At 39.9% G+C, this 72089-nt stretch overlaps 3 protein-coding genes across 3 annotated transcripts in view; all 3 read right to left on the bottom strand.

Moving 5' to 3' along the window:
• lmo4b (LIM domain only 4b) overlaps positions 1-565 on the bottom strand; it is a 10830-nt gene extending 10265 nt beyond the window's left edge. The window contains exon 1 of the mRNA XM_038716748.1: positions 107-565. The gene's annotated coding sequence lies outside the window, so the exon portion shown is untranslated. The remainder of the gene's footprint in view (positions 1-106) is intronic.
• A 28244-nt stretch (positions 566-28809) lies between these two features.
• hs2st1b (heparan sulfate 2-O-sulfotransferase 1b) lies at positions 28810-50106 on the bottom strand. Its single transcript, XM_038716747.1, has 7 exons — positions 49494-50106; positions 43440-43678; positions 38928-39013; positions 38450-38588; positions 38242-38339; positions 33891-34048; positions 28810-31611 (listed from the first exon to the last, which is right to left on the bottom strand). The coding sequence occupies exons 1-7, from the start codon at positions 49615-49617 to the stop codon at positions 31385-31387; spliced, it is 1071 nt and encodes a 356-aa protein (XP_038572675.1). The 5' UTR covers positions 49618-50106; the 3' UTR covers positions 28810-31384.
• Positions 50107-55452: 5346 nt separating this feature from the next.
• Positions 55453-60411, bottom strand: LOC119901193 (claudin-18-like). Its single transcript, XM_038716746.1, has 5 exons — positions 60151-60411; positions 58045-58209; positions 57817-57958; positions 57626-57739; positions 55453-56944 (listed from the first exon to the last, which is right to left on the bottom strand). Exons 1-5 carry the CDS (start codon positions 60368-60370, stop codon positions 56803-56805), a joined length of 783 nt encoding a protein of 260 aa, XP_038572674.1. The 5' UTR covers positions 60371-60411; the 3' UTR covers positions 55453-56802.
• Between the last annotated feature and the right edge of the window lie 11678 nt (positions 60412-72089).

The following is a 72089-nucleotide window of genomic DNA, read 5'->3' as shown; positions in this document are numbered from 1 at the left end:
AAGCGACGATGCTAGTTTACAGTGCCAACTAGCTATAATTAGAGATTAAAACAGACATTTTACAGAGTCACCATGCAACATAGTTGTAATAACAGCGAACACCCACCTCGTTTGTCTCTTTTAAGTGTAATGGCTGGAAAGTTAATGACTTGAAGTGTAGGTAGGTAAACAGGTAGGCGACAACAGTCCCAAAAAAGTACAGGTAAAACGCGGGCGCACTATCGCGCGGGGTCGGCCTCCAGCTCCGAGCGACTGCCAACCTCAGCGAGGACTTGAGCTCGGGTATTCACTGGCAACGAGCGGAGTGCAGAGCAAATGGAGTTATCAGATAGTATTTCCACCGGATGGCTCCCGTTTTACTGTTGCTGCTTTAGTGCTCTTTTTTTCGCTCGAACGAAAGGAGTCCATTGCAAGACGTAATTAGATGTCTACGCATGCCATAATTCCCTCAAATGGAGAAATGCGTGTTTTGGTAAAAGAAAGGTGAGAACGAGGCTGGCAGAGAGGCTGTAATTGACTGTCCTCCAGTCTGCTCTCTGGGTCCCGTTAGCTGCTTGTTCTACATGTGTCGCTGACAGGAAGAAACCTCCAGTAAAAACCCCTTTTAGTCGCGTGACGAAGGTGCCGCCTCAGCCAATCAGCGCGCATTCCATTTAAGAGGAATAACAAATCCAGCCAATCAGAGGTAGGTGAGATTGACTTAGACACACAAACGGATGGAAACGGAGGTGCAGGATAGAGATGAACCGGAGAGGTGCGAAAGAAACTGCAAAAAGAGACGAGTGTCAAATATACACAGTTAAACACTGACAGGGACAGTCTGGAGAGGCTGCGAGGAAATCCATATAATAGGCATATTAGTGGGTGTCCTGTAATTAATTGCAATACTAGGCTACATGTGTCATGTGTTATCTTCTTTCATCCTCTATAATGCTCGTAAAGGGAATGGCTGTGATAGCTGAATAGAATCTTAATAAAACTGATGGACCTCCTTTTTGACTGGTTTCATAGAAGAGCAGACTGAATATTTTCTGTATACTAGCTGCATGGCAACATATGGTAAGCTACATTCATCTCACGTCTGAGTTTAATTAGTTGACATTCAATAACTACTTAGTTTACCGAGGGTGACTCCAACCTCTGTGAAATATCAAGGCCTAATAGCTGCGTAGTGGCGCCATCGTCTGTCACTGAAAATAATCGCAGCAAGGCCTGCTGTCGTTTACAACCTCGTTAAGCCTCAGGTCATTGGTTTCAACACCTATTAAGGCTAATCTGCAAGACCTCGATTTGGCTGAGATCCTTTAATTCATTCAGTCTTACAGTTTTAGTGTTTCATCATCATGTGAGACTTGAAAGACCATGCAAATTGGAAGCAATTGCAACACCTTTTAATGAAAATAATGTGGCGCTGACATGCTTTCTAGCATGATGTTGAAAGAGAATGGAATTTCACCTTATATTCAGCTTTTAACCCAACAAAAAAAAAAGCTTAAGTGCTTCAGTGAAGCAACCTAAAATTGTGGAAAAACAAGTGACGTATTTGGTTAAACTAAAAAAGTGTTGCTATTGGAGAAAAGTTGCCTCAGAGAAAAGTTCTTTGAGATTCACCGAAATTATCGGTTTTACATGACAAAACATCTTCATTATAAGGCGCTCCTGGCCTCATTAGAAAGACATCAGATGTATAAAGATTATCTTTTTCTTAATTTTAATTGTTTAATTATTCTTGCAGCTCCAAAGAGATTGCGTTGCATCAAGCTGATTTCCCTTTGGCAAAGCCAATGCTACTCCACCTTGGTTTGAGCCACATTCTCCTGACACTCTCATCAAGCCTCTCACTCACTAGAACAAAAAACCACAGAAGATGGCAAAGAATATCTTTTCCACCAAGGAATGATTAATTGATATAAATGATTAAAACAGTGGGAAATTATGAAATGAATTTGAAAAGGGGCCTCACAGGAAAAGCTTTGTTTGTTCCAGGCCTATTTTAATGAGCTTTTCATAACTGGGCAAGAGAAATTACTCTGCGTGTTCTTTTTCTGGAGCCCTTTTGCAAAATAATTATGGCTAGTTGGAGTGAGGAGGAGGAGGTGGAGGGGTCAGGGGCTGTGGGCAAGGGGGGTGGGGTTTGGAGATGAGGAGGAAAGGACGGTGAGGGGGGTTTCCTCAGAAATTGATCATCTCCTTACTCCGCAGAGATATTTCAATCCTGTGGCAGTTTCCAAGCAGCTGCGTTATTAAGCAGCGGCACACAACAATATGGCGGAACACTATTTCAATGTTTAAACAGGGACAAGAGAGCGTCAGATGTTGCTCTCTCAGTGTTGATACTCCCCACAGGGGTGATCTCACCAAGATGAAAAGGAGACCATGGCCCTTCATAATGAATCTGCTTGTCCTGTGGGAAAAAGCAAGAGAGCCACATTCAACATGGTGGTTAATGTCAGATTCGGATTCACTCTGTATTATATTCTATTAACATGACACTGAGCCACAAAGATGCCGGTTTCAATCTGCAAGTTTACACACCACAGGCAACCTTCTAACTAAACAACATGCAGGTCACCATAACTTTCTCCCATACTCTTTTCATAAGACCACATTGGATTGTTTACCACAGCAAAGGTTGGCCTTGTCTTCTGTTTGTGATATAGCATCACACTCGCTTTGCTGCATGTGTGTGCGCGCTGTCTTTTGCAGAGAATGATATTCAGTTAGCTGAGCCAACTGATGAGGGAAGATTAGAGTTCAGATTATCTACAGATAGAGAGGGCCCACTCCATGACTGAACGGAGGATGGTGGAGTCGGCAGAAAGATCTCCAAATGAAATCTCCTAAGTAACTGGCTACTTACCTAAAAACACATTAGGAATAGTTTGACATTTTATATGTAAGTTGGAAGTATGAAGATATTGTAAGACCACATTCAGTATATGGGAAATCAATACACTCCAGTTCATGATTATGGGAGACTGCAGTCATGTGACGTGTCGATGAAATGGCATGAAACTAAGCACATTCAGAATGACTAAATGAGTGTGATCACACCTTCAGTCTGAGATCATGGTTGTGTTGCTTTGTCTTGTGGTATGTCCTCTGTACTCCTTCCACTTTCCCATGTGGTTCCAGCTCGACTTGGGTCACAAAACAATGAAACAGCCAGAAGTGTTTTGCTCAATAGTCCCATCTCAAAATATGTCTCACTTCATTTGGTTGGTGGTATTGATCTCGTTCCTTTATTGTGTGTAATTAAACAGAGAACAAGTGAGCTTAAGTAAATAGAAATCAGAAACTCAATAAATACCCGCTTTATGTCAGAGAGTTTCTTTAAAGCCTGTGCTCAAAGTGCATGATTTCATTATCTCCGGGCAGTGCAACAACTCACAACACAAAAAAATGTGTCAGGACCAATACAGTGGTTGGAAGATCAAGAGATAAAAAAGAAACTCAAACAAATGTAGTTAGTATGATATGTGAATCTAGAACAGCTTATGGTTCCAAGTATTTGAGACATATAGTCACAAGTCACATGCACACAATATAAAGTAACCAGCAGAGAGCAAATAAGTATGAGCAGTTTGTCAGCCTTGGTTAAGACTGGAAATGGGGAAACAGCTTGCCTGGCTCCATCCAGAGTTCAAAGATACCGCTAAAAACACCTCTAATGCTGTCTTACAACATCAGACAACATTAGCCACCAGCTTGCAAACATAGTAGAGCATTTAGTAGCTATAGACATTTTACTCCTTAAATAAAGCTAAAGGAGATTGAATATTGGACATTTGTTAGGTGTACACAAACACAACTCCAAATTAAAGCTGCAAGCAGAAATGATCGGGCCCTCACGTTGTGACGCATGTTGGGGTGTGACTCTGCCACGGTAGCTGAGGTCGGGAGACGCAGCCATGAATTGGAGCACGTTTTGAACCGGTAACGAAGGTGGCACAAGACAACACCAGCTAATTATATGTTGTCTACCAGTACATGAAGTATGGACTACACTGAGAAAATGCCATATAAATCAAACGTTTTTTGTCACAAAGCGCTTACTTCCTGATGCCAGTAGCTCTATGATATTGAGTGAATACTGGCATGTAGAAGTTTTGAGGGTGGTACTGTTATCAAACATGTAAAGTCCGGAACAGATCTCAGCATGTACACTTAGTAGTTACAACTACTTCCTGTTTCATGGCAAATCATCAATTTTCAAGGCCACGCCATGGACAGTCACTTCAGCAAAAATTTACAGATAGCACAACGTTTCATCACCAATGTCTTTAGAGTGCATTGCCAACATTTGAAGCCGATTTGATTAATTCTGTAGGAGAAGTTTGTAAAATGCCATAACTGGGCTGAAATTACACATTCAAATCAAAAGGTCTGGCTTCCTGTTGGGATTAAGGTATGGGTCCAATAGATTTATTGGTGCATCTTGGGATGATACATGTGCCACAAAAGTTTCGTGCATCTAGGTGAAACAGGGCGTGGGAGCTGCTTCGTTGAAGTGTTACTTCCTGTTGCCAGTAGGTAGTGCAATGAGTTAATATTGGCCTGTAGATATGTTCAGGGCGTGATCCTTATCAAATAGGTGAAATTTGGTACATATATGGACATGTACACTGAAGTTATAACAACTTCCTGTTTCATGGCAAATCATCGATTTTTCGACGCCATGGCACGGACACGCCCATTGACGAAAACTCACACATAGCACAAATTTTCATCATCAATGCCTTTAGATTACACAGTGAACATTTTAAGTTGATCAGATTCATTCTCTTGAAGGAGTTCAGTGAAGTACTTTACCTGTGAATCGCCAAAAATTACATTAAAATTAAAATGGCCGACTTCCTTTTTAGGGCATTGCTCTCAGAAACTTTTTTGTAGGTCTGGACATGATACATCTGCCACAAATATTTCGTACAATTCGTTAAAACGTGGTCCCGGGCTGCCCTGTAGGGGGCGCTAGCAAGCCATTTCACCTCGCCCATGCTCAAAAACCATATGACACGTATATTTTTGCCACACTTGAATTTTGTGCTATGTTTTATGAGTTTTCAAAAAAGTGATTAATTTGGGACAAAGAAGGAAAGAATTACCTCAGTTTCAATGGAGTCCTCACGTGTAAATAAGCAACTGTTTGCTAACAAGTGCTCAGTGTCAACTTAAAAGGTGATAATACTGTACTATATGTCAGTGTTGTGTTTCCAACTTGTTTCCGTAGCCAAAAAATCAGTTAACGCAGGTTTTAGAATTCTGTTTTCGTACAATGAAAGAAATGACACCTTGGACGAAGTAAGGCTGGCCAGTTCTCCCTGCCTGCCCTCTTTATGCTAAGTTAGGTTAACTATGTACCATCGGCATCTCCATACTTACCACACAGACATGAGATTCATATTATCCTCTTAACTTAAAAGGGTTAGGGTTAAACTGTTTGAACTATTCCTTTAAGAACTATGTTCTGCATTGCTAGTCACCTGCTTGCAGTAACCTATCATCTTCCACTTTTACAGCAGATCAAAGTAATTTCCTTACTTACTTAGTTTTCCCATATGTCTTTACATAGCAAGTTACTGCAGTGTGGACCAAGACATGCTTTTGCAGCTGATTTTCGGTGGTATCCATTGGTGCAACAGGACTGAGCTGAAAGGCTCTAAAAGCAAATAAAGGGGGGGGGGGGTCCAATTTCGCAGAGTTACAATTCAAAACTGGTCAATCTGACCATCACATGGGGTTATCATCAGAGAATATCTCCTGTCTGTTACTTTTTGCCATATTTGGTGGCTCTAGAGGGTTTGTCACTTTCATGGCTTTACGATATATTTAAAAATGTTAATTTAATTCCACAAAGCTTTTCTCATTTGATACCATTCTAAACAACAAAGTAACTGTACTTTAAGCTCATGTCTGTCCAGGATTTGGGCTTCAGAAGCAAACTTTTCCTGTAAAGCCATATAACAAACCTATCTAGTCTGTCATGACATTTTCATATAAATGAAATGGATTTTGTGAGGGTTTTGATGGATCAGGGTGCACATTTTCAAACACACCAGAAGCCCTTGACAATAATGAATGTGCAGAACAGAGCCAGAAAACATATCAGCGATGGGAAAAAAAGACATGTAGAATGATGGAATTCCTAAACTAAATGACAGAGAAGCAAAAACAGCCCTTCCTTTAAGTGCTTTAATCGTTGGATAATTGCTCCTACACACTATTTCAGACTCTCTGCATGCGCACACGTACAAACACAAACAGAACACCATGTGCTGCCTCTAACAACATTGCTTTAATGACATGTCGTGAATCCTTAATGAGCCTCAATGTCTTGTGATAAATTTCATAATTATTCAACCCCACACAACTGGAGTGGGAAATTCATCAGTCAAAGCAAATTAGTTGTGATCCATTAGGGTTCACTGTCTTGTAGGGACATTCACTTTATTAGCTCCTTACACCCATTGCTATAATTGGGAGCATATTTCATTTGGCTCTAACCCCACTTTACTCAATGACTTGTATGTGTTCTTTCCCTTTTTCATTTACAGCGACCTGCTCTGTACTGCATTCTGTGCATATAATACAATATGGAGTGGGAGTTGATGTTTAAACTGGGCTGTGTTTTTCAGAAATGGCATTGCTTCAACTGCGCCTTCTCAGAATTTGCTCATTTTTCTTTTAGTAAGGCACCGTGCCAAATCTACCTGAGCCATCTTTATTGATTCATCTAAAACTTCAAATGAAAACGTGGCAAGAAACAGTGAAATCTGCTCCCTTTAATGTAGATTAAAACAGGCCAAAAATGAAAGAGGGTTTTGTCTTTTTTGCGTGGAGGCCATGATCTGAGCTCCTTGGTGATCAGTGGCACACGGCGGAGGGGATAATTTCTTTAGGATGACTGATGATGGCTTCCATTCACAGATGCCTCTCTTGTTTGTCTTGGGGCTGCTTTGGGGTTCGCCTTATCCTCGCTCCTCTCCCTCTTGCTCTGACAACCTGCGGACATCTCAGATGAGCAGCATTCTTCCCACAGAGACACGAGGTCTCGGACACGGTAGAATGTGCAGGAAAGCCTCTCTGTTTAGTGTTGATGCCATGAGAAACTGATGGTGGAGAGAGGCACTCAGTGGTGGTTCAGGAGTTGGTTGAGCGTCAGGCTTTGTGAAGATCAGGGACCAAGAACAAGTGCGAGTCGAACTGTTACGCTCACTATTTCTACAACTTGAATATGAAAGACTGCGACTTGCATTAATTTGCAACAAATAGCTTCTGACTCTACCGCAGGCATTAATATTTCAAACCAGTTTGAGCAGCATGACGCTTCCATTTTCTCCAAAGATTACTTTTAGAAAATGTTTTAGATGCCTCTCAAGAAATGCTTGTGAGCAATGAGCTTATGGGCCCTATTCTTTCTGAAAAATGTTTGTTCAATGCTGTTTACCTGTCAAATACCTCTTGTGGCTCTGCAAATTATGACTGTGGTCTGTCAGGAGCAAAGGTGAATGTTGTTATAGCGCTGCAAAACCTCACTGAGAGGAAGTCAGTGTGGATAGTTGGGTCAATACAGCATGTGAATTTAACACAGCAGACACTGGCTTCTTTTAAGCATAACAAACAATCTTTCCCTAAACTTAGCCAAGTTTTACTGCCCAAACTTAAGAATGATTTTTTTATTGATGCAATGTTTTGACCTACAAGGTCTCTCTTTCTCCTTTGTATACTGTTCCTGGAACAGTGGAAATTCAGCATTCATGTAACAGAGTAATCTGCCAGATATTGCATTGGCCAAAGTAGCACCTTGCCAGTTTCTTGCTTGGGCCTTCTGCAGTGATACCACTGCTGCATCCACTGAGTGACCTCATTCAAATGAATGAGGGGGGATGCATTTTTTTCATGCAGGGCTAAAGTCAGTCTGTGTATGGCTTTAAAACTCTTTGGACTCATATTTTATTTTGATTTAAATCTTGTGCAAACCTAAACATTTTAAACAATCCAGACCTCTCAGGTCGTCTGGGGCAGGTCTGCTTTCTGTCCCCAGAGTCAAAACTAAACAAGGAGAAGCAGCGTTCAGTTATTATGCTCCATATATTTGGAAGAAACTCCCAGATAACTGCAGATCTGCTGAAACAGTCAGTTCTTTTAAATTAAGACTGAAGACTTTTCTTTTTACCATTGCTTTTAATTAAATATTTAAGATTTTTTCTTTTTACTTTTTACACTGCACTGTAACTTTTACCTGTCCTGTTTTCTTTTTCTTTGTTTTTAGCTTTTTATTATTTTCCATTTAACTCTTTTAACCCTGATTGTAACATTGTAACTTTTATTATATTTTATGTTGCTTTTAAACTTTTACATATTTCCCTGTTGCTTTTATGTTTTATGTAAAGCACTTTGAATTACCTTGTTGTTAAATTGTGCTATACAAATAAACTTGCCTTGCCTTGCCTTAAATTCATTGTTAAACACATATTTAATTATTTATTTATTAAAGAGGTGGTATTGTGCTCATTTTCAGGTTCAAAATCTTAATTAGGGGTTGTACCAGAACAGGTTTACATGGATTTAATTTTCAAAAAACACCATATTTTTTGTCATACTGCACATTGCTGCAGCTCCTCTTTTCACCCTGTGTTGAAGGCTTCGTCTTTGGTTATGGAGTGATACATCTTGTCTCTAAATGCCCTTTTTTTGCGAGTTGCAGGTGCACAGTTCCTAGTTAAGGACTACTAGCCAACCAGAAACAGAGAAGGGCGGATCAGCGAAAAGATGGTAAACAGCTTCGATTCAGCTGTAGGCTACATGTTGCTGACCAGGTTGGCAACATGGACTGGAGCAAGAGTTTCAGAGTGGTGAGTTATTAATCTGTAACAAAAGTATCTTTCATCCATAAAGTTTTAACTGAGCTCTGTCTCTACATCACAGGAACAACTTTATGTCCACTGACTGCCTGGAGGGTAGCTAGTGTTTGGAAGGGAGAGGAGAGCTGTGTGCTGCAGCTCAGTGTTTTTCCACCGGTGTTTTTGAGGGTGTGTCGGACTAGTCGCTTGTGACACATATTTTCATTAAGCGACGTCACAAGAAAGGGAAGTAAAGGCTGGACTACAAACGAGCTGTTTTCAGGCAGTTCAGAGCAGAGTTTTCTGTGAGATGGGAACTCCCTTTGGGCTGGAATTTGGGCTTTTTCACTTTGCAAACCTATTACATGCACAAAAAGATGTATAATTCAATAAAGGAGAGGGGAAAAGCCAAAAACCATAATACTACCTCTTTAATATATTTATTTGTGAGGGACTATGCTGAAAACACATTGTAAATAATATGAAACAGATGTGTTGCATGTTGGGTTTCTTGCCAAGGCTAATTTGCGACCCCTGTCCCTGGTTAGGCTCCTCCTTTGTTTCATGACAAGATTCAATAAAGCAGGCACATTACATTGACCGACTATTTTTAAAAATCTAGTTATTGCATGTTTGTGAAACACTACTAGCGGGTCCAGACCAATGTGATTTGAATATTTTTGGAGGATGAGACACTGCTTGAAGTTGAAGGGCAAACTCACTTTCGTACTTCGTGTCAATTAGAGCATTTTCTGAGTTATCAGGGGACGCTGCATTTTCCACAACAGCAGAAGGCCCTTCACTGAGGCCTTGCTGTAGAGTCTTAATCTCATTCTGCCCACATCATGGCCATGTTTGTCCAAAAAGCCTCCGCTGTGGAGCTGACCTGATTGGAAGGTAATAAAAATCTAACAAAGTCGAACAAAGGGAAGAAATAAGCTACATTCAAGCACACACACACACACACACACACACACACACACACACACAGAAAATAGCACCCTTATCATCCCTGTTTCATTTAGAGTTGATTGCTGTCGGATTATAATGCAATCACCACGCTGTGTGAGCCGTAACTATGGGAACTGGTTTTAACTGTTTATCTTGCAAGAGATCTTAATTTAAGTTTGAACACTCTGGATCACTTAGATGTGAGAGACATGGGAAATTGGCAAAAGGGGGACAACAAAGAGAAAGGAGGGAACGGGAGCTGTGGAAGAAAATGGAGAAACAGACACTTTCTTGTTCTTTCTGTTGTATTTCATATGCAATTGAATTCGTCTTTCAGGGAGAAAATCAATTTATGATGACAATCCACGGGGCAGTAATGAAAGCAGCGGAGTTCCTTTGCCATGGGAAAGTTTCTGCTGGAGAATGCCACTAATCTTGGCAAATGAATCATTCACACTTTATTTGGACATCTGTGTTAACCCCCTCACCCCCCCCTCTCTCCTCCTCCCGACTTTCATTCATTTGTGACAGTTTTATTACTAGTTGTGCAGGTGGCTGGAGGCTCAGGAGCCAAAAAGAATGCCGCATGGAGATGGTCCAAAATGTTGAGAAGTTGTTGAGTTTATAATGGTGTTTCCTCTGTGCAGTATGGCTGTCACTAATACTTATAACATACTATCAATGCCCGAAAAAGGCGCATTGGACAAAGTAAGGTCAGTTTATGTCTCCCCGAATAAAGGTGTTTGACTTTAAGGTGTGAACAAACCCAGATTAAAGGCTCTGAGGCTACGACTTTGTGTAAGCCTGAACTAACTCTGTGCTAAATACAGGAAATTGCACTTGCGGCTACAGTATCCATAGTGTAGTTTGGAACTCAGCAAGCAGCCTAATCATCGTTTTGGCATTCCAAGAAAAACCTGATTTTAAAGGATAAGGATTCAGACAGAGATATATTTTTGCTGTGGTCACTAACTCACAGGTGTGGTCCATCAATATCAGGTGGTATTTTGCACAAATGTAGAAAGACTAAACATAAGTGTCACATTGATATTTTCGACCCCGTCAGCTGGGACAAAAGTAACACACAGGTGGGTTAGAAGTAACACAACGATACAAGCTAGATTTTTTGTGTTAACCTTGTATTTAATAAATAAACATGACTGTGACCTTGTTAATGTGTAACTGCAAAGATCTTTTGTCCTTTATCTTAAAAATTTTTTAAAAATAAAATTTTTAGTTTCAATATACCGTTTCAAAAGTAACCTGACAGCCCAAACTTGAATTGTTTAGAATATTTCATATTATATTAAGGATATATTATAAATATTTAATATAAATATGCAAATGTGTGCACCTAAAATGGGGGGAAATGGTAAGATGGACATTGTTTATGAACCTGACTTGATTAACATTAAATAAGAAACTGATCCTGCACTGTGGATATTTGCATGTTGCAGCAGCTTCAGAGACAGTGGAAAATTAAACATAATATAGAAAGATATGGATTAAATGTAAATAAAAATAATGTAAAAACGAATAAGCTATTAAGAGCAAATACAAATTTCACATTTCGTAATGACTTTTAAATTGTTTTAGTAAGAGCAGCGTGAGTGAGCTGCATGTTTTTTAACACCTGTATCTTACTGACCTCCTTAGGCGACATGCCAAAATAAATATCAACTGCCCTCTTGATGTAAGCCTGCAGCTTCTTCTCTTGGTCCACAGAGAAGACTCTAGAATGTGATCTTTACCCTGGTGGTCTGGTCTTCTCCTTACTGGTCTCTGCCCTCCTCCTGCAGTATCTGAGCAAAGTGACATGGCATATGCCATGCTGCCCTGAGACTGATGTTTCTGACAGAGATGTCCAGAAACGCCCTCTCATACACATCTGGCGGAATCAGACCTCTGTCTGTCTTTCTGACCCTCACTCTTGGCATATTATGTTGGTATAATATAACATAAACATGTTTCAATACATGCTGCAATGCAGAGAAAGTAACCACATTAGCAGCGGGACAGAAGAAACACTTGTGGTCAGGTGTAGCGGGACAAAAGTAACAAGTGTTACATTCGTCCCGACAAGAAATCCTGACATATAAACACTGAACAACTGTGACAGGGCAAACTTCAGGTTGTGTTAAAGCACAACTTGTAGAGTAATCATTACTGTGACACATGAAACAGGGTGGGTGGTGGAAAAGGGGTGGTGATGGCGCAATGGATAAGACTATGCCTTTGGTGTGAGAGACCTGGCTTCAATCCCCCACTGTGACCCATCCACCAATGTGTCCCTGAGCATGACACTTAACCCCTAGTACGCACATCAGCGTGTGAAAGCATTACCGTTCATATGGCCACGACTTTGCAACAAAGTTGTTGCGTTCAGCCAACTGTTATCACACCATGATTGTTTCTGTTGCTTTTGGAGTCTTTTAATAAGCTATTAACAAGGAAGTAATATACTATCAGCTGAGCTGACAACTGTGCTCTCATCACCAGGAGCTCCACTGCTATAAGGTACTGATCTGTTCACAGTCAATGGTGAATCAGTATACCCATACTGTATGTTTAAATGTTTCCTTTGAAAAGAGTCCAAACAGTCATCCCACAGCATCATGGCTTATGATTGAACCATGTAAATGTATTTAAGAGATACCTTAATGTGAGATTCCAGCATATTGTATCCATGCAGCATTACCTGAAAATCAGTATATTTCTCATATCTTTGCTTTACTCCGCATGAAGTCAGCATTTTAGCTCGAAAATCTAGCTCTAATCATGAGTGAAAAACACAGACATTGTCAGCCCTGCAAAGAAATCATTACATCCCACAGCCTCTTGAGCCTGCTGCTGGGTGGGTCCTTGAGCTTAAGTCAAAAGCCTGCACTTTACATTTCTGAAAAATCCATTATGAACTAGATGAACTTCTTGCCTGTTTTAATGAAAGCAAGAATTTGAACTTTCCAATTGGGACGATGGCTAAAATAATTAAACTTACATTATTCGGAACATAATGACGTTAAATTCACTTTCACCTGCTCTCACCACTTCCTCTTACTCATGCACTGTATTTTTACCAGAACACAAGTTGACTGAATCCTAAGCTGTGTGAAATGGAAAGAAGTTGAAGTGGCGAGGTTCAGCAATCAATAGGAAGTTAATTAATGAAGAGTATGCAATGCTGTGAAATATGGATTTCCAAATGCTTTTGATTGTGTGCCAATCGTTGAAATGTCACCAGCATTACATCTGAAAATCAACTTTTAATTTACCTTGAATTTCTAATCTAATAGTGGAAAGTATTAAGTTTGCATAAAACCAACCACTCATCCTGAATACATTTTTTTTCACTGGTGAGTGAAGAAATGCATGAATGAATGAAGTTGCAATATGTCATGGCAAACATTTTTTGTATTAAGTCTATGATTGAGGCCTGATAACATTAACAAGTCCCCACAGACAAAAGAATTTTCAGCCTGTTAATTCTTTTAAATTTTGACTTCATTTTGGACATTTCAGTTACAATTCAACTGCTGGCCATGAATATTGTCATTCCTGACATTTTAACAGCTTTGATCCAGATGATAGAAGGGCCAAGGAGAGGTTCAGTTTTTTGATAAATGCCTCAAAGTGCAAGACGAAGTGAGAATGGGCAGGAACCTCTACATCATATACGGTGAAGCAGTATGTCTAAACAGTGGAGAAGAAGCTAATGAATTCATTATGTGCTCTGTTGAAGTGCTATGCACACACACTGAACATAATGAGCATTCATTGTCATTGACCCATACAGAAGCAAAGTATGTCTCCAAGATCACTTGGATGAGTGTATTTTTTGTTATTGTACGTAGAACATACGTAGCTGCAGTATTGTTCAAGCTTTAAAAGTTTGCGTGAGAAAAGTTGTGCTGTGAAAGAGAACAAGGATAAAAAATTAAGTTCTGATTACAATTACGGGACGTGACACTTAGCTGATTTCAAATCAGCGAGGCCAAATTTCACAAAGCCTGTCAATGGTGGCAGCAAGCTCGCCAGATCCCTCCCCAATCAAAAGTTTGCTCTATATAATTTTACGCAATCAGATTTCTCCACAGTCATCCAGTGCAATCAGGTAATCAGAGGGGAGCATTAACAAGACAAATGGGGTTTAAAAAGTGGGTGCACTCTGTTTGCAGGAACTTCCTATGGAGAAGCCCCCTCCCCTCCTTGATTACTCCTATCACCCTCATACAGCGCGACATCCCTACTAAATAGCTTTCTGCTACAGTACAGGCAATATGTTCAGTAGGAGCGAATGTGATTGACTTTACATGTAAAATTTGACAGGTAAATTGTAACTCTTAAGGCTATTTATGTCAAGTGATTAACTGCTCCAACTAACAGTTTCACTGAATGAGTCATATTGTGTACAGTAATGGCACTGTAGCCTCTTTCACACCTTTCATTATATGTGAAATTCTGTGATCCAGATTGCACAGTCAGAGACTATTTATGCCAGGATGCATTTTCACTCCATGAATGCAGAGCATGTAGCATGTATGTGACTGGATTTGTGCTGTCTGACTTCTTTTCAGCTCCAGTGATTGTCCCACCTACTGTACTGAAGAATCCTAGAATCGAGTTAAAACAAGGACTGGGTTGCAGCAGCTAGTCTTATATCCACAAGAGGTCCACACGTGCTGAGTCCTTCCTATACAAAGATATATTAAAGGCAACTGTCTAATTATATTTGCATGCATATGGAATATGAGTTAGCAGTGTTAACTTTCTGCAGTGTAGAATGAGCGGCAATATGATTATGCTAATCTTAAACACTATTTTATCATTTAGCCTGACATTATAAGCATAACCTTTTTGGAATTTAAGGTATAAAGTGTATTTTTGTGAAATGCTATTTAAAATCTGCCCAGTTACGCTATCTTTATTACAGCATTTTGATCAATTGTCAGGTCAGATGTTAGCCATTGTTCATATGACCTCTTCTATCATTCAATCTCAATGGGTCATATATTAGCAGGCTAATTTTACTTTTGTCAGTTCAGTTAGCTACATGGTAGACCTGGCAGTTAGTGGGTGTAAATATTAAGTCATCTCTTTGTAAGAGATAGTTTGTGAGGCGATCCGGTTTTCATTTAGTGATGCGGAAATCTCCGCGAGTTATAGCTTAGCTGAACACAAAGACAGGAAACGCTCTGGCTCGCTCTGTTAAAAGGTAAGATAATTCATCTACCAGCATTCCTATTATTGACAATTATGGCGAGTTGCAGACTTCCTGGAGTATTGTCATCACTGCAAGGTTTTCTAGGCAACCAACAAAGATTTCAGGATGACCCTGCTCTTTGTGCTAAGCTAAGCTAACAAGCTGCTTGCTGTAGCTTCAAATTTATTGTACAGACGAGACAGTGGTATCAATCTTCTCATCTATCTCAGGAAAGTGAATTATCATATTTCCCAACTATTCCTTTAGCCACAGGAATCTTCTCTAAAATTAATTCATTTGTTGGCTATATATTCTATTTTCTATTTGGTTGGACTGTGACTTATGTCACAAATCAAGCCATACACATGTTGGATGATTACGCATGACAGATATTCTGTGCAGCACCTTATTGGAATTTGTGTCTTTTCTCCCAAAACTTGACTTCCCTTTCAGTTAAAATGATACATTTCGGGGTAATCTTAGAGACTGAATTCTTCAGACACTTGACCCAATCCTTCGAGCAGATTTTCTTGGCTCTGAAATAATTAGGGAAGACGACGTGAGGATGACAAAAGACAACAGGAAAATGAAATAGGCCTTCTCTCCGGCCCTTAGGGTCTTTGCAGCAATTCTAATTAAGCCCATCCCGAAACAGAGGAGCTGGATTGAGGCAGTTTCTCATCAGGGTCTCTCCATGAGCCTCTTTTGTCATGAACACACAGCCAATTACAAAGCTCAACAATAGAGTCGCGAAGTCTTATACCCTCCACAAAGACGAGACACTATGGAGATCTCAAAATATCCATAAGGATGGAGTGACTGTGAAAACACTCTCACCTTCCTGAGAAGTCAAATCAAATATGCATTCTTTTGTGGTGGACATTAGACTTAAAACAAGCTTGCAGATTCAATTCCCTGTGGTGGTATACACGACAAAGTCATTTTATGTTTCCAAGGGAACACTACAGATCCGGTAAGAGGAGTTTCAAAAATATGTGTGTTCCACTAATTAAAATTAAATTTATTTCAGTGTTCAACAAATCTGAACAACTCCCACGCTATATCAAGACAAGCCAAAGATAACCTCACTTGCTTATCATCTTTGCATATTATTCTTGGCAACTAAAATGAGTGGCTGTGTAATCTCCGAGCTAGCCAGACCTTAGATTGTGGAGCTGTCTCTTATTTTATTCATTGTGCACAGAGGGTAATTACCCAGAGATAAGTGTTCCTCTATCAAGGTCCAGTCACAACGCTCCGAAAGCAATCTCCTCAGACACGGGTCCTGTCCCAGGCTATTTGGGCGGCACAGAGTTGGAAGTGGGTGCTGGAGGTACGCTGGCTGAGCTTTGTGGTTGCCTGCGTTCGGATGAGGCCTCCTGACAGTCACGGCCAGGTGGGCCAATCTTTCAATCAGACACCCTATTTACCATTGCAAAGCTCTACTGCCCTGCCTCATTTATAGCCGCTTAGGTTGCTTATGATGAAAACCAGATAACACTGTACATTCACCCTTCCACCTATTTCCTCAGATGGAGGGAAAACATTCTCTGGGGACCTTGGACTGTCATTTTTTGTGTCACATCAAAATAGAACGCTCCATTGGATTTGCAGGAAAATCAGACGATGTGTCAGAAAGTGCAATTAGTCTGAAAAGAGTGATTGAAAGAGTATTCTATTTTCTGTGTGATTTGTGATGGGGATAAGTGAGGCAAGATTAATGCTTCTAAGAAAAATCAATGAGTGGAAGAAAAACATACAAACACACTTAGATTTGTCCCCAAGATGTTTGAGTTGGACACAAACATGCACACAAACACACACATGTGCAGAAATTGATGTAAAGTAAGAAAACAACCCTCCCTCTACATGGAGAACCAGACAGATTTGTATAAATTAAAACTACCAAAACTAATGTCTGACTTGCAATTAAAAGGCAGAAACTTGAAATAACATAAAAGAAAATGACATTCATGCATTAGACGATATTTCTGAGAGTCCTTAAGGATGAAGTGGTTATGCTGGACTTAAATGCCCGTCGATAATGTGTGTGGTTATGTAAATTACAGGTTATTAACTGGAGGAAAAATAAGCACTTTTTCTTTATAATTTATAGTATAAGCCTATTTATCTCTGTGTTTACACACATTACTGTGGTAAAAACAAACATTCTACAGCATCAGAAATATGTTGCATTAGTCCATGTATAACATCTGTCAATCCATTTGGGAGTCACAGCAGGATCAGAGTATAGATTGTTGAAATTGGATCAGCTTGTTTGACATGTAGGGCCGCACAACGCGTTATTAGGATTTGGTATGTGCTCCTCTTGGAGCCTCTGTGACTAGTGGTGGAAGAAGTACTCAGATCTTTTGCTTAAGCAAAAGTTAGCAACGTAAATGTACCTAAGTATCAAAAGTCCCTTTCAGAGAGTCATTCCTTTATACATAACCCAGATTATTATAGCCCATGAATTAACATGTAAGCAGTATTTTAATATTGGGGCTGGTGGAGGTGGAGTTGTCTTTAACTACTTGATATCCTGTTGTTTAGTTTAAGTTTAATTGCTAGAAGTGCATCATTTATATGATGATCATACAGTATGTTTGTATGTTAAAGGAATAGTTCTACATTTTAAGAAAATACTTTATAAACTTTCTTGTCAAGAGTTAGATGAAAAGATTGATACCACTTTCATGTAGAAATAGAAGCCTGGATAGCTCAGTCAGTTGGTAGCAATTTATAAAATTTATTCATTTCATTAGTGCGGTGCCTGTCACATCTGTCTGCACAACATGCGTGTCAGATCCTACAGTCTACTAACTTCCACTATCATTATCTTCACTAGGAACAAAAAAGGGGGGGAAGAGGACGCACGTTACTTTGTGGCTGTAACAACACTGTTTACACAATGTACAGATACCCTGCAGCCCCTGCTGGAGCCTGAGAACCACAACAATCAGTATTTATGTTTTATAGGCTAAAATCAAAATGTTTAGTCCAATTTTCAGGACTAACAGGACAGGAGTCGGGACAACTGCTCGTAAATCAGGACTGTCCCAAATATTTCAAGACGTCTGGTCACCCTAGCCAGCAGCCAGTTAGCTTAGCTTAGCACCAAATTGAAATTAAGCGGAAACAGCTAGCCTGATTGTCCAAAAAAACAACCACAACGTCTAAAGCTCACTAATTAAGAGGTTTTGTCTTGCTTGTTTAATCCGTATGAAAAACAACAAGTTGTGGTATTACGAGAGGTTATGTGCCGGACTATTTCTTCTGGAAGCAGTGACTTCTTGGCAACCAGCAGAGACTCCAGGAAGTGACTGCTCCCAGCCAAAAAGTTTGGTGTTGGTAGTCAGATGTTGTTACTTTAGATTAGATAGAGCCAGGATGGCTGTTTCCCCCTGTAATTCCAACTTCATTCTGAAGTTTAAAGCACAGCTCTGTATTTACTGGAAGTCTTTAATATAATATGTCCAGTTCATTTTTTTCTGAGCTGAATAACCACTTCTATGCGTGTTCAGTGGACATAAGGAAACCTTATGTCTGCCACGTTAGAGTCACAAAAGGAATTATACTATGAGACTCTTAATGAATAGCATTTAGTGAAAGCTTTTGATTATAGCAAATAAACATTACCTCAGCACACCAAATGGAGCCACCCCATAGGTCAGCTCATTTCTCCTCTCAAAACACATATTGAAAATATGTGCTGCAGCTTTAACTCATTTTACATCATCACATTTACCCCATCTGTACTGGCAATATTAAAAAAAACTCTGGCATGACATGTTTGTTATTGGTGGAAAATATTTTGAAATCAGACTTTTTGTGTATATGCAGTTGCCACTCAAACTGAGCTTGTTAATGTCTATGAACTAGGTTATCGGACTTCCTGGACACCAACATGCTGCCAGCATACCGAACAAGGCACAGCTAGCCATAAACCAACTTCCTAGCTTGCAGCTGGCTATTTTTGCCTTGAGTATAAAGTGAATGGATGACCATGAACACATACTGTAGATGCTCACCTACTGTAAACTTCAAATCAGCTGTCTCCATATGTAAAGTTGAAATAAGGGCATTTCATTTTCTCCCTGTAGCTCTTGGTTTTTGCCTCAGATAATCCCACCGAAACTGAGTACTGTGTCACAGGCAGGGCAACTGTCCCTGTGGCTGTTGATGTTTTACCTTTATTTATCATGGGAAAGATTTTGCTAAGCATGCATGTTCTTTTCTTGCTCTTGCAGCCGCAGACATCTAGCTTTTGGCCTTTGAGCAGCATTAGCGGAACAAATGGGAGCAAAGAGGTTGTTTTTGGAGGCGAAAACATTATTCATTCCTTTTCAGCACTGAGATTTTCCCAGCTGGTGTGGAGAGTCCAATAGATACAAACCAGGGACATATCTATGTTCCCAGTGTTGTATGCTCCCAGGGTCCTATGTTCCCCAGCTCAATATCCTCTTGATATGACACAATGAAAAGACCTTTCAAAGGGTTTTATGTTCTCAATAATGCTTTTTCCCTTGATCAAATGTTCAACGTGTGTTTCCCTCGTGTCATTATGTTTAAATCACCCACCTACAGCTTATACAGCTTGCTGACGTTATACTCCTTGAAACCGACGCCCTCAAATTTGTAGGCAAGATAGTTTTCTTGACTTTTTTGACATTGCTCCACAGTGGCTGAATAGATTTTTACCATTGAAAAATCCATCTCCTTTAAGTTCTGTTTAAATTTGAACTGTTAGTCCAAAACAATTTCTCACCGTTAATTTATGTTAAGAGAAGACCCTGGGAACACAGAGATGACGCCACACAAACCTACTTCTCTTACTTTGAGGCTACTGCTGCCTTGGTAAAAGTTCACTGTACTCATGAAAAATATACTTTATGTGTTTTAAAATTTGAGTGAATAAGGGCAATAAGATAATTGCATTATTATTCTTATTTGTGGGATATACGTCCATCTACATTGCTTCTTTGGTAAGTTTGCTAAACAACATGTTGTCTTTTCCCCTGCTTCTTCCAAACTGTCCAACCAGTTTTGGAATAGCATCATCACATAGCCCTCTTGCCAGAAAAATACCCTCCTCCTCTCAGACAAGAGAGTAACCGCACCAAACCATTTCCTGGTGTCACATGTTTCAACTCTGTTGGGCTGAAACAATTCTTTCTTTCATTATAATGAAACAGGAGATGCCAGATAATCTCATAAATATGTGTTGTATTTCTTTTTCTGCACTCATGCTGGCCGGGAGAAAGAGGCAGGCCTTTGTTTGGGGCTTCCTGGCCCACAGGAAGTGATTGCAGTGGGACAGTGAGGGACACTCATCTCTTGGAAAGGGGGAATGCTTGAAGACGTATCCCTTTTTGATCAAGGCTTGCTGACGGATTGCTCGGAGAAAGGCAAATGGGGATCATACCGGGGCCTGATGACAAGAGGCCAATTTTGATGTCCCTTTTCTCTCATTGCGGTGCTTCTCTTTCAAGCCAAAATCTGGTTGAGCAGCCTGGGAAAAGTGCTTTTTACCCACCTTCTTAGCTGACAGGACAACTAAGAGCTAAATAGAATTTAGATGAGTGTTGAGACTAAATAAACTGCTTGTGTCTTCATTCTATTTGCAATGAATGGGCTCCTGATTGCTTTATAGACATATTTTTCATTTTCTTCATCAGGAGCTGTGGTCATTCTTGTGTCTTCATAACTGGATTTGATTAATGTGCTATCCATTCACAAATGGACAGTCTGACACAAAAAGCACACAGCGAAAGGGACCATTCAAGTCCATAAAAAGAGGACAGAGTGAGACTAAAGCACCGAAATTATAGCGAGCAAATACAAGGGCACCGCTTCGTTTCATCCCAGATTGTTTAATTAAAAAAAATGTTGACCCATATGAGAAACATTATATCTGAGCAACACCAAGTTCCATATTCAGTGTAACTATAACCTCAAAGGCCACATGTTCTCGCAGTGTTTATAATGCATTAGTGGAACAAACTCTGCACTGTACTCTCTTTACAAATCCCACCTGGCCATGTATTAGTTGCAGATGTGGCTCTCTAATTCATAATGAACTAATAATGGTTTTGTTAGTGCAAGATTGTTTTCCTTTCCTCCCTTGCACACACATAGATGGAGCTAATCTGCACTGGAGGTGTGGCAGTGCAGGAGAAGATATTGCACCCTGCATGAAGCACAGACTTTGGAATGTGTTGTTGCAAGATAGCAGGCTTTGAATTGTCTTAATGTGACTCACTCATCATGAACTGAATGGATCTGTATAATTAAATAACTGCTTTTTTCTTTGGGGAGTCACCATTCTGTATCCGCTAAGATTATAATGACTCACTGAGGGGACACACAAGAGAAACCATAAGTTTAGCACTTTGTTTTATTGAATGTCTTTGACTGTATTTGCGGCAAATGAAACCACATGACACAGAGCTGCAAATTAATCACTCCATATTTTGATTGTGCAGTGATATAAAGGAGAGCTCAAGGACTAGACATACGAGATAAAGTAGAACAAAAGATGGAGATCTAAGGGCATCAATTAGCAGCCCGCTCCAGCTTTTATGTCAGATAGACTACAGAGTAAAACAACGTCTCTGAGTCCTTTTTCATCTGCACTGGCATAGAGTCATGTTGATTATATTAATGCTAGTTTCTACATCTGTCAGCACATATGCGCTTTAAAATTATAATATTGGCAGATTAACAGCTCAGAATTCTTTGTGACTTTTGAAACAAGGAACCCCTGATTTCACAAAACAGGCTTCTCAGTTCCTGTCGGCAGCAGTCGCTTTTGCTGGTGCTCTGACGATTTATGCTGCCTTGTTAAAAAATGCAACCATAGCGCAAATCGATCAAATCGATCACAGAGTCTATTGATTCACACAGACCCTAACTCCGATTCCCTTAACCTAACCACAACATACAGTGTGCACAATGAGTTAGCTAATTTACATGCTTACCATTCAAAAGGACCAATGAAAAAAAATTTTTTTTTTAGATATCATTCATTATCAACTATTTTTTAAGATATTGTTCGGGGGGGGTTGTTCAGGGGTTTATGGGTGTGGAAGTAGGTACCAAGACTGTAGGTCATGCGCATGCGCAGATCTGGGAGGTAGAACATTTCGGTAAGTAGCATATATCGTCAGAACACCGGCTGTAATGGCGCGTTCCGTTTACCTCAGACATCGGAGCTGGGAATGACATCACACCCCAAGTTGATCGTGTTCCAGAAACCCAACAGATTTTAATGCCGCGCTCCATTTAATTCAATTCAATCTATCTTTATTGGCATGAATGTAAAACAACAATATTGCCAAAGCTCCAAATAAATTAAAAAAGAACAATTCATTTTATACAGTTCATTAATCACTCTAAAAAAATAATAATAATATATATTAAAAATAAAGTACATTAAGTAAAAGTGTGTGTGTGTGTTAACAAAATAAATATTAAAAATTTAAATTAAATAATCAATAGAACATGAAACATGTGTGAGTTTGTGTATATTAATAGCCCAAAAATGTATCAAATGTGAGATTTTTTTAAAATTTATTTTAGTAGAAACTAGGCTACAGCTTCCACTAACTGTTGATACACAGATTTTAGTTGCTGAGGTTCTCGTGATTTAAAGGGGCGCTCCAGTTGAAGTTTCTGACTGGGAAATTCTGACTACCAACTATAACTGGAATGCACCATAATTACTTATTGTGGCTAGCTCGGTAACTAGCAACATATTACTAGCTTTATTTGAAAGAAAACCTTTGAAAGGGTCTAGATGAAATTGTGCTTAACGACCGAGGCTAAAGCTGTAAGCATGGAAAAAGTCAGCTTATCCACATGGAAGAGGTGAAATAAAGAAACAGCATTGTTTTTGTACTGCAGGATAGACCAAGGTAGTAGTTGTAAATACTACACAAGATTAATCTTTAACCACCTAAAATAATTTAATGTAATCTAATGATATGCAGCAAGTTGGTTATAATGCTAGGTTAACGTAACTATTATAGGTACTAAGCTAGTTAGCTTGACATGCTAACATTTGCAGCTTAAATGCCAGGCATTGCTCTTACTACAGCCACACGTACACTGCTTCTGCATGTGGAGGAATCCAGAACTTGACAGACCTGCCTTGCCTAGTTAGTTACTTAGCTATCTAGTGAATTGTCAGTTTATGTCAGTTTCACATCAGGGTCAATTATCAACATGGAAATCCCTCCCCTACTGTACATGCTGCCAAATTTAAGATCAGCCTGTAACTCTATAAAAAAATCTGCTTATGATTTTGCAATGCCACAGACGAGCCAAACACATAATGTATTATGTATTGAGCAGCTTATTTTTATGATTTATCTGTATGGATTTGGCCAATCGCCTCTGCTGGACTCGAGCTCTGAGGAAAAAAGCGGAAAGGAGACATTTGGAAGCAGAAGGGTCGACAAATGGATCATGTTTTAAATTTATATCTGCTGTGTCTACACAGAATGACCTCTCATGTATTAGAGCACTGTGCTAGACTCAGAAATACAGCCTGATACTTGGAAATCACATCTACTGTAGAGGTAATGCTTAGTGCCAGGGGCTTTAGAAACCTCTCAAATTTCCATTATTTTGCACTGTAGATTGTGCCTGCAAGCACACAGTTCTTCACACAGAATACATCCACTGTGACAAAGAGAGACCATATTGTACAGAGGAGTATATCATCCTGCTTTCAGTTTATCAGAGGTTGGATAGCATCCTGATGACGTGCAAAGAACAAAGTCATAGCATGTGCGGTGTGAAGTATTAAATTAAGAAGTCTTCCTGTTACTTCCCTCGTAGATTTCACCTCACCTCTTTGATGTCTGACCTGTGAGGAAGAATTGAATGAAGCTGCACGCTCTGTGTTATTGCACTGTGGTGTGTGTGTGTGTGTGTGTGTGTGTGTGTGTATGGTAAGTCTCATTAGGGAATTTTACCCCTGCAAAAGATTTCGCAATAAGGAAAACAAGGACGATAAAGAAAATGAAAGAAGGAGAGAGAGCAGGAGGAAATCCAGAGGAGAAGAGGACTGGGGATATTGTAATTAGTTGCACCTGTTTCCTTTAACCCAGCTCCAGTTTCCCTCTACAAACGCATGCAGATTACCCATCAAAGCCCCTCGTTGCTGCCTCTGCTCAATGGATCCTTTGTTGCCAGTTGTCAGGGAGGCGGCCCACAAAAGTATGTAACACAAGCAGGCCACATTGCTCTGGAACCTACAGTACATGCAAGCCTCCACCGGCCACAGTAAGAATAATAGGGAGTGCTTGTAGACACAGAGTCTGCATCACTCCGGACTGCATGTGAAACACTGGTGGCACTTTGTTTTTCTTTTTTTCGACGTGACCGTTGCATCATCTGTCAACACTCTAAAATGGGCCTGTATTAGCTGTTAGGGAAGAGAAACGAGCTCTGCCACTCAGGTCTGATATCAACAGTGGAAAGATGAATTTGCTTCTTTTTGAGACAAATGCATATGCATGGATGTATTCAAGGGGCTGTACTCCTACTTGTACTGATACTCCTACTATTAGCATTACATAGTCTCCAATAGTTTTACCTAAACTTAGACAGGAATAAAAGTGATTTAAACATATTACCATCCTCTGATGACACTGTCTTGTTTTAAGAATGGTTTGTGTCGCCATCTCTCCTGGTTCTCTTTGTGTCCTCCTGGCTCACACATATCCTGCAAAGACTTTTATTTAACTACTTATTAACTCTTAGTAGACATATTGGAGTGATTATAAACACACCTTAAAGGGTAAGGCTGGTAATATTCTATATTTACCCTATAATTACAATCTGTATACAACTTAAATTACAGCTTTATGTCATGCATATATACTTCTATTTATCTTTAACAAGCTTTTTGCTTTTTATTTTTTAACCAACTGACAAAAGTATATGGTGCATGCTTCTCTACAGTGTTATTTATTGATGATCTGATAACCTTTAACTGCTTTTTGTTGGTTTTGGGGCTTCGTATTGAGGGGGTTAGTTGGAATTAAGTTACATTTCTTATGTTTGTCTTTAACTACTAACTGAAACGTCTCACTTGTTTCAGCTTCTGGGTGCTTGTATTTTAAGACGCAGTGATGTATTTAATTCTATCTTTCTTTTCTGTTCATACTTCATAATGTCTATAGCAGATGGCTCATAATTTGGTTTCTACTTCCTCTTGGCTTCTGATTTATTTAAGATTGATGCAGACAATTTTTGGTCAAACCTGAAACTATCAGTAGCACATTACAGTAGTTCCAGAACTACTGATAATGATGTTGACAGCTGCTGTAGCAACATTAATGCAACTAGTGCATCACAGATCTCAGTCAAATTATATACTGAGCTCCTGGCTGATGGCCTTCATAATCAATATCACGTATGGATTGTCCAAGTTTCAATTTGTAGATAATCTGGATCCAGCAGCTTTCCTATTTCCTCCATATGGTCTCTACATAATTGAAAACACTTAAGAGGAGTGACATTTAGTCACAGTGCCCCTGATCCTAGATCAGCCAGTCCTCCGCACAGCTGCTGCAGTCTAATAGCACTCAGTTCAAGAAACTGTCCTTGATTGGGTTATTATCGAGATCATTTAGCGTTTCATAAGAGAAGTACAGCGAGGAGTGATGGTGATGTGGTGGTACAGCGGTATTCTCTGTCATAGAATTGGATGCTGATAGGTTCACATGCTCACCTCATGGAACGTATCTGACAATGAACTCTGCGGCGGAGGCAGGGGGTAAAGGGGGAGAGAACATTCTGCATTCAAGCGCTAATTAGAAAAATTAGATCTATGAAAGGCAGCAAGTGATCTAGGCCTTCAACCTACGTCTGTGTACCGCTGTAGCTGCACAAAGAGGAGGCAACAATAAGCACTGAGGAGGAGGAGGAGGAGGGGGGGGATAAATAATTTAATCCATTATCTACTCTGCAAAGCTCATCAGCACTGCTACACAATGGCCACGATTGAATTGCTGATTGCATTTCTCTCCTACCCTCCAGGAGAAAATGCCCATGCACCACTATGTGCTCTCAGCCTGCCAGCTCAACCAAGAGCGAGAGAAAGACAGAGAGAGAGGGAGGGAGAGACAGAGTAGTGTAGTGTCTTCCACCAAGGTCAAACTACAATACAGCAATCTAATTAAGAGTATCAAAGAGTTTCCTGTACAGGGTCAACCTCCCTGTTGTGCTCACAGGCTCATATTGCCCATTATGTATTGCATCATGTACTCCTACATGTAAATGATGTGTGATGCTGTGATCTTCACATACATATTCTTTTTAATTGATAAGCCTGCATCCATAAAAAGAGTTGTAGCACTATAGTCTTTCTGTGATCATTTGGCCAGCAGTATGTACCCATGGATTACTGCTCAGGTAAAGTGCTGTCTGTGGCAGCACTTTACTTGCGGCATGGCTCTTGGGATAGCGATGTCGATCTGTTTCGAGTGAAATGTCTCGTCAGCCATTAGATTAATTGCCATGAAATTTGGTACAGACATTCATGTCCCCCTCAGGATGACATGTAATAACTTTGGTGATTCCCTGATTTAACCAGTACCTTGGTTATTACCAAATGCCTGCTTAACTACCGACATTCCCATCAGCCTCAGCACTAGCAGCGTTCAGTGCTAATTAAAATGTTAGCACACTAAACAAAGATGGTGAACATGGTAAACGTTATATCTGCTAAACATCAGCATGTTAGCATTTTCCACTATGATGTCTTTCAAACATCACCAGGTGTTTATCTCTTAGGGAAATGGATGATTCGCTATGTGACATGAATGTGACGCTAATACATGAGAGGCACAAACAAGGGCTACAAGTACACCCCCCAGAGCTGCTAGCATGGCTTTAGACTGTGTAACAGGCTAGAAGGCATGAAACCATTAATGGATGAATCTGGCAATGCTTTATGATGGTGATGGCTTCCATCGTCGCCCCCCCACTCCATCAACTGCAGTCTATCATCTGCACCAGGCTCCAGTAAAATAGGAATATGAGGGACACTAAAGTTTTCTTGGCCCAGTGCCTCTGACATGCTGGCTTAATTTTACCTTCCATTTCAGCATGGTGCATTTACATAAAACACAGCGAAAAAGTAGTACACATAATGGTCCCCTTTGGCCAAGTGCTTTGAGGTCCTGTCCACAGTCCCAGTGAGGGGCAGTCAAGCTGCCGATGCTCTGCTCTGTTTGTTTTATGGAGCAGTAGTGAAACCACTTTGAGGTCAGCTAGCTGCAAAAACTGTGCTGGGTCTCCAATGGTCTGCTGAAAAAAGGGTTCAAAACCAATCCAGAAGGCCATTTCTAGTAGTCCAGCCAACTTTCATTGACTAAAAGAGGTCATTACTCTGCACAGCTTCAGCAGTAACAGGATCAAATGCTCTGGATGGGTTGTAACAGAGACATTTTACTGATTTTACTTATGGCTGCTGGCCTCGCTCATCAATTCCTCTTACAAAGGTGGTTCTAGAGGGAAAGGTACATCATTAAAATGCCCCAAATGTCCCCTTTCACAACATGCAGCAATATGGGTACCCCATTTGCACACACTGAATTAATTTGAGTGCTGTCATTACGCAAGTACAGCACAAATTGTCCAAGACCAAGTAAAACTATTTATAGCTATCACAAGGCCTGAGAGCCAAGTGTGCCTAATGGTGTAATTTGTATAGTTAATGGTAATGCACTATTAGTTTGTTCCATTTGGCTTTGCACAGGTGCATTAATGGGGGCTTGGTGAACCGTTTCAGTCAGTCCAAGCTCCCATGCTGCTTTCTGGAGGCTTTTGGAAGGACCACGGCTCCCTCTGGTGGCTGAGAAAAGAACAGCGAGACAGAAACTAGTGCCAAAACGGTCCACTTCAAACGCAGGCGTAGGACTGAAGATTATTTTGCTGAAAAACCTTTTGCTGAATAGATAAAAATCAAGTGGGAAGACCTGGGCTGCCCTTACAAACTGCACAAAAGCAAAAAGCCACCAACAAACAGTTCCCACAACTGTCACAACAACAAAGGATAGACTTTTGAAATATTGTGTTCCTAATTAACCTTCAAGCTCATCAGCCACAATCAATACAGTGTGTGGCCTTTTTTTCCTCTAATTGAGATGAAGTAATTATCAGACTGTATTCATCTCGTTAATGAAACAATGTTCCAATATGCCTGCAGCTAAACTGTTAATTGAGTTCTATTTTCTCAGACGGGCAGCCTCTCCTTGTGTCCATGGCCACAGAGCGTCAAATATGGGTTGGGGCCTTTGTGCTCGTCTCTGTGTAGACACAAGAACTGGAGCGTGCTAGTGCTTCTCCCTGCAGACACTCTCCCTCCCTCCTGTCTATTCTCACATCAGAGAGGAGGGAAGAGTTGGTAATACAGCTGACTTCAGCAGATCATCCCGTCCCAGTCTGTTATTTCACGGTTTCAGTGGTTAAGTACTCCCTGTTGAGTAAGATATAGCGAGGCAATTATTCTGTAATTATGGAGCCAAAAGACGAGAAATGGAGTCAGGAGTGACTGGCTCATGTACATCCCTGCAAGGGAGCAAGAAATGGTGAAATAAAGCCTCCTATTGTGACATAACTTTAAAAACTATAATAATCCAAAAAAAGGTAGTCTAATATTAACAGAAAAATTAATGTGAGTACTAAAGGGGAACTCATTTTAAAAAATCAAAGTCAATATATCAGTCACTGTGCTACTCAGTTTGTGAAAACAGTTTTGGAAGTGCTTCGTTAAGTCTGAAAAAATTACTCATGGAGTAATTTTCATTTGGACATATTTTAATAGAAAGCCTGCATTACAATCAATCAATTAATTGCAAACATTCTTTGGACCCAGCTTCTCAAACGCTGGGCTTATTTGCGTTTCGTTTTATAAAACTGGAAAGTGAATATCTTTTAGACTGAAAGAAAAAAAAACTTGTTACAGATAAAGATAACCGATTTTAGAATGTTCTTCAGACTAAACAAGGAATTTGAAAAGGTCATCTTGGGCTCTGTGAGAGGCTTTTCCCACTATTTTCAGTGTTTGTTTGTTAGACCGAATGATTAATTGAGACAAGAATCAGCAAATGAATGAATTATGAAAATTATCCTTAGTTTCTGCATTTACCTGGCAAATCACAGATGCAATTGAGTTGCATAATGGAAAATGTAGGATCCATTTTAAAAGTCAGGATGGTTTGCGCTTTGCTGCTTCTACTTTGGTTATTGTTTTTAGGCTGTAGGCAGGAACCATGTTTTTGTGAGGGGTCTTTAGGGATATTGAGATTGACTGGTTGTCCCACCTGTTTCGCCAAGCCTGAAATCTCTTCATTTTTTGATTGATGCAATAAAACATAAAAAAAGAAAAAGACATGCCTTTTAACCAGACTGAAATACTAATCCTTCCATCCAACAATCCAAAACCTGTTAGATGAAACTGAACGAACGAATACAGATCTTCACGGTGCCCAAAGGACAGACTCTAATGATATCGTGATCCCCTGACTTTTTCTCTAGCACCATGATATTGACAGTTGTGCTTCTGAGTAAGATGTTTGAATGACACACAACAGAATTTTAGCATTGACATTGTGTTACTGTAGTACACTAATGGGAGCATGCTAGTAAGCACCACTCTGTCACAGTACAAACTCACAAAGCTGCTAGCGTGGGATCAACCATACAGTACTACAACTGCATTCAAACGTCAGTAACCAAATTGATAAAGAAATTAAATTGAGTTATCTAGAAGCTCGCAGGTCTGCTGTCCATAAAAGAGATGAGATTGTTTTGAAAGGTTTCTGCCTGATAACATTTTGAGGGACGGACAATATTGCTCAAAATCTTTGATAAAAGAACATATGGTATGATGTTATATTAATGTCAAATCCTTATCAGTCTCATCCGGAAATTTCTTATAATTAAGTGATAGTCATCTACAATGACAGCATGGTGTTTGGACATGAATAATAATACCCATGCTGAACAATTGTGTCGTAAACGCCACCTTCCAGGCAGGGAGGGTCTAACAAAAGATGCTATCAAGTTGCACTATGGGAAATTTGGAAACCAGGGATTTTCATACACATCGTCGTCATACACAGTCGGTGCTTGGTCTATACTCTAAAAGTCTCCCAAAATTTAGGCAAGTGCAATTCCCTTTAAAAACCAAAGCTACTTCAAAATTCTACAGTGGTGCCATTAAAACTGCCTCACTAGTGCAAGACATCAATAGACCACAACACACACATTAGACACAATCAACAACTCGCAGTAAAGAATACAGTAAGAATAAAATGTGCCAAGAAATTTGCGGTTACTTGTTTATGCTTAGGCTGTTAATGGGGTAAGTGTGAAACAGATGAGAAACAGGATCTGCAGTTCATAAAGATTACACGCAAAAAAAGAGGAAACATGACTGTGGGATCACAGGGAAATGAACTTTGTAATAAAGGCACTATCAGTTTGACCTCTGGCCCATTCTCTTTCTGCTGGAAATGACTCTGCGACCAAGTCAAAGCTCTGGTGATCCCTGAAGTCAAAACTTTCTGTTCTTTTTCACATAATCACATGCACGTCACTATCTCTGTGGTAGAATTCTAAAAAAATAAAAAAAAAAGTGTAAACATTGAGAACATCTCAGTGGGATAAAAAAAAAAAACATAACATAAAAACATTTGTTAGTCACGCACCAATGATGCAATGGTCCAATCTTTTTCTACTGTTTGGTCCAAAAACATGTTCAGGGCATGTTATTACAGTATGTACAGATGCAGCTCGAGATTTGTGTGTTTGTAACAGTTTTATCAGTTTTTAAAAAAGAGTTTGTGCAGCTAAAACGTAGTATGGGGGAAAAAAAAGAAAGTAATGCAACGCGGAGCTTAACAAGCTGTCTGAGCTCATTTCATTTTCAAATGTGTCAGGGGACAGAAAAACTCTTTTTTAATAAGGTTTTAAACTTGTTGAACTTGCCCCGCCCCCAAAAAAAACAAACAAACCAGAACGTCATAAATCAAAGGCTGCTTGTGTTTGGGTTTTGATGCATCACATTCAGTAACTATTTCACCCAGCTCTGGGCTCAGATTCTTTCTCACCGTTCAGACTTGACTGTTCATCCATGTTAGGTTTTCTCAACAGCTGCACCAGCAAACACACATTCCTTGTAGAAATTCCACTGTACTGCCTGAAAGGGATTTTCTGTAACTGCAACAGTGTCAAAATCTAAATCCCAGAAAAAGCACTTGAGCTTTCACCAGCATCACTCAATGAACGTGTGCGTCTCAGTGTAAATGACTTCCAATTGAGGCCTTGTAAAGTCCCTGTGCAGCCCTAGTCACTCTTGGCTACACCTCTAGCTCACTTTGGGGTAGATCTTTTCATAGAAGAAGCTCTGAGCCAGGACATAAAGTTCTCCATCCTTTTCCCTGACTGCGTGGGCACGCACAAACTGAAACTGTTCCAGTGCAAACTCGTAAAACTCATTTTCGATTTTCCAGATGTCAGACTGCTGCAGCTTGGCTATTGTCTCTTTGGTTGGAGGCTTCTTTTCGGTGGTCTTTCGCAGATGGGACTTCTTTCCTGGAGAAACACAGGAACGTTTAATGAGCGTCAGTCTAGACAACGCAGGGTTACTACAGATTAATGAACCAAAAAAGCTTAGTAACATAAATTCTTCACTTGAATGATGATTTCGCTACCAGCAGAACTCACTAATGAACACCTCAAAAAAAGGGAGAGGGGTCCAACTGCAGACCTCCACTGTCAGGACAGGAAATAACCATAAATAAACTGTCGGTCCCCCACAGGGCGTAACGTGATGCATTCTCGGTTGTTTTGCTACTCTACACATCGCGACAACGGCAGGTGACTGCTTAGCATTTTCCCAAACGTTGAGTAAAGTCTGAATGCGTTGCTCTAGGTATATGTTCGCCGTCAAAATATCTACCGCTGTCAATATTGTACATCTAAATCACACAAATTACAGAATGTTACATGCGTGTAAGTTAGGTTATTTGTCGTTCTACATAGGTAACATTAGGCTACACCAACGGTGGCTAGCGTTAGCTCCTGAAGTAGTAGGATTCGCTTTATTTCCTTTGGATAATGTAAGCTACTCAGACTGTATGAAGCTACTGTGTGTTCGGCTTTATTAAACTTTTTTTGTGAAGCATTTGTGAAGAAAGGGCCCAGGTCTGCGTTTGTCTTATGTTGACTATGATGCTCAGGTTAGTTATTTGTCCAAAAGAAGATAAAATAAAGATCTATATTGTTTAGACCGTTCGGTATAGCTTTTTCACACTTGAAAACGCCAGCTGCTCTTCTGTAAACGCCCAGCAGGGAACGCTAGCGTGCGTTTGAGGCGCAGCGGTTTTTCCTCCTGCTTAGGTTGCTATGATACATTAAATCCGTGGTTGCAAGTAATTCTACCTAACGTTACTGGATGTAAAAATGTCAACACAGAGTAGATTACTTGCTCTGGCTCTTGCTCTGTATGAAGAGGAGGCTGAAGCAGGTAGAGAGAGAGGACGGACTGGCCGTATGTGGGTTTATGATTTTGTGGGCGCGGTAACATCTCGGCGAGTACCACCATTTGGTCCAAGTGGACGAGGCCCGGTTCCAGGATAGTAACTGTTGCTACGGTATGGTGTTTGTCCCGCCCCTCCTGCACTGTGATTGGACGGCTGGGGAAAAAGTGACAGTGACGAGCGCAGCGTTTTTCCCCAAAGTTTAACATTTTTCAACTCTCGGCGTCTGTAAAATAAACGCTGCTGCCGTTTTTACCAGCTTGTAAAAACGCGGCGCTCCCATTGGAATGAAGTGAAAAAAAGACGCTGGCATCAGAAAAAAACGCTTTGGTGGACCAGGGCCCTTACACAGGACAAGACTTTGCTGGCTCTATGAATTCATCTTAGTTGAATTGAAGTTTATGTAGCGTTACTACGACAGTGTTTCCCAACCCTCTCCTGGAGAAAGTTACCGCCTGTCCTGCATGATTTAATCTCTCCCTGCTTCACAGCTGATTGAAGCAGCTTCAGGATTCATAACGAGTTGACAGTTTGAATCAGCTGTTTTGTTCATGTTTAGGGAATTTACAGTTTGATTGTCCACAAGCTGTAGTCCATTTGATCCAGCAGGGTTCTAGTTACGGTCCATAAGGAGGGTCTGAGCTCTTCTGGAAGCAGTAAAATCATGCATCTGTGGGGGTCAGTAGTTCATTTACCTACAGCCATTATTTTTAATCATATATGTATTTTCATTGAAATAATTATTTACATTAATACGATAAACAGGCTAAAATAAACACGTTTTCCAAACGAACTATGCTGCGCACCGCATGAATTGTCATTACGACAGGATTAATAATTAATATGATACCCTAAAGGGCGGATTTGCGGTCTCTCCCTGGGCAGTAGTCTGTTTCAGGCTTTTGAAACTTAAACTTTGTTGCAGTATCACACACATCTGGGGCAAATAAATAGTGCCTGTAAAAAAGATACTGTTACTACTAGAATGATTGAAGCGATATACAGTGGGCTTTGTTGCTACACTGGCAAGTAAATGTGTTAAGTAGAATAGGCTCAAATCAATATGCTATATTAAAGGAATTAGCCTGCTAGTTTCCTGTTAAAATGTTGACTAAATAATTAAATATAAATCAACGACAAAATCCCTTCCCCTATAAGTGTCTACATGATTAAATATTATAATTTTTGACTGCGTTTCCTGTGAAATCGCACGCTTTAATGTTGTATTTTTTGCGTGTATTTCCTGTCCTGACCAGCCTGACAGAGGAGGTCTGCAATGGAAGTTGCAGTTGGACCCTCTGGAAAAAAGGAGGCGGCATTTGTTGTGTGTACCTGTTCTGAAAAGCTCTGTGGCTCCCTTGAAGAAGCGTGGCAGTGCTGCCTCCAGGATCATGATGAAGTCCTCCAGCTCCTCAGTTACTCCAACCAGCAGGTACTCATTCAGCAGGTTGTACTTGGCCTGTTCCAGGGCCCAACTACTGCCTACGTTCCTGCACACATTATTAACTACTTTCAATAAATCTGAGATCAATCAGTTTGTGTTTCTACTGTTTGTGCCCCAACGTAGTATCCGTGCAGGAAAAATTCAATGATTTGCTTCTGATGCTGAAGTAAGTTTCAAAATGTGCTTTTTGGCTGAACTATGAGGTAAATACATAGAAAAGAAGTGGACGTAGTCACCATGACGTCACCCATTGGTTTGTGCACTACTCATTTAAAGCCTTGATGTTTGGCATTTTGGGCGCCGCAATCTTGATTTTTTGCAACATTAAAAAAAATCAAGATTGTTTAACACCATTACAAATCCCTGCAACTCTGCTCCTATTACACCTCCACTGGACCTCGGTGACTCTTTCCTAAAATTCTTTGTTGAGAAGTTTTTTGCTCTTCGATCTTCTGCAACCACATCCTCTGACCATGATCCCTCTGTTCGTCCTATGTGCCTTGCGGTCCTAGATCAGTTTGAGCCCATATCTGAGTTGGTCCATCATCTGCGGCCCACAAATTGCCCTCAGACAGCATTCCCTCTCTTCGTTGGACCATGTATTTTGTCATTGATAAATACCTGTCTTGTCTCTGGTCATGTTCCGTCCGCCTTCAAACACGCTGTCGCGTACAGCCCCTGCTAAAAAAGGAAAGTCTCGACTCCTCTGTTCTTTCTAACTTCAGGCCCATCTCTAAACGGTCTTTCTTATCTAAGTTAGTAGATAGTAGTTTTTACCCAGCTGCAAACATTTTTAATTAATAACAATGTTTATGAAAAGTTCCAGTCCGGCTTCAAACCCCGTCACAGCACAGTTTTTAATGACTTGATTTTTACTGTTGACTCAGGAGTCTCTGCCGTCCTAGTGCTCTTAGACAAGTCATCTATTCAGCGCCTGCAGTTAGTCCAAAATGCTGCTGCCCGCCTCCTGACAGGAAAGAAGAGGGACCACATCACACCTGTGTTGCGCTCCCTCCCCTGGCTTCCTGTTCATTACAGGATTGATTTTAAAATCTTACTTTTAACTTTTAAATGCCTTAATGGATTGGCTCCATTGTACTTAACAGAGGTTCTTCACGTTCATACTCCAGCTAGAGTGCTGAGATCCAGTCTCCTCCTCCTGGATGTACCCAGAAGCAGACTTAAAACCAGAGGCGATCGAGACTTTAGTGTAGCTGCCCCTAACCTGTGGAACAACCTGCCAGTCCATATCAGAACTGGTTCAACTCTCCAACGTTTTAAATCACTGTTAAAAACACATCTCTTTTCTTTGGCATTTCCTTCGAAGTCTGTTATTATTATTATTCTTGGCAATTTTAATATCACTACATATCGTATACTGTATATTATAATTGCTGTACTTTTACTGTGTAGTGTCTTGTTGTTGTATTTTAACCTGTGAAGCACCTTGGTTGTTTTAAGTGTGCTATATAATAATGCTATATATATATATATATCACATAGCGATATTTGAACGAGACGGTGGCGCTAACTAGCCTGGTTAGCAAGCTGCATCCCCACTGCACTTTTTAGATTGCTTAGCTTGTTCAAAATGTGGATCTCACATTGGTTCACCTACAGCATTAACACTGAAACCACACGACAATGGCGGAGATAGTGCTAAATATTCAGCGCTTCCTTAAAACTTTATAAAACTACAACTCTGTTTCAACACATTCGTTTATAACGTATAACAGACCTGCTTGATGATGATAACTCTGTTTCAACAACTGACTACCACATCGGAGAATATACATACAGGTGCTGGTCATATAATTAGAATATCATCAAAAAGTTGATTTATTTCAGTAATTCCATTCAAAAAGTGAAACTTGGATATTATATTCATTCATTTCACACAGACTGATATATTTCAAATGTTTATTTCATTTAATTGTGATGATTAAAACTGACAACTAATGAAAATCCCAAATTCAGGATCTCTGAAAATTAGAATATTACTTAAGACCAATACAAAAAAAAGGATTTTTAGAAATGTTGGCCAACTGAAAAGTATGAACATGAAAAGTATGAGCATGTACAGCACTCAATATTTAGTTGGGGCTCCTTTTGCCTGAATTACTGCAGCAATGCGGCGTGGCATGGAGTCCATCAGTCTGTGGCACTGCTCAGGTGTCATGAGAGCCCAGGTTGCTCTGATAGTGGCCTTCAGCTCTTCTGCATTGTTGGGTCTGGCGTATCGCATCTTCCTCTTCACAATACCCCATAGATTTTCTATAGGGTTAAGGTCAGGCCAGTTTGCTGGCCAATTAAGAACAAGGATACCATGGTCCTTAAACCAGGTACTGGTAGCTTTGGCACTGTGTGCAGGTTCCAAGTCCTGTTGGAAAATGAAATCTGCATCTCCATAAAGATGGTCAGCAGCGGGAAGCATGAAGTGCTCTAAAACTTCCTGGTAGACGGCTGCGTTGACCTTGGAGCTCAGAAAACCCAGTGGACCAACACCAGCAGATGACATGGCACCCCTCTTTGTGAATCCCCCCACATTTTTGAATGGGTTTTGTTTCACAATCCTCTCCAGGGTGTGGTTATCCCTATTGCTTGTACACTTTTTTCTACCACATCTTTTCCTTCCCTTGGCCTCTCTATTAATGTGCTTGGACACAGAGCTCTGTGAACAGCCAGCCTCTTTAGCAATGACCTTTTGTGTCTGGCCCTCCTTGTGCAAGGTGTCAATGGTCGTCTTTTGGACAGCTGTCAAGTTAGCAGTCTTCCCCATGATTGTGTAGCCTACAGAACTAGACTGAGAGACCATTTAAAGGCCTTTGCAGGTGTTTTGAGTTAATTAGCTTATTAGAGTGTGGCACCAGGTGTCTTCAATATTGAACCTTTTCACAATATTCAAATTTTCTGAGATACTGATTTTGGGGTTTTCGTTAGTTGTCAGTTATAATCATCAAACTTAAAAGGAATGAACACTTGAAATATATCAGTCTGTGTGGAATGAATGTATACATTATACAAGTTTCACTTTTTGAATGGAATTACTGAAATAAATAAATTTTTTGATTATATTGTCATTTTGCCATTTTTTTTTGAGGGAATTGGACTTCTTTTTGCACCGAGTGGAGTCTCGACCCCTGCTGGAGGTTCTTGCTTGGGTAAATATCTAATCTTGATTTTCAGAAGAATATTTCAAGTGCATATTTTCCGTTGCAGTTATTTTCTAGTTTGTAGATTTGTTGTCTACATTAAATTGTACCAAGCACAATCAAACTGATCTTGTTTATACAGTTATAGAATCACATAGGATGATACAGTTAATTATTGTTGAGGCCTTCCCAGAGTTTTTGTTTTAGTTAAAGCAGCTGTATTTGTAATTTTTATAATAATGCATTAAATGACAATGTAAAAACAATGTGATAAAGGGAAAAGGAGTCACTCTTTTTCCAGCCCCCCTCTGCTTTACGGTGTTTTATAGCGAGTTATATCTTACTGATTTTGTTATCGGTCCCCCAAAACTTTACTGTTTTGATTCACTCTTACAGTGTTGTTTTCGGTTGCAAGCTGCCTGTTTTCAGAGAAAAAGCTCTAAAATCCCACAGTACACCACCTGCTCAGCACGAAATAACACAATTAGCAACTAGCTAGTGAACTTATTGGAGCTTTTAACAGCTACGGAGAGAGATATTTCCTCCAGGAGTAGGTAAAGACCTAAAAGAGCCAGCCATCAGCCAGAAACACAACTCTAAACTAATGTTGCTCTGTAAGTTGCTGGAAACAAGCAAGTGTTTGCTAATCTATTTAAAGAGATATCTGAATGCAGATATCTGTAGGCAAGGGACAAGATTTTGGTATTGGAAGCGTTCTGGTTTCCGTTTGTTATGCGAGTCGTACTGACCTATCACGTCTGAGCTGGCTTTGGTTGCATGCAGGTAAAAAGTCCATGTGGAGATCAAAAGATGCGGAAAGCATTGGCCAAACTGCAGTATGACAACAATTTTGCTTTTCGTCAATTATTATGTTTTTCTTCCACAAAATCTTGGGAGAATGATGTTGAAAGGATGCTGAAATCAACAGCCACCCGCTTAAACTTTAACTTGCTGCAGCTTGTTAGGACGCTGTTAATTGTGTAAGTTATAATTTAAAAAAAAGTGGGTCTTGCAATCTGAAAATTGCAAACAATTCATTTGAAACATTTACTGTGATTGTGTTGAGTTTCTGATGCAGCCCACTCACCAGCACTCGGAGTGGTGGCCGCAGAAGAAGGGGATCTGCAGCCAGAGTTTCTCAGGAGCACAGTCAGACCCCGCTGACGACACACACTCATCAAAGGTCTAAAAGACAACACAGACACTTGCTAACCATACATTTATGTGCCGACAAAACAATGGGCCTTGAAAGAAAAGATTTATTTTAGGAGGGCTGGTGAGCTCTAAATAAAGACCTTTTTGTCCCCTTGTTTCCTTCGTCGAAGACCAGGTCTGTAGTCGTCTCCAAAACGTAAGAAGTAGTAGTATGACACCAGGCGCTCAATGGGGTCCCTCACCACATTTATGTACATCGGCTTCCTCTTCGCGCCATACCTTAAAGAAGAAAGGGGTTGACGTATTTTTTTTTTATTTGCATTGACACTTGAATACTAGTTTTAATTCCAAAAGACATCAAACCACAGAGCTGCCACATTTCTAACCCAACTAATAATGTTTATTGCACTACAGAATCAGTGACGAACACTTACAGCATTAGGATAATTACCTGTGATTACAGAAATGATAGTGTCAGGGGAGATAAGGACAACAATGCTATTAATCAACACTAAAGCACATGTTAGAAATCAATACATGACCTTCCTTTATCTGCTCTGCTAACTGTTTGTAGTTAATCTGGATATTAATGGTATTACAGGACATGAAGGGCTTTACTTTGAGAAGTCCAGATAAGCTACATGGCCGTGGTAGAAGCCGGGCTTCATCTCTCTCCATGAGGTGACATTCCTGACAAAGCGCACCTGTAGCCAAAGATAATGGAAACTAATTATGGAGCAGCAGGGAAACTCCAGGAAATGAAAAACCACAGCAACAACAACAACAAAAAAAAACAGAACACTGGGACAGGGAAGTGAAAATGGCTCGCTTTGCAGAAGACTTGGACATTTGCATTTCTGCTCAAAAGACACTGGCTTCCCCTTTTCACGTTTTAAAGGCTGCAAAGCTGCAGTGAGTCTTTGCAGACGCCACTGTAAGATCGTTTTAGTGAAGATTAACTGTACGGAAAGCACACTTGCATAAAGAGGCTGTGGCGTTCAGCAGATCACCTCAAAAGGTAGCCAATCAGATTGGAATGACTTATAGACTTCCTGGGTCAATAGCAAAGGTATGGAGGGGGTGTTAGATGTGTTTCAACTTAAAAATAAAAATGAATGAAATGTGATTATTAATGTGATATGAAAGTGGTTGTTGCACTTTCCATAATAATGATAGTATAACCAAAAATGTCTTGTAGAACTACAACATTCATCTCTGTATTTGCAATGCACTAACCCTGAATAAAATCATCTTTAGTGTCCTTGATACAGACCTTCAGGATGTTGCTCAGCTTAGTTTGAATGAATTATGGGAGTTAAATTTAACTTCTTATGACAGGTTGCACTTGGGGTGTGCGATATTACGATATTAGATCATGAACGATGTGCCTTTTCAAAGACATCGTTAGTATTGTGCTACAATGCACAATTTTAGTTAAATTCTGTGGCTACACATGCAGTTAACAGCTGCTCTGTCAACATGGCCTTGTTGCCTGCGTCCTCCGCTGTCTAAAAAGGCAACACTGGAACTTTTGGGCCTCATAAAATTAACATTTAAGTTCCCCACGTCCCTCAGCTCCTCTGTCTCAACTCTCTGTGATTTATGAAGTTTGCTGATAAACAGAAAGTGATACTGACCGCAGCTAATTAGCTGCAGTTATATAGAATTAGCTCAGTAAGCCTAGCGGTCATAGCTAACTCCGCCCGGACTGGGAGCTCGGAGCACCTGGGGAGTGTATTGTGTTTAACTTTACACCTCTACTCAAGCACCGGAGGTTTTCGTGCCAGGATAACGTCAGCGAGCAGTGCTAAATATTTGGTAGGTTTAATAATAGTTTATTTACAGCAGACACTTTTAACACATTCATTGAACCACTACCAGTTACCTTTACTATTTGTCTAATAAACACTTTAGGTTAGAAAAGGTGATCCCCTTCATGTACAAATGACAAACTAAAAAGAACATAGCTACTTGTGATGCGTTTTATTTCCAGTTCATGCTTTTTCAGGCAATTCATCAGAACTTGAATACCATTTGCAGTTTCCTCACTATCTTCATGAAGGTCAAGTAACTTGCACAGCACTCCATTAGCCACCGAAAAATATCTTGTGCACACTGGAAACAGTTTCCCTTGTTTGAGGCGTCAGTGGCAACAGAGTAAAGCACAGGCTCACCTTCAGTCGGGGAGAGATCTTTCAGGGTATCCTGCTCAGTCTTAAACCGTTCATTGTGATCATCTCAGCTTTCGTTCTTACCAAGTGCATCTTCTTCACAACATTTGAGTCATGAAACAATGCACCGTTTAGCTTAAAGACTCAAGACAGTCGGTGTGGTTGTGTTTTGCAGAGACGGAAGTTTTCCAGAACCTTCTGATGATGTTATTAGTATTTATGGCTTTATTTATTTGTGATTCATCCTCACCTTAGTAAAAGACATCAAAGTACGACAGAAGGGATCAATGAAGATCAATAAAAGGACAGGTTGAAGACAAAAACATTGTATTGTATCCTCCTTCACACGTCAAATCTTACATTTCTTTCTCCTCATTTTATCTTCGCTTCTCCTTCTTAATTTAATAGATGACTGTGGGAAGGTAGACTACACAGTAGCAGGATACTAAGAGAAAGAAAATCTAAAATCTGAAGCTATAAAAGGTTAGGTAGGGCAAAAACAGGATTTTGAAAAGTGAGAGGGACATGTGCCTTTAGTCTATAACATAATTTACAGCCTTGGTCAAATCATAGTACTTCAATTTATAAAACGCTTTAACGCTGTAATTCTTACATCAAAATAAGGTGTACAAGTTTCAACAGCTGTATTATGTCTCACGCACGTGTGACTAGAAGTAGTACATGTTTCTTAATCACTTAACTTCAAACAGAACCAATTTCTGAACAGCCTTTTCACAGACCAGCACACCACCTCCACTTCTGTCTTTGACAAACAGTCTGCGGTTTGACAGAGGAAAAATATGACAAAGCCAAGTATATTCGCCAGTTTTGGCTAAGCTAAATGCTATTACTGGATACAAATTTGAATGTTCCTGTTGTAAAATGAGTTGGGCTCATTGATGTGCCAGCAGACTGATCCCTTTACCCTCGTCTCTATTTTATCATGTACAGAGGAAACAGACTGTTGGCGGGATGGTGGGGGGCAGCCTGTTGTGAGATGGCAGACAGGATATTACCTTGGCACTAGCAGCCAAAAATAACACTAGCATAGCTTTGAGGCATTAACACTATGTGGCACTGCCAGCAAAATAAATGCACCCAATGTAAAAGGCTGTGATTCTCTGCAGCTTTTAAAACACAAACTACTAACTAACAATATTCGTATCGTGTACTAAAATATGCTCATGTGAAAGGTGGAGTCAAGTTTCTGTCTAGTAGCTTTTATTGACTGGAGATCTGAATTAATAAGTAAAGTATTTGCAGTTGAAGTAGTTTAAACACTAATATATTCTGACCTTTCATGTTTTAAACGGGATTGTGACAAGGGGTGGGAATCTCCGGGCATCTCACGATTCGATTATGATTCAGAGGGCTGCGATTCGATTATAAAACGATTATCGATGCATCTTGATGCATCATTTTTTTTCTACACAGGGTCCCTGGATAATTACTAAGCATTTAATTTGCGCATTAAAATTCAAGGATGAGAAGAAGAAGGATGTACAGTATGTGTACAGGACAGAGCTGTACACCAGTTTAGTCTAAGCTTCTACCTGATGTTCTCAACACTCGACTAGTAGGTTAGCTAGTAATGACATACAGCTGATAATTACTATTACTTCGTTACTAATTTAGCTAACGTTACATAAAAAAATATTTTTAGCGCCTTTCACGGGACCCAAGGACACTTTACACATAGTTACAGTGACACAAACGCTTTCATACAGAAATCCTGCAATAAACGCAGGAACACCAGCATGCAGGCTGTGGCTTTTCTCCAGACATGTTCCGGCTCCTTAACGTTACTTCATTCAGCGCAGCGAGCTGCATTTCGGCACAATCCCCCGGATTGCTGCTTTCAGTAACTATCTTTACTGTCTGTGTATCTTTCACCGGAGGCTCAGCAATATCAGCACAGCTACATGTATTGGATGATAATGAAACGGGTAGTGAGCTGGGCTGAATATTATCACGAGACTGTGTCACACTTTATAATAATAAGACCGCAGTAAATAAATTTACTGTAGTGTCAGTGGATGGCTCTTCCTCTGGGTTGTATATTATGTGGGTCATGTTAGTTACAGCGACTGAGAGGTGGAGAAGCTGTGTACCTGAGTATTGGTAAAAGGCAATAAATCTAAATTGAACGTTACGAAGCAAACAGTGGCAGCGGCTAATGTAGCGTTAGCTGGATGGTCCTGGCTGCATCACTGTAGGGTAACCTTAGTAAACAAATCGCTCCACATTTGCTTTTTCGCCGTTACATCCTTTCTTGCAGGATAAATCAACATGGGTGGCATTAGTTGGTGAATTGATGTGGAAAGCGATATAACTTTGCACCGGGTAACATTAGCAACTGCTCAGCGTTAGCCGGCGAGCTAACGTGACTTTCTCTGTGTTTCTCCAGCTTTACTAATGCTCACTTTGTTCTCACTCGACATCATCTGAACCTGTTTGGTCTGATGGGCTTCAGCACATAAACCTTTATTGTTGTTTGTATCCTTACGTGGAGCCTGTGTTTTGCTGTGAGACGGTTGTTTTATGGTGTTAGTGGACTGCATGTCGTTAGCGGTCGTTAGCTGCCGTGTTGTCGCTGTAGTCTGAGAGAGGCCAGGGAGCGCGCACAGGGCTGAATCCGACCCGGAGACCTCACATTAAAAGCAGAATAGTGGCTGATGCAAGCAACGGAGAACACAGGCGTGTGCTTCATTTCTAAGTGAGTTTTGAGCCCACTGACAACAAGGCAATGACAATTTGATCGATTAAAATCAAAAACTTAAATATAGCCTCTTTAAATAATAGATTTTTAGACATTTGTTCATCGATTCATAATCTTCCACGTCCACGTCGCGATGTATCTAGGAATAGATTATTTTTCCACCCCTAATTGTGACATCTCTATGATCTTGTTTTAGTCTGCAACCCCGCTCCTACATACAGTATTGGCCGACGGTCTTACCTGGTCTTGTAAAGACATGACGGGATTGTTTTTGGTTGTGTTGATGTGCAGGACGTGGAAGCGGTTCTTCCCACACAGGTCGTAGGCGATGTTAGTGAAGGATGTGCTGGCCGTCTTGGGCACTCTGTTGTAGATGATGACCATGTCATCTTTTTCTGCCAGTGGTGACAATCCCCGACCAGCATCTTCACTCTGACGCTGCTCTACTTCAGCCAACTCGTGTCTGGCAATGGTACGTTCTGTATGAGCAGAAAACATAATATGGATTATTAATGATATACCTTTGAAAAGACTGTCAAATATAGCAAATTTTCATTGCTTGGGGAAAGTTTTTCTAAACTAAAATCAATATAATCCTCAATTTATGTGATTATAGACTGGCTGGCATTCTCTGCTGCCTGGATTTTAATGAGCCAAAAGTTAGTTGATGCTTGTTATTCTCATTTGCCAGCACGCACAGCAGGTGTGAGGCCACCAACACAACAACGAATACAAAAGGTACGTCCGTTATAAAAATGAACAAGTAGTTTTTAAATTAAGGCCGGCGAGGCTTGTTAGCAAGCCTTAATTAAGGAAAACAACATAGACCTTCAAAACACAATAACATCGAAACAAGTAATTAAGCTTTTGCTGATAATATTGACAGGAGGCATAATTAAAAGTGTTTTCTCCCACTTCTTTTCTCCACTGCAATGTTAATTAAAGGCAATTACAGGAATGGCCTTGTGAGTATCTCTTGGACCGGCAGTGTGTCGCTCAATGTAATGGAGGCATCCTGCTGCCTGGGCAGCCCTTCAGTGTCTGACACCATGAGGAGAGAGATACCATGTGTCTGCAGCGTGTTTGTTAGTCCGCATTTGAAGGCAGATGGATGCTCTCTTGGCCCTTGTAATTTTCCTCTTCTTAAAGGCATTATACAGTAAATGTGCAGGCGGTGAGTTGCTGCTAACTATTTTCTGATTACAAATCTCTACAAGTACAATTCAGTGCATAGTGCAATTTTGACTCATCAGTCTAGAGCACCAGCTGCTATTTTTCTGCACCCACGTTCCTGTGTTTCTGTGCATAGTAAAGCTTTTTGACCACAAGTCTTCCATGAAAGCCACTTCCAACCAGACTTCTCTAGACAGTAGATGGGTATACCAGAGTCCCACTGTTTTCTTCAGCTCTGAGCTGATGGCAGTAGTGGACATCTTCTCACTGCGAAGGGAAGTAAACATGATGTCTTTCATCTGCTGCAGTAATATTCTTCGGTCGACCACCTACGGTCCTCAGTGTTGCTCGTTTCTTTGTGCTTCTTCAAAAGAGCTTGGACAGCACATCTGGAAACCCCTGTCTGCCTTGAAATGTCTGCCTGGGAGAGACCTTACTGATTCGGTGTAACTACCATGGTCTTGTTGCTGTGCTCTGTCTTGCCATGGTGTCTGACTTCTGAGAGTAAACTGTCTTCAGCAACCACACCTTGTTAGCTGAGTTTAGCTGTTCCTCACCCAGCTGTATTCCTCCTACACAGCTCTTTCTGTTTCAGGTAATGATGGTGTTTCAACCTACATATGAATTGAATTGGTGATCATTAGCACCTGTTTGGTATGATTGTTGAATCATACATCGGACAATATGCCTACAAAATGCCTGACTTTGTGCAAGTATACCTAGAAGAATTGATACTGTTTTGAAGACAAAGCGTGGTCACGCTAAATATTAGGGCTGGACAATTAATTGACAAGTAATCAAAACCAAAATTCAGAGCCTCTAACCGACATAATTTCCCCATGTTGGTTATTTTGGTTATTTAATCCGGGTAATATTGTGTGTGTGTGTGCTCATGTACTTTCCCCTTGAAACAATGCTTGTGTAATAACGTGAATCTGCCTTGTCCAGTCCTGCTCAGCCTTCAGACCAGAGTCTGAAGCACAGGGAGATGTTAGTTAGCGCCAACCGTCTTCTCTTTCCAGCAATTGTGGAAACAACAGACACAGGACTTTGTACAGATGTCCAGTTTCATCGTAGTATCTCAGAAACGTAGGAAGTCTCTACGGAGCCTGTCAGTATTGAAAGCAACAGAGTTTAAAGCACGGTGAAATTTTGCACCGAAGAAAGCATCTGTTTTGCGCTGCTGGAGTTTGGTTCGAAGGCTGTTCATCAGCGAATGCACTTCAACTGAGGTGAGACTCACTATGCACACTCAACACAGCGTCAGAGAACATCTTCAGAGTGTTTTGCAAGAAAAAGAGAATGACCTCGAGCTTGCTACATTCTTCCCCTTCTTCACCATGTTCACCACTTGTGAGCACATCCCAGATGACTCGGGGACATTCCTCGCGTCCCAGCGTCAAAAAAGTAGCTCTGCACAGCTGGCCAGGTGTTAACGAGTCTGTTTATCGCTGGAAGCAAGACTCAACCAACGGTCGGGAAATGTCGCAACAAGGTAAGGTACTCCATATCAACAAATTCAAACATTTCCTTGAGTGTGGCAACTCCCTTGGCAGAGCAGCTGAAATTACTGAATGACTCCATCACTACAGTCTCCGCATCTATTTCCAGTACACTGCTGGTACGTTTTACTGCATTGGGGACTATGTGGGCAGGGCAGTTAGCGTGCAGGATCTTGCTGTTGTGTTGTTTTAGGTTTCGGTAAACGGAGTGCCTTTTGCCATAATTCACAGGCGCGTTGTCAGCCGAGAAAGCCAAGAAATTGTGAATGCTTAGTTTGTGTTCTGTTAGCTTCTGCAGCAGGGTGTCTGACTGCATCTGCGCTCTCGGCTGCCTGGTCAAAGAAATCTAGGACTCTGCTTTGGATACCCTGCTCGGGGGTCCAGAATCTTACAGAGATGGGGAATGTTTCAACATTGCCTTTATTAAAGGCATCAGTTGCAAGGGAAAAGTATGTGCCATCTGACTGAAGGGTTTGGGCGAATTCAGAAGCAAGGGGTTCCAGTACACTAGTGACGAGAGCTTTTGCTCTAGCCATGTCCGAATCAGAGTACAGTTGTGATGTCAACTTCATAGCACAATCAAGCGAACTGCATGACGGCCAGTTGCACCACTGGCATTGTGTTGCTTGCTGCTAGCATGCAGTTTGACATCTGCCTCCCCCCGTGCTAAATGCTAAATTCTTTCCTGCAGACTTTGCAAATCACTTAGATCTCATAAGGTTTCAGTGATCTACGTGCATTTCCATCCCCATTCCTCCCAGTACTTGCAGTAACGTTTTTGCTTTTTCGCTGGATGTTGACCTCTCCCCGGGACACTCGGCTCCATGTCAGCGAATCATTTGATGAATGGATTGTTTTGATTTTCCCTCCGTAAATGTATAATTCAGCATCAAGTAGTTTATCAATTTGCGACACACAACTGTACATGGCAAAACAAAACAGCCATAATTCGTGTAACCTACGGATTTACATTTAAGTCACACAGTGCCCATCTGTGGGCAACACCAAATGAATGTTTTCACAATTTAATTTTTCAATAGGATTTGGGACATCTGCTCGTAAATTTTAAAAAACCCATGTTGCAGATGTTAGCTAGTGCCTTCACTTTTCCAGCAGTTGGTTAAACAACAGACTTTTAGTAATGGTCACACTGTGACTGACAACTTACTAAGTAACTTAAATATTTTCCACCGCTTACTTTCTGCAGCTCTCTCTCTCTCTCAATTGCTTGTCCACTCACTCGTCAGACACACACACGGAGTCAGCCTAGCGGTAAGTGTTACCCCCTGTATAAATGTAAATTTTTTTCTCCCACCCCTAGTAGGTAACACCAACACATGGAAGATGGCAAGACAAAGTGCAGCTGCAGCTCCTCCTTGACTCATCGAAAAGAAAACTGTAATTCTGTATGGAAGTACTTTGTTTTAAACGAGGATGACAATAAAGCCACTAAAACACTAGTGGTGTTGTGGTGTATATATCTCCGTTTCTTCTCCACTGTTTTGAGTTTAGCCACTGTTGTTGGTGTAGGCAGTAGCGTAATGTAGTAACAATGGGCCCCAATGCAGGCTGTTATGATGGGCCCTTTGGCTCCAGTTCCCTTTATGTGATTCTCTCCAACACAGACACGCGCTGCTGCTCTGCTGTAGTACAAATTACAGAAGTCCAAGAGAAAGTTATAAGGAGCATGGCCAAAATCTTGAAACGTCATTACAAACAGCTGGGGAGGTGTCCACTGTGCTGAAATGATGCAGACTTTTTCAGGCATTTTCAAAATATCCTCTTTTAGACAAAGAGGCAAGACGTCATGGTAAATAAGAAAGAAAAGCAGCCTACTTAAAAACAACATCACTACTGACTGACACCGTGGCAAAGGGGGATACATTTTAAAAAAATCAGATTTGTTATAAATTATAGAATACTAAACTAATGAACATTAAATTAAATAGTGTATCTATTGTGGGGCCAGTGAAACAGAAACTATAGAAATACCAATATAGTACTACAACTAAAAATTATAATAATATATCATCTCTCATGTCATTGCTATCATAATAATAATAAACAGGGTTCTCCTGCATAGGCAAATAATTTTATATATATATATTTTGTCAGCAATAGTTATAATCTGCCATGGTGACTACTTTCTACATCTAGTTTAATCACCAGCACTCTGTTTATTCTATCCAATGCTATTTCCTAACTACCATCTTGCTCTGACACAGAGGAAAGGCTGCCCTATAATTATCTAATACTACATGACTGTCCTCAACAGGACCTGCAACTGTGTGTTAGATACATGTCCAGCTCACGTTTATTCACATGTCCCCTCTGGTTTAATCATTTCTGACGCTGACTGTAATGAGAGACACTACAGTTTAATCGCTCATTAATCTCACCCTACTCCACTGATAAACACATCGCATTAGCTTTGTGGCTAATTTAGCAACAGGCAGCGTTATCTGCTGTTGGCGATGTTAGAAAATATTAAGAAATAAATTAGAGAGAAATGAGAGGACCGTTTGCTAGAACTGCCAAACTGTTTCAGAAATAAATCTACAATCACGTCTGTCAGCGGCGTAGCCTCCTCCGTAAAAAGACAGAGGCTATGCCGAAATCCCCTCTCATTCACTACTCCCTACCCCCTCGGTCACTACTTTTCAAAATGCATTCTGGGATACATTGAGTGGACTATATAGGGTATAATAATTATCACTATACATTCGGACAGCACTACAAAACGGCGTGGGTGATTTCGGACACAGCTCGAGTTTTCCAACGCGGCACTTCTCCTGCTCTGCGGAGAAGACAAGAGGTGGCAGGCACAAATCAGCAGATTTTTGGACTTAAAACCATGGACTGTAAATAAAAAATTTTTTTTGAGGATTGCGTGCTGCCCCCGATACCCTGGTGTTCAACAGTCTTAAAACTAAATGTACTCACCAAAGAAAGTGAACAGCCAGCTCCTAATAAAGTTTTTCAATGGCGCTGGTTAAACTTACACAGTGATGTGGGCTCGACCCACTCTAGACTGACTGACAGGTTGCCATGGTAACAACTTGTCAATCACAGATACTCCCGCCCTGAACCATACTCTGCTTTATGGTCTATATTTCTTTAAAAGGTTTTATTGAAGAAGACTTGAAACAAACGATTGACCATAAACTTCTTATGAAAGTGTTTAGTGACTTACTAAGAGTCATGGTTCTAAAACACGCTACCTTTGGTGTGACTATGATCATAATATGGGTTACTATTTATGGCGGAAGGAGGGCCATGTATTTCCCCCTGTCATTCAGGGAGGCTCAAGGATATTTGTAGCTTCGGGGCTCTGGGGTACATTAAATAATAGACAGTCCCTAAAAGAAATAAAAATGAGGAGTCGTAGACAAAAGCATATAAAACTAAGAAAACTATGTTTGCTAAAACTGAAAATGAACGTAATGCAGTGTGCGATAACTGTTTTCAAGCAATTTCTTCATTATGCTCCAGGATAAATGTATCTGTGCCAAATTTCTCGGCTGGAATATTCGAAAGACTCAAGGAGCACTTTGCATTAAAATAATAATAGTGCAATAATCTATGCTTACAAAGTGAACCACCTTTGTTTTGGTCTTACCGAGTTTGGCTCTAGACTCCTCCAGTATCTGGATCTGGTTCTCAATAAACAGCATCGCCACTCCAAATGCCAAAACAGCCACAAGCTGCAACTTGTGCGGCATCATGGTCCTTAAAAGCCCCATCAAACAACCAGATGAACCCTGGACAGACCCACTCCTAATGGCTGACGTTAATCCAGCAAATGAACTAACGTTCTCACTAGCATCTGCTGCTGACTAACTCATCTAAACTGATTCACTTCAGGCAAACCAAAATAAATTTCGCTCGCGTTAACTGTCTAGCGCCATTAAGTTAGTTGGTACTCGACTGCAGTCCTACACGGTTAACTCAACGTTAGCCAAACAAACTAACATTAGCTATCTTCTGCGCTTACTCTCATAAAGCCACGTAAAGCTCATGCTAACGGCAGCTTTCGGAATACGTAACGCTAGTCAGTCCGCATTTTGAAGTCGGGCATGCTTTGATTTAAGCCGCCGACAGCATGCAGAGTCCGTCGAGCTCCGTCCATTTAAAATGCGACTTGAGGCTGGAGGAAAACAAATGGTCAAAAGCGACTCCAAACTACAGAGCAGAGTTCCACAGCAGCGCGCACAAGCGTGTTGCAGCAAGCAGCATCACTGGACAGTAGCTGCTGCTTCTTCTGTGTGTTTACTGGAGGATCACAAATTGCGCCACCTACTGGACCGGAGTGTGTGCGATGGCACTAAATGGTTTAAAAGATGAACAAATATGAAACACAGGTCTAAACCTTAGGTCTTTCCTAATTCTCTTTCTGTCACCTGCTCTCAGTGTTTTTAAACTCCATACCTGCCCTGCCTCATTAATCTCATCTCTGCATCTCCAAATGTACACGCTCGATCTCTTCCAGTACATCACACCACTGGCACAGATTTCAAGGCTCTTTCCAGTTAAATACAGTGTGGCGTGAAAGGTGCCCAAGCCTTAAATAGGTATGTGTGTGGAAGACATTCAGGTGGAAAGTCTGTGGTGGTCAGCAGGGATGAAACAGGATCAATTACAAATGTAACTGTGGTTCTTGGAGTTTCAGATGACAGACAAAAGTTTGCTTACCTATTTGCTAAATCTGTGTGAGAAGGAAACATTACCTGGCCATACAGGATTTTTTTGCCACATTTCCACCAAAAGTACCCAGGAATCCCAGGATCTACTTTTCAAAGAACTAAAAGGTTCCTTCAGCCCATTGTTGTGTGTTTCCACCGCGGTCTGAAGACCTGCGAAGATTAGGCAAATTGACCAGTTTACAGCATTCTGTATGTTATTACTCTGACGTAGGCCGTACAAAGCGAGAGACAGGCATCATTATTTCCATGAGCAAAATGTATATATGAACATCATATTTGATTGGAATATAATAAAAACATTATGCTTGACCACTAAAAATTGCTTTTTTATTCTATGTGCCATAAGTCACCCAGGTCACATGTGACATCGTTAGATACTCAGTCAGTGATAAACGAAATCAGGCTCAGGTGATACGGAAGCAAATATATAAAAGTTTAGATAAAGCAATGTGAATTTGATTTTCAACAAACACATGACAGAAATTATATTGATAATAATGTTTGAGGAACATGAGTTAGCTTCTCTGACCGCATGGTTGGGTCATTCATATTATAATAGAGCAGCTGATCCAAACCTCATACATCTGCAGCACAGCACAGACCAGTAACAGGAAGAAGAAAAGCCTGACCTCTACTATCTACCCTGCTGATTACAGGTATGTTATTCTCAAATAAATTAGTTTCCTCATCCACTGTGAAAGGGGAAGAGTCTTGAGAGATCTAACAATATTATCAGAAAAATGGGGACATATCAGGCAACCGGGTATGTTCTCTTCTTAGTTTCAGATGTTGACAGTTTCTGCTTTGTGAACACAACTAGGTCAAACAGTACAAGAGGTCCCGGGATGTGAGGCTTAAACCTACAGGATGATGTTGGAAGTAGAAATGGTACTGCACAGATACCAGTCGGAACAGGTCGCTCTCTGGCCATGCATGCATGAGCTCTAAAGCCCAATGAGTATGGGGAATACTTCCTGTTATAGCTTAAAATCTCCCATCAAGTGGTCCATTATGCATTTACTCATGGTTTTCACTTGACTTCCCAGCAGCACTTTTAACTCCAGCTTTGCCTCACACCTGTAGTGTCGACTTCCTGTGTAATAATAAAGACATGGGATAGTGAGAACAATGGGGGAATACCCTGTGTGCAGTTGGTCCCAGATTAACTGTTATTGGATGTAATTAAAAAATATATTTCCTATTAAACCAAATGTTTTACTTTTAAATGAAGACTAATCAGTTATTTTTATTTGAATTTCCAAAGAGAATTCAGGGCAGGAGTAAGAGGAAAACTTGGTTTGTCATATACATATGTATATGTATAGAAGGTATGGATGGCTACATGAGTATGTACAGTGGTGGAATGTAATAAAGTACATTTAATCAAGTCCTGTAATTAAATAAAAAGTTGAAGTATTAGTAGTTTACTCAAGTAGTCCCATTTCATGACCCTTTATACTTCTACTCTACATTTTGGAGAGAAATATTTAATAAACATTTATCTGCCAGCTATAGTCACTATAAGTTACTTTACAAATTAAAGGGGCAATATGTAGTTTTTTTTTAATGAAATGAAACACTTTTTTATTGCCTGTGTGAGAAGGGGTTGTAACCTCACATAAAACAATCCACTTGTCAAGTTTTCTTTTACCTCTGACGTTCAGGATGCCTAATCATAAGTAAAGACTCCGGGTTGGATTTTCCAATTTTCCAACACCGCAGCAACAACATGGAGTCCGCTAAGAACATAAAACGACCAGCTCAACCACAAAGTTTTATGTGATGGAGCCCTTTAGGCCAAACAAGTATCAGACTTTGGGTGAAAACATGGTCAACATCAGAAAGGCTAGAGTCAAGTCAAGTCAGTTTTATTTATATAGCACATTTAAAAACAACAGGAGTTGACCTAAAGTGATTTCCAAGAACACAATACACACAAATACAAGTACAAACAAACAAAAGAACAAAGAGTATATACCGTTGTGTATCCAAATACACAACACTAGTACACCAATACATATCAATAAAAGGAATATGGAGTACTCTGTATAAATGAAATTCAAAGAAGTCAAAAGTAAATAAATAATAGTAATAAACTAATAATATAGTTTAGGTTTATTTCACAACAGTCTCATCTTTGTCAGTGATGATGCATGGAAATTGTGTGGAATCATTATTAGCCAGTGCAGACCAGAAATCTAAAGTTCCTTCAGTCTACGGTTGAGTGGGGATTTGAAAAGTGATCCTCAACTGTACTGTAACAATGTTGCCTGGCGGACGTCAGACTCGTTTTCCTAAATGTCATGGGTTGGCTGAGTGAAGGCTGAGGTGTGGACATAACATAACACTAAAAACCTGCAGACTTGAAGGGAAAATATACTTGGGCTGTTTGAAAGGTCAAGACTGACTATTGCACCACCACCACCACCACTTCTCTTGTTTTTTTGTCCACATACCTTATACGTTTTGAATTATGATGACACTGTACTTCTTTCTCCTGCTATGCTCTTTAACGTGTGTCTTGTCACTGAAGAGATTATCGTGGCTAAGCTTGACGTGGCGTGTCCTAGCCTCCACCCACAGCTGCCCAGCTCCATTGTTTCACCTCTTATACCTTCAGGGCCTGTTCTGCCTGGCCCGGAACACAGCTGTTGTCTAAGCTCGAATAATTTTCCATCAACAACACCTACGACTGTAGCTCCACTTTTATCCTGTGTCACTTTAACTTGTCCCTTGCTGCTGCTAAGATCTGATACTGTGGTACTGGAGATAGTGTAGGAACTGAGAGAGATTGAGGCAAAGTTAATGCACTAAACAACAACAGCTCTTTATCGTTTTATCTGTTGCATAACTGACATATACTCCAACAACAAAACAAACTGGCTTTTTTTTACTTTCTGAGACAATATGTGCTGGTAGCAGCTATATGATTATTTTAAAATTGCGCACAGAATTTGAAACCTTTTAAGTAATTTGCCAGAAAAAGGAAGGAATGGAAGAAAAAGTCCAGTAAATTCAAGTAGTGAGAGCACTCACTTACTTCTTACATTTATTCTTTTTATTAAACCATTACCAAGAGTCCACAGACAATGCATCAAAATCTAACTCTGGGGAAATTATTTCATACTATCAGCCAGTGATTCAGTGCAAGGTCCTCCTCATTTTGACTTAACTGCTAGTAATATCTGAGAACATTTTAAGATTACAGCTAATTTACAGGTCTACCAACATTTTTCATGTACATTTCAGGATAATTATCTCGTCAGTTATATAAGGCTTATGTGGTAAGTGGTGGTGAATGTCAGGCTCCCAAGTTTAGGCAAGTATATTACAATAACAAATGTACCTAAATGTATTGTATTGAAGTACAAAGGTGGTTTTAGTTTTGCTCTGATATCTCAAGGATGTGGAGAAGATTGACACAAAGTCAAAGTGGGCGATCAGTAAAAATGAGCATAGTGAAAAGGTGAAGAAGGGTATTGGAGATCTGATCATCTCAGGAGTTACGCTGAATATGCTGCATTAACCCTAAATCACAGAATCATGTCATGTCCCATGCCACTAAAAGAACGGTGATGCTTTTCTCAGCCAATAGGTGGTGCCAGAGTTCCAAGGATGAGAATGTATTACACGGTCCAACCTTACCAAAATCAAGAAAACATGAAAAGGAGACTTTTTTTCATTTGAGCAGTGGAACTAAAAGTCTGCAGCAAACCCAGTTTCATAGAATCTCCATGTGTGTGTAACAGTCTGGGAGATCAAGAACAGTTAAAAGCGTTAAAAGTGTTCCTTCTGGAAACATGTTGATTGTTTCATCAACACTCAAATGACAGGAGCCACCAATGTAAGCTACATTTATTTGTGAGATTTGAAAGTCACATTTAAACTTTTTTGGTATTTTCTTTCTGTACTATTTTAGTTTTAAGTTAATACCTGACAAACTGTGTGACAAAAGAGACATACAAGTATAAATAGATTTACTTAATAACAGGTTTAGGTTTAAGAAACATTACAGATTGATTTAGATGATTTAGAGATTTAAGAGTCCTTCATCATTTAAATCCTCTTGTTGGCTAAATTTAAGTCTGGACATCCATAACAGGACATGTAGATCCAATTAAACACTTCTATCAGATCGTCCACAATCTGCAGTCCTTTAGAAAATATCTAAAGGACTGTTCTTTGCAGCGGACAATCCCAAGAATTTCCCATCTGCCCTCACAATAACTCAATCCATGAGCCAGACAGGAGATATTAGAGTGTATTCACTGCAGGCCAAGCCAGGCCTCTTGTAACATGGAGGAGTCTAAGCAGAAAAGGAGCTTAAAAAAGGTTTGTCACATTGTCTTACTGCAGAGCCATTACTTTGCTAAAATTTAATTAAAACAATAACTGCCTCACTTTCAATGTGATTAAATGTTACCACCTACTTATTGCTTTCATTAGTTGTATCATCAAGAAATGTGATTTCATGCAAATCATCTAAACCCTTTTCTGCCCGTTCCCTGGGAAATAAAGACGTGTCCCAGAGGAGTACGGAGGAGAAACTGCGTTGGTTTGCGGTATCAAAGACCAGTCCAGATACATGCAGAGCACAGCGTCTGACCAATGAATAAAGCTTGCATCAAAGGGGAACCATTTACTTTATTCGATTACCCTGAAACAATGTTACAATTATTATATTCATCATATGGTGCTTGAGGGTTAGAGATAACAGGTAACTACCACGGATAAACTGATGACCTCTGCATTGTCTATTGATAACACTAATAGGATAAACAACAACACAACAATCAATATGGTTATTTGTTTTAGATGTTTTGATCTTCTCATTTATGACAGAATAAGCACAAATGAAATGAACTTTTTCTGGTGAACAGTGGATATGATTTTATTTGGAAACGTTTCCATTTTACTAAACAAAAATTACATTCTGAAACATACAGTGCATGTCTGTCTTTCCAAAGTTTCTTTTAGAGGTGTAACTCTTTACATATGTAATCCCACCTATAACAACATATGACATAATACACATTACATATTCTCATTATGAAGGCAGAAATCAGGATTGGGTTGCAGGTGCTCATAAATTCATAAATACATTACTAATTTAGTGTGTTAAGTCCTTCCAAAAGTTCTTAGGAACAAATAGCGAGATTCAAACTTTAGTAAATTAGGTTGCACCATTCAAACAAACAAAAAACTGTTTTAGTTATTAAAGACTATATTCATGTGTAAATCAAGTACTCTGTCTTGCTGTCCAGTCAAAAACAATAATCCATGTAAAGAATAACTGAAACATTGCAAGCTGTATCAGAACTGATAAAAATACCAGTTTTAGGGGCCCAAGCGCACATTAAAATTACCAGTCAATCTTTGTTGATATAGGTGTGACTTTTTTATATATATATATATACATACAGTACAGGTGAAAACACAAAGAGAAATATGCTTGAAACTGATTAAGCTAACCTAACCAACATTATTTTGAAATTTAGACTAACATGTTTTGTGATTTGAGCTACACTGGGTTACATTTTGTGTAATTTCATTAAAGTTTACATCATTATTGGACAGCATTGTGATCAAGCGTCAGGTAATATGTTGACCATATTACCTCTTTTCCTCTCCAGTTTAAACAAGTCATGAATTAGCAAACTAAAGTTACTTTTGTTGTTGGTTAAATTAGCTACACAACAGATACACCTGGTTTTTAATATTTAGTAACAACTAATAACTAGATGAGAAATGTTTTTTGTATTGCGACCGGGCAGGTCCCTTTTTAATTTAGTGGTGTATAAATCTCCACAAATCTCTCTCCTCCTTAGTTAACACCTATGTTATAACTAGGAACGTTCAGTGTAAACAGCTAGTGGAACTGCCTCCAGGTTTCTAATTCATCTGTCATCTCTACTTTATCATCTTATTACATGTTGTGGTGATAAAATTTAAACTGGACAAAATTAGAATCCCACGTCTTTATTTGACGCAGAAACTGACACAGTAAGAATTACAAAACAGCATTTGAAAATAAGGATTATGTGATGTTATTAAAAAATTATAAAAACAAAATACCATAAATGTTTAGCAGTTCTGCGAAATTAAAGTAGAGAGAAAAACCACCACTCTTCCCATAAATGTAGGCCAAAAACAAGTGAAAAACTCATCACTTCATCACAGTGCAGCAGAGTATAAAAGAGAGATATTTGTAGGAGTGAAATTATTCTACACATAGTCAAATCTCTGGTTCGACTGCCTTCCCTCCATACTCTGGGCTTTGTAGGAGTCATTGTAGGTGGTACGGGGTCTGGTGTCAGTCTTGTAGACAGTGTGCTGAGAGCCAACTTTGTAGGCCATCCCGTCGTACCTGAAGAATATCAGAAAATAATCAACTTTTATTTAATGACAGAAAAGGCATAAAGAGTCTAGTTTGAAGTGGTTTGAGGTGCTAGAGTGAATTATAACATCCAGACTCACACTGGCTCCACCCTCCTGATCCCTCTCTAGATGTTCCACTACTCATGTGAATAGTGAAATAGTCAGAAACAATATGATTAAAAACATACACAAGGACCAGAAGAATGTAAATACTTCTGTGTATCATTTTGCAAGCAGCCTCGTAAGCATTTGCAAATCTGCATTATAAATGCAAAGAGGAAAAAAAACACACCAAAGGGCTTGCATTTACATTTCGCTGAGTATGTGTCCTTAAATTTCTAAAGAACTAAGATTTTTACTGCCTCACAGCATAAATATATATATATATATCCAGGGGTGTTTATATTGTTGTTCAGCTTGTCAGAAGCCAAGATTTCTGTCTTTCATGCTTTCAATTTACCGCAGTGAACACACAATCTGCACTAGTATTTTGCATATAGCGCCTGCTTACTAGACATTTTAGCTGGATCTATTTAGCAGTTTTCTCATCTCTGTTACTTTGGCCTACAGGAGAGAAGTTCTGCCAAGTTTGCTGCCATCCCCAACCCCATCCAGTTAAAGTCAGAATAAATTTGTCAAAAAAGGTCACAGATCAGTTGGTGCCTCATACCGTTGTTGTCTGTCGTCAGTCATTCCACGGCAGGCCATACACATCAGGATGCCTCCAATGAACAAGATCGCTCCGCCAATCCAGCCAACGAAAAGAGCGGGGCCAAAAGTGTACCTGAAAGAAGACAATGATTACAGGAAAACATAACAAAGTGCCATGGCAGATAAAACCCCATCTAAATTTGACTTTACCTTGGAGTGAGAGTTCCTGTGAGTCCACCCATGCCCCCTCCTCCTCCAAACATGCTGAACCCACCATCGGTAAATGTTGTGAACCGAAAATCTTGCACTATCATGTTAGCAAAGGTCGACACCCCAGCAATGCCACAGACACCTAAACATGAGGAAACAATGTATTTAGTGCAAAATGGTTTAGCTGTAATAAAAGAGGTAGACACTGTGAACAAAGCGTTACTGCACCTGCAAGAATAAACATGACCCCAGCTGTCAGAGTCATTGTGGCTTTGATGTTGTCCTCCATGTTCCCCATTTTCAAGCACTTCAGAGCAAATATTCCAATCAGGCAGCCGATGGCTCCGAGAACAATACCAACAATCATCAAGGCCCGGACGGCTTGGAGCAGAACTAAAAGTCAAAGGTACAACATTTCGTCTCATCACTGTCAATGTAGAATATAACATAAGTACATTTACTAAAGTACTATACTTTGGGACAATTTGACATTTTCCTGGAGTATTTTTTTGTCTACTTTGTGCTTCCACTCACTTCAGAGGGATTTTTACTCTGCTACATTCATTTGACAGCTTTGGTTACTATTTTCTCTGCCGGTTAAGATGTTACGTACAAAATTTATGATCTACAAATAAACAAACCCAACAGGATAGAAAGGTCGTTAAAATGAACTCCATATGACCAGCAGCAACATAAGATTCTGCTTAAATACTGATGCATCACTAATTATAATGCTTATTAATATAACACAATGCTTCTCATGCTAATTATTCTGATAATTCTGTACTTGAATGTAACTCCAACTTGAGTATTATATTAGTATTAATACAATGTATTATAAATCACACATTACAAATTATTTCTAATCATAAACATTTTTGTTAACACAATGAAAGATACACCACCAGCAGCAATAAACAAGATATATCCCCATTTTAAACGTTTTAAGCATATCATCTCTGATATTAATGCAAAACTCATAACTGAGTTATTAATGTCACGTAGTTTGTCTAGCACCATTTCATACAAAATCAGTTCAGTGTTTTACAGGATAATAAAGCAAAGAAAGGAGAATAGAACATGTCCGTGCATACACAGACCTACATACATAACTCCTCACACATATATGTTCACAATTAAACTCATAAATCAAGGCTCCGTGTAATAAAACATACTGACCTAAATGCCATATTTCAATGGCCTGAGATATTGTACCTGTATTATTCTAGGCTTAAGCCTTTAAGATCTTATGTACAATATGCTCTACACTACATTCAGCTGTTAAGTACAGAGTGTGGAAATGTACTTTACATTGTGTGACACTCCGGTAAAGCTTGTGCTTGCTCAGCTAAGCTTTGGATGTCTCATCAAATTTCCATTTGATTCCGGAGAGACACCATCTTTTCTGCAGTCGCCTGCATTTTTATGCAGGGTGGAAATGGAGAAAATCTGCCCTAAAACCTCCCAAATATTCTAAAGTACCTTCCAAGGTCCTTTGGAAAATGTTCTCCATAATCCAGCATGTGGAGAAATATTGGATACACGTCTTTTTCTCTCTAAGTGTAATTCTCTTACCTGGCAGTCCTAGTATGGTAAAATAAGGCCTGCACTGTGTTGTACCGGATTCTGTCCCCACACACGATTTCCATAATCCAGAATAGGTGTAAACACTTATTACAACTGTAAAAGATCGGTCCTGTAAACTCCACATGTCCATTGCTGTTGCAGCTGATATTAAGAATTGTCCCAACCCGGACAACATGAATCCTATTAACTGAATCATTGAGGCAGCCATTTTAGATGTCCCGCTCAAACAAAGCTACCACCAATGTCAGGGAGTCGTGAAATGGCAGCGTCTGAGCTCCTGCTTATCATTATATGTGCTTCAACAAGGAACAGGTCTTATCAGATGTTTACCTAAAATTCTCATGAGTCTCAGTTCCCAGTTTCGGGAAACAATGGCAATGAGAATTTCCACCCCTTAAGGGTGTGCTGTGACCTTTCATCATCATTTTTTCATCATTCTAAGGAAATACAGAACTGAAATGTTTTGATGTATTTTACCACTTTTTTTTTTACTAATGAGAACTAGATTGATTTCCACCGATAATAAACTAATATTCCAGTTCCAACAAATAAATAACAGCGTAATAGAACATAAAAATGTCATATGACACATTGGCCTGTTTGCTTTAGATTCTTAGACTCGGTACATTTGACAATATTAAATGATATTGTAATTTTTCTGCTTTCAACCAACAAATTATAATTTGAAAAAACATGTATTTTTCACCCATGTTGCTTCTGTGTTGCTACTGACAAATAAAAGCATACCTGGCAGTCCCAGAATGGTGAAATATGGTCGGCACTCCGTGAAGCCAGAGCTCTGCCGGACACATGACCTCCACAGGCCCACATACGAGAATACGGCCGTCACAGGGTTGTCAAAGAGGTCTTCTGTCGACCACTGGTCCATCCCCGTCGCTGCAATTATTCCCGCCAACCCTAAAAAACTCAGGAGGAGGCCCATTACCTGACAGAGAGTGGCTGCCATGGCGCTGTCTTTTCTCAAACACTCTGGATTCAATAGCTAACAGCCTCTCCTCAGCACTGCGGCGTTGTGTTTGAATATGATATCGGCAGGTGTGAACTAAAGAAGGACTTCACCAATGACCCTGCCTGTTTGACCACAGTCCAGCCATATACAGATGGAGCTGGGTGGAGCATATTAGTATAAATAAAATATGATGAAAGCTTAGTAATTCTGGTTGGTAAAGAATAAACATGATGTGGTTCTCTAACTGATAAAGATCAGGAGTCACTTAATAGCGTCAAGAATCAAAACTTCAGCCTGACCATCACATGAATCTGGACTGGGTTTTAATGACTGCTACAATAACTATACAGCTGCTGCTGATGTGTACTGTTGGAAGATTTATATAAAAATGTCAGAGATTACTAAAGTTACAGGTTGAAAACTTGTTTTCTATGAGTGATGGGGTTCGACATGACTCGCACAATTTTCTCCCAAAGTTACATCAACTTTGGTTATTTCATATGAGGTACTTGTGTATTTGTTTTACTGCCCGTGTTCTTGTCATTATTTTGAATCAGCTGGAAACACAAGGTGTCACGTACTTCTGTGCACCAGTCAGGCTTATGTTTGTGTTGCCTTGCTGCTGTCAGTCAAATCTGATTGAACCACACCAACACAGTACTGATGACACGGTTAACTAGCTGAGTTTTTGAGTGTAAAACTCTTAAGGAAGTAGTTAGTTTGACATTTTGGTAAAAGTCTGGTACACCCAGCAGTTGTTTAGCTTAGCATAAAGGCTGTAAACGTGGCGAGCCAGGTTCCGTTCAAATGTGACAAAATCCTTGTACATAAGGCTAAGGTGACTATACTATGGTTTTCAAAAAAAGAGGACAGTGAGGGCAAGAGGCAGACGGACACCCGCAGTGAGCTGAAGGCACCTTTGATTGTTTATAGTAGGCCTATTTGTAACATTTGAACAGCTTATTAATATTCAACAATTCCCCTCATTCACAAATAAAACCGTTTTCTGATTAGGGCTAATATAGTGGAATCATTATAATTTCAAATAATGGTATCATAGATAGCTTAACACTAGTACAATATAAACTACAGTTAGAGCAGTTTCATACATTGTTCTCATTTATTAAATCCTTGTGCAAGAAAAATGGTCTGCATGGTGGTTAGTCTCTGATTTGTTAATGCTAAGTGCTAACTTGTTTATAATCATAACCATGCAAGCATTTCGAAAGTTTGCTGTAGCACCGCGTCAACCTTTTTTTAATGTCCCACCCCATCCAGGCTGCGACTGGTCGGACCATGAAAAGTGACACTGTTGAGCAACTTCGTGTACACGTGCATACTGGCAGCTTGTGAGAAGTATGCAAGAAAACGTCCCGGTACGCTAAAGAGTAAAATGTAATAGTGCCGGGCGATATAGCAATCCCAGCTGGACACATTTTTTAGGTCCCAAAAAGAGGACATGTCCAGGAAAAAGAGGACGTATGGTCACCCTTTTAAAAGCTCACTAGTTAACATGCATCTTATTTGGCTAATCCCAACATAAAATAAAGTGTAGAAACGACAATTCACTGTTTTATGGCGGGTTATGTGCCATTCAGCTATTTCTTGTCAGGGACCTGGCTATTTCTCAAAACAAATGAGATATAACATATATGTGAGCTTTAGAGGTGCTGGTAGGCGTATTTTGTTGGCTGCATACAGTAGCTGTTTCCCTGTTTCCAGTCTTTGTGCTATGCTAGCTGCTGGTTGTAGCCTTATATTTATTAATATTTTCATCTAACTAACCACCAGAAAGTGAATAATATTATAAATAAGTGTATAAAGAGTGTTTTTGCTTTATCTTTATCTTTGACTGTTTCCTATTTAGTATGGAATATTTCATTTTTAAAAAGCTGTTGTTGCCTGAAGATCCTTAGCTGCCTTTCATGTTTTTCTATCTTCTGACTTAAGTATACAGTCTTATTTTTTAATAGTTGACAAACCCATACATCGAGCACACTGTATCCTGTTTAAAGAATTTTGGTTGAGTCATCTCCTAATAATGGGAAACGTGTAATGGGATAGGAAGGGTTGTGGCAATACTAGACAGGATACTCACAAATGTAAATATTCTTCTTCTTCTTATATTCTTCATATATTCTTCTTATAAGTTTCAGATATATAGAAACACCTTGAAATTATGTATTAATATGAGCTTGAAACCACAACTGGATGCTTTTATTAGTTCAGTTGGTTTGTTCATGCCATTAATATCTTTGTATGCAACATCATGATATATTAAGAGGCAGAAGTTTATTTCAAATATGAGGGACTATTATGCGTTGTTATGTACAAATGTGCATCTTAAACTAAACTGTTTTGTTTTTGAAGCACAACATTTACATATTGAATAAAGTTCTTCACTATGTCTCAGCCAGGCTGTGTTAAGCGATACTCGATGACGCTGTTGTTGGGGTGGGTGCTCTGTATCGTTGTGGCACCAGCGGCCAGTCAGGTAAAAGTAAATACTGATATGATTGTAGAGAATTGAAACTAATTTGCCTGTGGCTGATATGTCGAGGAGAAAATGTGAGACGCCAGGTCTGAATCGAAACTGGGTCCTTGCTGAGAGTGAAACACAGCCTGTGCTGCTGCGCATTCAGATATTTAATAAACACTCAGAATTGTACCTTTGCTAAACCAAAGAGTACTAAAGTGTCTCGACGTGTTTAGAACTTTTGTTGTAGATTCAGATATTTTTCACACTTAATTAAGTGATCTTGCTTTTTAAACATGAACAATAACAATCATTTGATTAGTTATTTTTTTCATACCATCCTAGTAAAGTTAGACAAAGTGGCAAAGTCACTTTTGGACTTTCTTTCGACGTTAAGGTACAATATGTAAGAATAGATCTCTCCACCTGTCAAATTTATACTCCAAAAAAACAGGGGGCAGCATTTCAAATATCAATTCATAACTGTTGTTTACTGCCGTTAGCTAGTTACCCTGGCATCTAACTTAACGGCCCTATTTGCTGATCAGGAATGGGCACCAGAAACAGGCACCAGAAACAGGCGAGGCTGCTGCGAAACTGGGCTCAGCAGCCTCCCAGTCAGACCGGGGCCGAACACAGCCTCTGAGACTGATGTAGGCCAGTTTGATGAAAGGGAATACAGTGTGTTTGTGTGTGTGTAAATACATATCTCTGCAACATGATACATAGACGTCTTATGTTACTGTAACTTATTCACATTCTGTTGATAATGTTTAAATGTTTTAAACTAAATTCTGGCCAAATCTCACACATTGTACCTTTAATTGCTAATTATCAAATGATTATTTAGTAATTTGAGTGTATTATGGAATATATATATGTATATAAACCCCAGTATACCACAGTTAATCTATTTGTTTCAAAAAATGCTACCAGAATCTCAGTTACTTATTTACCCTCAGTGCAAGTACTAAATGAAAATGTATTCATTCTGCTATAAGAAAGTGTTGAATAAGGTTAAATAAATATGTTTATAGGCAGACATGGCCTCTCAGGTAAGTCTTTGCACAGTAACTCATTGAAAGTATTGTGAAAGCAGTTCAAATGACTCACCCAGCATACACTACTTTTTCTCCCACTCACACAGGCGACCTGATTTCTGTCACTAGAACATAACAGTAGCATGCTGCTACTGTGCTAATGACTTTTTGCTGTCCGCTGTGCAAAGCCATTTGTCTCCTTAAGCAAACAACTTTTACAGTATCTGTCGGAGCCACCGCTTACTTATCACGAGCTGCCTTTACAAATACACATTAAAAGAGAAGCTCCACCGATCACAAGATTTGTTCATTGTAAAGATGTTTGTTTTGTCGTGAATAAGAGCGCTTTCTTAAGGTCTGTAAGAAGCAGTAAATCAATAGTGAGTGGTATACCCCTTAACAAGTCTGCACACAGTCTGCCAGTGGGCCAGTCAATACAAACGCAAGCTCTGCAGCCTAATGTGCAAACCCAAAGAACTTTAGTTTGTTTATGTATGTTGTGAATGTATATGATGAGCATCTTGAACACTGATGGAATGGTGCAGTTATAAAAAATGGAATTAATATTTCACTCAGTGTAAACATCTTCATCTGTCTCCAGATGAATGTAAGTCCAATATTCACTCTCCTTTTAGCTCTGTTTTTGTCTCCGGCAACTGCAGAGGGAAATATCTGTGAGACTCTGACGTATGACCTGCAAAGCAAGGGTCACGTGACTGATGGGTAGAAGGGAGAGCATGACTGCTAGCAAGCTAATCTGCTCGCACGTTTACTTGCCGGCTCATGAGCTATTATGTGATTGTTATTTTATTTGTGTTTATTTGTCCCAAAAATCAATAGCTGTAAGCTAGCTAGCAACAGATAGCCGTTTTTTTGTTCAGCATTGACGAAAATTAATTTTGCTTTCTGTTTGAACACACAGTGAGAGTTTTTCTTTGAAAATGTTACAATGGATACATCTCAGAAGGAACTGATTATTGGAAGTGGTTTTTGTTGTTTATTTACTACAGTGGCATTGAGCTCTGTCCTCTTCATTATTTTTATTTCTTCAGCAGAAACTGAACAGAGCTGTTTTTTGCCTGGCGACAGACCCCCACATTCAAGAATTTGAGGGAAAATGATGTGAAAACAGAACTGTAATACAGAAACTGATCAATAACTTCTATTTAGTTCTTAAGACATCCCAAGTTTAGTTGGTTTCTCCCATAAATTGTCTTTATATTTCAACATTTTAGCATTGTCCGGATCACAATTTTTCGAATTTAACTGATAGAACCAAGAAACACAGCCGGTTAATTAACAAACTTTACTGCGTTTTTGTCTTTGCTGTTCAGAGTTTTACTAAGTTGACTTATTTGCTTTTTCACTATTACTTAAAGGTCCAGCGTGTAATATTTCTGAGGCACTATTGACAAAAATGCAAAATAAGATCCATAACTATGTTTTCAATGGTGTATAAAGACCTTACATAATGAACCGTTATGTTTTTATTACCTTAGAATGAGACATTTATATCTACATAATTACTATGGAGATCGCTGTATTTTGTCGGCATGTTTCTACCGTAGCCAACAACGAACAAACAGTGCGTGTTTTGTCATCACGGCGTTCTTCTTCTGCTTGTGTAATTCCGGTAGTGCAGATGCTACATTGAATACATACAAAGAAGAAGAAGAGGGACTAATAATAACAGTAATATACAGTCTCCGAGTAGTCTTCTGATTTATTAGAAGTAAGAAGAGAAGTGACATTTGGACAACTGAAGGAGCACACGTGATATTTAGCACGAGAGCCGACAGCCAGACGGAGTCGGGACAGACAGCTGACAGCAGAAATCACAGATTTTGTGGATTTTCCCAGATGGAAGGCTATAACTTTAATGTGGGACAGATGTTTTCAAAGCGGTGCTGAAGTTGTCTGTTTTCTGCTGGACAGGTAATTAACTTTGTTTGACAGACTTTAGCGATGCAAATGCAAACTGTTGTTTGAGAGCTTTAGCTAGAAGCTGGCCAGTGACATGTTTCTGCTGTCAGTGGTGTAAAATATGGATTCATTTCATGGCGCCTACTTATTCTCCAGCCTGTGGTTTGGATTTGCCGGTTACTTAGTGAGACAATCAGGTGATCACTAACATTAATTGGCAATAAAACTTTAACATTAGCATGGAAGCATCAGCCAGCTAAACGTTTACTGACTGGTAGAAAAACATTCATTGTTTGTTGGATTGGTTTATTCTCCAGCGCTGTGCTTTGGCTTGTGGTGTTATGTTAGGTGGATTAATTTCATGTAGTTACTCTCTCTCTCTCTCCAGCACTGTGTTTTGTTACCTTCCTGAGAATCAGCTGATCGCTAATTGGCAATAAAAGGGCAACTTCCAGCATCGAAGCTCAGATCAGACAGCTAAACTTTGAATATGTAAATGAAAATATGTAGTTGGATTGTAACTTTATGTAGTTCTTCTCCAGCCTCTGTTATGGCTTTGTTACGTGGACAGAAATGCGCCTTTACCTTCTTGAGACAAACAGTTGATGAATATTATTGGTAATGAAACGGTAACAGCAGGGAAGCTCAGTTCAGCAGCTAAACTTCACATTTTACTGCCCTGGTGGAAAACGTATTTCTTTTTACTGCTAATGGTGAACAAGACCGTGTGCCTATCAAATGACCAATAATAAATACTTCACGAATTTGCATTAAAAAATGTTATTGGATATTGCTTCCCACTGTGCACACAAATATGTAATTTGCACTTTCACATGCTAAATGCCCAGTAAAATGTTGCACCATTTTACCACAAGCTGAAGTTGAAGCTGTCAGTACTACTTTGTGTTTCTGTTGTATTTCAAAAATTTTAAAAAGACATTTTGGTAATATTTGCAGATTGCTTATCTAATTAAGCAAAGCGAGAGGAGCCTTGATCCTCACCTGACAATGCCTTTGTAAACTTCATGTATTATGTGGTTTATAATGGACTGTGGTGCAGAAACAGTGAGGCTTACTGGTATCTGTCAGTGGTCATACTTGAGGCACTAGATGGATGGATAGTTTTTGAGAATTTCTTCATTTACTTTGGTATGTTAGTCCAGATGAGCCAACCCTCCCAAGATGTAAAATAATATATTACAGGAGTATGAGACATCATGTAGCACTTCATGTGGCTGTTGTTTATTAATGAAAAAGTAACAATAATATTCAAACAAACATTTAGTTTTACATAATTTATATAATTTCTTAACACATCTATCTAAAGAAACCACATTTCTTGAATGGCAATTTCTTTTATCTCATAGATGACATCTTTGTCCTGTCTCAGGCACCGTAGCTATACTGCTGGCTTGGGAAGGGGAGGGGGGGGTGCAATTTACAACCCTCACCACTAGATGTCACTAGAACTCACACACTGAACCTTTAAAGTACAATTTCACAATCTTGCGAGGCTACTGAGGCTACTGAGAAGGAATACAACTGACACCTTTGGCTGTCTCTATCAGTCTCATAACCCGCGCCTTGCAGGTCATAGCCTAACCCTAACCCTTTTAGATGCTAAATGCTTCGTTATGCAGAGTTGGATAATAATTATCTGTGGGTTTGTCATTACAAGCAACCACTTTATAGTACACACAGCCATTTCATCCATTTTTATTATAACAAGACTAACCGTCTACAGCTATGCTAGTGGCTCTGTGAGGCTAGATGAAAAGTCTATAATTCAGCAAAGTGATTACAATTCATCCTGAGGGGGGCATGAATATATGTAGCTAATTTCATGGCAGCCCATCCCACAGTTTACTAAGAAACAAAATGTTAGTGATGTTGGCGGCGGGGAGCTTCCTGGCACGGCTTTCTGCTGTTCTTCCTTGGGGCGGGGTACAGCTTCCCCCGGGACATGCGGTCTGGGGTCCTTTGCGCTTTGGGGGGTTGCAGGGTGCCCTGGCTTCTGGGGGTGGGGGGCTCTGCGCGGGTTGATCCGGTTGCAGTTTGGAGAGCTGCGGTGGGATTGCAGGGCGATTGTTGATGCATCTTGATGCATTGTGACCCTGGGCAGGGTCTCTGAATGGCTGCTGGGTGTTTAGTTTTGCTTCGTTGGCCTCGGATCCATGACCTCGCACGCGGGATTCGCAGGGGGCTGCTGGGCATTGGGTGTCGCCGTGCTCGCACAGTGTGCGCGTAGGGCTCGTCACTTGTACATTGGTACATTTTTTTTCTTTCTCCTACCCCTATTGGCTACTGGGGTTCTCGCCTGCCTGTTGCTGGGGTAGGTGTGGCACAGTCGTGGCATCCCACTCTCACTAACAACTACATTCTTTAACAGGCTTATGCGCACACACACATGTACACACACACATACAGACACATTCACCCACACGCACACAGACACACACAGTCTCACACATAGACACAAACAAATTTAGGTTGTCCCTGGTAGAATTATTCCTGATGCTTTTCTTTCAGTTACTTATTTAAAGTAATTGTTATTATTCCAGCTCTCGTGGCTGTGCTGTGTTGCTTATTTAGTGTGCTGGACTGTTTCTTGTTTTCATTTTTCTCTTAGTTGTCTTACTATGTCAGCTGTTTATTGCTGCTGTTCGGCTGGTTGTCTTTTATTGTTATTATTATTTTTATTGTTTGTTTTTGTTTTTTGTTTGTTTGTTGTGTTTTTCTCCTCCTCCCCCCTCTCTGTTCTATTGCAGGTTTCGTTGCTTTCTGCAATTGGTGTTTCCCACAGCTTTTCCCTATTGTCCCCACCTTCCATCCCCCTTCTCTTGCAGGTCTTGTCCTTTCTCTGTGCTGTCTGTTTGTGCCCCCCCATCCCCGTGTCTGTCCCCCTGTCCGGCCCGGTGACAAATCAATACATAATTAAATAAATAATAAAACAGACAAAGGAGTATATTAATACTCTCTTGTTAAAGTAAAATCTGTAAATATGGTATCCAGGTCATCATACCAGGCTGCTGGGCAGGACAGGTTTAAAAAAACAAACAAAACCAAAACAAAATGTTAACCTCATGATTGTACAAGAGGAAAACTCATGGCATCGCCAAAGTCATTAGGATTTATCATGTGGGAACCATGAACGTCTGCATAAAATTTCATGGCAATCCACACTTTCCTAATTAGTGGTTATATTTTCAGTCTGGACCAAGGTGGTGGACCAACCAACCGACTAACCAACCAACCTAGAGCCATGCCACTAGCACGTCTAAATGTAATGATTAGAGCAGCTTTAAACCTAATTCAGTGGAAACAAAAGGGGAAAACACCATATTAAGGTGCACAGACATGTAGCATAATCTGCTGTCATTTTCCGTGACTTTGGTCAAATAAAATTTGGGTGGGTGACAGACCTTGAAAGAACATTTCCGCACCAACTTCTATTTTGAACTCGAGTCAAGAGCTCCATTACCACTCAGGCTACAATAAGAAAACACTAGAAAGAGATGTGCTGAAATGATGAAAGGCTTTCTCAGAAAATGGTAGAAAAATGGCCCATTTACTTTCTTCCATTTTTGGGGCGTCTGCATGGATTTTTAGTCAGTAATCAGTGCACTGCCGCCTGACGGACACTAGAGGGCAGAGTGAGTGCAGAGAACACAGCCAGCTGCCTCAGCAGGGAGCAAACTTGCTGGGAGTGTGATAAGAAGGCCTTTCACGTAACAAGGTCTGGAGTAAATGTGTTATTTCTCTGAGGGCATCAGGAGCTCCTACAAAATATGAGCAGGTCAGGAGGAGGACAATCAGGATTTCAGTACATATTTCCATCTGTGCATTAGGGTGTATATGACACAAATTGGTAGGAATTGAAGACATAGCATTTAGTTAAAAAATAAAAAATAAACAAAATATTTGAGCCAGAAGTCAGACTGAGTGATCTAGTTGTGGCAAATGAGTCGCATGAGTTCCCACTCTCACCCACTTCAAACCTCCAAACAATGAACACTACCTGGGCAGCCAGGGAGCCCCCCCCCCCCCCCCAATGCACACACAAATCTGTTACATTTGAAGAATGAGAGAAAACTTCAAAAATCCCTGAGCAATTAACCAATCACAGTCCAGCAGGACAGTGTGACAGAGTGCACACATCATTGGTCGACAGGCTCGCATCCGTTATGCTTTCAGTGGGGCGAGATCTAAATTAGAGAGCCAATTAACTCTGCTAATAGCCCTCTCCTATTTAATCTGAAAGACAATGGGGATTGAAGAAGAAGCTTTTACAATATCCTCTTTCTGCCACGATTCTGAGGGTCTGCGTTTGCCTCCTTGTTTTCACTTCAATTAGCCCAGCGCTTTCTATGATTAAGTACCTATAATTATTTTTCAATTAAGGCTTTGATCTGGTGTGTACTGTATACAGCTCCTTAGCGCGCATGGAAGAATGAGGATGAAACAGTAAATTTGTTCCCTTCTGTGTTGTGTTGATGAGGGTGCAAGTGAGATTAAGCTTGCAGAGCTGCTGGGAGAGCTGCTGCAGCCACAGAACTTGATCAAACACTGACGAGATGCTTTGCTCTTTCCAGAGAGCAACTCAAACTTTTGTTTATTTTCTTAGGTTCATCCACAATGACAGAGCTACTCATGTCCAGTGCTGCCGATGAGAGAATCAAACCCTTGTGACCTGATTGACATATCATAGCATTTTCATTATTTCCATAACCTCCCTTGAATTGCCATAATTTGCCACAATTTGCCCTCTGAAAAGCATTTAACAATCAATATGCTGAATACAGTTGCCATAAATAAAGACAAATAAAGTTGCACTGAATCAATCCAGTTGTGCGTATTGCATCATCTAGTGTTAGTCTGGTGATTTTTCATATACTAAATACTACCACACTAAATTATGACCATTAGTATATCATACATAGTGTGTACAATCTGCATGTTGTACAGGCTCGGGACACATTTTGGTGTATTGTGTGTTTGGTAGGTGTTGGCAGAGTCACTTCCTTAGTTTGTTTAACTATATTCAAACAAAACAGTAACTTTTCAAAGCAACCTGGCTACCCAAAAAGTCGCTTAAATTCAAGGAGGTAACTGCTTGCGGTCAGCCATAATGTCACAGGAGGGCGACGAAGCTACCACGGTGCTATGCACAGGAAAGCTATAAGTGAAAAGCATACAAAGCGTACATATCTATACACTGGGGGAACAGAGTTAGCTTATTTGTCTTAACATACATTAACATAAATCATAAACTGCACATATTCTAAATTCTTTTTTAGGGTGAAAATATATTTCCTATTTTTGGTCTGCTGTCAGATATGTTGGTTATTATCGGCTCTTTTTAGTGAAATGTAGTAACTAAATATTGAAAATAAATAAAATAATCATATATCAAATACTTGGCGCAATTGATGTCTGACTTTATACTTTCCTAAAACACCACCGTGCCCTCTTGGGTGGTGTGCCAAGGCAAAGGTAAAGATCAGTGAGCAAAACAAAGCAAAATGTGCCAGTAAAACAAACAAAACAAGCAGAAGGGCTTGATCCTCTCATGCACAACGAGGTACTTAATAACACTTACAGGCTATTATAATTCCTCTGTTTACCAAGCTGCCTGACCTGGTTGGTAGATCAAAAGCGCGGTGACATGCAGGGTAAAATGACAGTCTGGGTTAATTATCTGTAAAGCTGCAAGGATTAGAGGAATTCACAATAAAATGCAACCCTGAGGGTGGTAAAGAGGTAAAACATGTTTTCTAAAGGAAAGGCCTAGGATCTAATTCTAACAGAGAAAGGAGCTGTGTTAAAAGTCAACCTCAAATCTGAAGCAGTGGTTTTTATCTACACATAAGAGATGTTACTGTGATTTTACAGTGTTCCAAGTATGCATTATGGCTAATGTATATCCTCTGTTCAAAATGGCACTTTTCAATAAGAATAACAAAGAGTAACAGCAATGTAGTTTCATACCCATCCCGCCTGTGAATCCTATTAAAAGTTTTCAACAAGAAAGTACATTCTTTACATTTTCCACTATATTTAGGCCTACTTCCTGTATCCTGAAACTTGGACTCTCTTAGCTGGCGGAGGCTGAGAAACAGAAATCCATTGAGAACCCAGTAATTAACTCCTTTACTGTAATTAAAACACTAGAGTCTCTTAAGGGTGTCAGGCTCCTAATGAGTTGTGACATTTTAGAGGCTCCGCATATCCAAAAACTGTACTGTCACTGTGCGCTCCCTATAGAAGGTGTGAAGAA

The sequence above is a fragment of the Micropterus salmoides genome, unplaced genomic scaffold (genome assembly GCF_014851395.1).
Source record: "Micropterus salmoides isolate LMB-PRFRI ecotype aquatic unplaced genomic scaffold, ASM1485139v1 Ms_hic_scaffold_13, whole genome shotgun sequence".
Lineage (NCBI taxonomy): Eukaryota > Metazoa > Chordata > Actinopteri > Centrarchiformes > Centrarchidae > Micropterus > Micropterus salmoides.
This window is presented reverse-complemented; position numbering and strand designations above follow the sequence as displayed.

Excerpts from the sequence above, each read along its gene's own strand:
- hs2st1b (XM_038716747.1), bottom strand. The coding sequence starts at position 49,617 with ATGGGGCTTTTAAGGACCATGATGCCGCACAAGTTGCAGCTTGTGGCT. Across the intron at positions 38,340-38,449 it reads GGAAACAAGGGGACAAAAAG|ACCTTTGATGAGTGTGTGTC; the intron begins GTCTTTATTTAG and ends GTTGTCTTTTAG. Across the intron at positions 31,612-33,890 it reads CACAGAGCTTTTCAGAACAG|GAAAGAAGTCCCATCTGCGA; the intron begins GTACACACAACA and ends GTGTTTCTCCAG.
- LOC119901193 (XM_038716746.1), bottom strand. The coding sequence starts at position 60,370 with ATGGCAGCCACTCTCTGTCAGGTAATGGGCCTCCTCCTGAGTTTTTTA. Across the intron at positions 58,210-60,150 it reads CACCATTCTGGGACTGCCAG|TTCTGCTCCAAGCCGTCCGG; the intron begins GTATGCTTTTAT and ends TTTGACTTTTAG. Across the intron at positions 57,959-58,044 it reads GGTCATGTTTATTCTTGCAG|GTGTCTGTGGCATTGCTGGG; the intron begins GTGCAGTAACGC and ends CCTCATGTTTAG.